Raw genomic sequence first — 69,134 nt, 5'->3', positions numbered from 1 at the left:
TGGGGTGAGCCTGAGGAAGGTGGATGTCTCTGGACAAGACTCCCTGGGGTCTGACTTGGGTAAGAAGACCGGATGCGGTGCTGGAGTTCCTGGCTGAGAAGGTCAGTGCACCTCGGACCCTTGGTGGGGCGAGAGGCTGTGGCACCACCTGCCGCGTGGCAGCTCAGGAGGATGTGGACTCTGCAGGCATGGACATAGGTGGACACGATGTCTGTGTGGTTGTCGGAAGAGATTCTGCCTGTGGACGAGGGCACAGGTGTGTTCTGCATCATGTGTGTGGTTTTGTTTGTGTGTGAATCCCTGGGAGGTGTGTGCACTGTGTGTGTTTGTGAAGAGATGTGGCTCCAGTGACAGGAACACGCCACGTGGTATGGCTGACAGCTTTGGTGTGCTCATGCCCTCCACCTTGCCAGGGCCCTGGGACACGTCCACATTCCTCCTGGGCGGTGAACCCTGTCCCCGCCCTCTGAAGGTGCTGCCTGAATTCCAGTTGCTTTCTTTCCCACCCCACCCCTCCATGCCCCACTGTAAATACCTGTCATCCACGGGGGACAGTCAGATGCTGGGATTCCACGGGAAGAGACCTCCCAGCCTAACATCTCAGGGGCCTGAAGGCAGTGGCACCAGCCGCTGACCCCTTCTCATCCACCCAGGGCCAACCATGTGCTGCTGAGATGGCAGCCCGTGCACTCGGCCCCCGCCCTGTGCCTTTTGGAGGGTTTATGCCTCAAAGAACCTCCACAAAGGACAGCAGCCCAGGGCACAGAAAGGCCCTTTCTCCCCGCAGCAAATGCTCTTTTCAGACCAGCCTCCCTCGTGCTGGAATGGAGCAGAGCCTTCTTGGTGCTCCTCAATTAACCTTGGGACGCTGCCAGGAGAGCAGCCGGCACGCAGCCTGCCCCTGCGCCCCCCTCTGCACATCCCTCCTTCTATGGGCTCATTGTCCTGGGGCCCCTGGGGCTCTTGCAGTGCCTTAACTGGTATCTTCCCACAAGCCCTCCAGCCCTGGGCATCCCTGGCAGCCTGTGACCCCCTACTATCACCACCAAGGCCATGGGCTCTTCCAAGTGGGTTTCCTAGAAAGGGAGTGGGGAGGGAGCTTAGCCTTTGAAGCCCCAGAAGTTGGGGCTCTGGATGAATTCTCCTCTTTTCCCCAACAGTGCCCATCACTGTCTAGTCTTTCTCCTTCCCCACCCCCAGGAACACACTCTTCTGAGCACAAACGCCAGAATCTCCCTAGAGCTGGGTCTTCCTGGGTCGGCAGTCCTATCACTGTGCAGATGACTCTCCAGTGTATCACACTGTCTCCTTGTTTCTAACCACCTAGAAATAGACACTAGGCTGTAAGCAAGGTCACAGGTTCAGCTCTATCGTCTCATTTTAACTGGCACCAGGGCAAACTGCCTCCCACAGCGGCTTCCGGTACACCTCTTGTGCACAGACAGACCACCGCATTGGCCCCTTAGCTCTCTAGATGCTCTGAACAGTCCTGCGGGCTGTTAGCTCTACTTTCTGTGACAGCAAGGATGTGTCTGCTTTGCTCTTCTTGCACCTCGAAGGGTGTTTGGCCCACAATAGGTGCTCAGTACACATCTGCAAATGCCAGCTGCCGATTACACGGTTGGACATTCATGGAATCCCCAGTGAGGCTGAGGGAAGCCGTACAACTTTCTTAAGGATGCCTGGTTGGTGAGACAAGCAGGGAGGGGACTCAGGTCTCCCGACTCTGAGTCCAGCAACTCTTTCTTTACACCATATTTACCTTGTGTCCAAGCACCATGGCAACTTGTTGCTGTGGTACCCTCTGTCATGGATGCTTTTTCCAAGAATAAATCCGGGTCTGTCTCCAGGCTCCCCATACAACTAGGAAACCCAACTGGGGGAGGAACAGAGAGGGAGAGAAGGAGAGAAATCTGGGAAGTGAGGGCTTGTGAAAGGAGGAGGGTGCAGGGATAGAGGGGCAGGGGTGAGGCTGGGGACCCTGAGGGCAGACTCAGGGAGGAGGCACCGGGAACAGGGAGCCCCGGGATCAGGAGGCGGGGCTGCCATTTGCACCCTGACCTCTGGCTCCATCTGGTCCGCAGCCCCTCTTCCTGCTTCCTGCACCTGCAGAGCCACACTACTGCCAAGGCTCTGGGAAACGGTGGGGGTGCGGAATGAAGATGCGCCGGGCAGCCCTCGCTCTCCCGCACAAGGCCCTTTTGTGTGGGGGCTGAGAACTCAGCGTGGAGGGCCCTGAAAGAGAGGTCTGGGGGTCGAATGTGTGCCAGAAATAGACCCGCTGTAGCCCTCCAGCTGTGGCTGCTCACCCACCCCCGGCCATCCATCTGCGGGTCCAAAGCAGAAGCACACCCTCCTCCCCCACCCCCAACGCCCGTTTGCCCTTCGGAAACCTACTGAGATGCTTCTCTTCAGCCTGCTTCTCACCAGCACCTTCCTCTCCTCTCTCCTACCTGCCTCTGCCTTTTCACCTGTCCTGGCCTACCGGTCCCTCAGTTCCCCCATGGGGTCTCTGCTGCCCCTGCCTTCTCCCTTCCTTCATCCCTCTGTACTCCATCCTCACGCATGCCCACTGAATGCTGCTGCCTGGCAGGCACCATGGCATGCAGAGCAGGGAGCGAGGCAGACCTGCTCTGCCCTCGGGGGTCCCAGGCGAGCGCTCCCTGGCAGCAGCGCCCGTTCCCCATCCTGCCTCCTCAGCTCCTTCACCGAAGGTTAAACTCTTTCCTCGTGCCCTCTACTCAGCTCTCACAGTCTCCACCATCCCCACCTCCTGGAGGTTCAAGTCTGAGCCACAGCCTCTCCCCAGGCTACTGCTGACCGAGTATTCTGTGTTGCTTGAGTGCTCGGCCTCATCCTTCCGATTGATGCCACACTCCCGGGAGACAGGGATGGTGCTTGTGACTCCCTTGCCCTTCTCCTGGGTGGCTGGCACAGTGCTGACTACAAGCCAGCTGTGAGGCTGCCTGTCCATTGCAGAATTCCTTCTTCCGCTGGTCTGGAGCCCAGCCCCTGGATATGTCCATCTGTGTGCTTTTGTGACTTGTTCTTTGCTGGATTCCCCATAAATGCCTGATCCTCTGCTGACATTAGCCCTTTGCCATTTCCAGCGATGCCTGGAGCTCCCCTTCACAACTGCACATGCCTCTACAGAAGCCTCCACGCTACACTAGAAACCCTGGTCATCAACAGTCATGGGATGAGACCATGCACTGTTTCCCTCAGCTGTAAGGCAGCGGGGGCACAGAGTCAGAGACAGAGAGATAGCACATGCAGCTCTCAGATTCCTCTCCTGCATAACCTCATCCCTTCTACTTAATACCTTCAGTTGGCCCCTCTATAGATGAAGAGACGATCACTCAGACCTCCAGCTTGCCTGGGCCAGAGCTGGGTGGCTCCTTTAGATGCCTGGAAGCCAGAGCAGTAAGTGGGCGCCACAGTTGTCCACCTTCAGCTCTGGGCAGGTGAGGGCAGACTCAGGTGGAGTCCTGTGAATCACATTTTCTGTGACGCAGCCCTTAGCAAAGTGAGGGGTTTCTGAAGAGTGACAGCCGCGTATTGTGGACACTCCACAGGGAGGGCTGTCATTAGAGTTCCTGAGCTCTGTAAGACAGATCTGATGCAAAGAAGAGAGCCTCTCTTTGGCATTCTTAGCTTAAGCCACAAGAACATGAAACATGTCTTCCTCGAGATTGTTCACAGAATTGGCCGGGAAACCGTAAGGAAGTGGAGTGGGGTTGTTAAGGCTGAGAGGATCATCATCTAATTTTCAGATAAAATCATCCTAAATTATGGATCTGCTTTCTTCCAAAGGCAAGAACTTCATTGCTTTTCAGCCAGCGAAGAAAAGAATACGGTTTGGCTAAAATTCTAAGAACTGATTTATCGTGTAATTTCTATGAAAGATGCTATAAACACATCTTTAAGGCCTCGGACTTAAGGCTTAGCGTGTGAGAAGTCTGCTCTGCAGATACATGGCAGGTCTGGGAGGGTGCTATTCCCCATCTGCTAGATCCCACCATGTATACAGTACAGCAGTGTCACACTCTGTAATGGGTGGGGTCCTGGTAGACCCTCTCCCATGCTTGGGGACCCATCTGGACGAGACATCATAACATGATCCCATGTGGCTGGAAGAGCTGTCTTATGCCAGGAAGGACTGGATCTGACTCTGGGCTAGTCAGTACCTGCATCTAACCAAGACATGGCCTTCAGGGAAATTGTAACTGAGTAGGGGAACACTGGCTATTCTGGGAAATTTGAATCATAATGAAGTTTGAGTTTTAATAAGGAAAGTCTCCAGGAATTTATTTTTGGAGAGGACAAAGTGGACTGCTAGAGTAGCTATTCAAGTCCAGAAAAACAACGTGTGGCCGGAGGCTGCAGGTGCCTACGAAGAACTGTGAGCATTTTGAACAGAGATGGAAAATTCTTATGATGAGAACATTTAGAATCCTGCAAAGCTCCTCCCACCCCCACTTCTCCTGCATCAGATCTTAAGATGAGATATTTATACTTCGGAAATCCAATTTCCTTTGTTTATTTTCTTCTCTCCTTCCAAGCTCTTTTAAACATGCTGACTGGTCTCTGGCATATTGAGAGAAAACAAGGTGAAAGAATTTGCTTCACAAATGGTCTAGGCTTCTGTCACAGTCACCCTCATGTCCCTATGTGCCTGGAACCGGTGTGGCAGCTTGAATTCAAGTGAGAAAATTCTAAGATCTAGACACTGTCTGTCTACAAACCCTTTCTTTCTAGGGATTCCCTCTAGAGTAATTTTTGGCTACACTTTGGAGACTGTTTTCAAGGCAAATTGTATCATCCCTCGGAGGATACAGCACGACCTCCCAGCCCAGAAGCCATGGACACTGTTCCTATTGAGAGACAGATCTACATTCTCTGCTCTGGAATCAGAGCAAGGTTTTGACGCTGGTGGAAGAGATGCTATACTTCTTCCAGGGCAAGGACATAAGGGAAGTACATATTCTGCCTGGTTCTACTGGAATGCCAGCTCTGGGAACCCAGCCACCATGTTGTGAGGAAGCCCAAGCACCCACGGGGAAGCCCACCTGGAGGGCAACTGTATTTCTTTGCCTGCAGCCCTGGCTGCCAGCTAGCATCACTTGCTGATCGTATGAGTGAGCATCTACAAAGCACAGTTTCCCTCGCCTGGTTGGTCAGATGTCCCCACCACACCCTGCCCAAACTGCAGATGTGTGAGTGAATACATGACTCTTGTTTTGAGTGAGTGAGTGTAAGTTGCTCAGTCATGTCCAACTCTTTGTGACCCCATGGACTATACAGTCCATGGAATTCTCCAGGCCAGGATATTGAAATGGCTAGCCTTTCCCTTCTCTAGGGGATCTTCCCAACGCACATATCGAACCCAGGTCTCCCGCATTATGGGCGGATTCTTTACCAGCTGAGACACAAGGGAAGCCCAAGAATACTGGAGTGGGTAGCCTATCCCTTCTCCAGCGGATCTTCCTGAACCAGGAATTGAACCAGGGTTTCCTGAATTGCAGGTGGATTCTTTATGAACTGAGCTATCATAAGTCATTACATTTTGGAATGAAAAAAAAAAAAAACAAACCCTGATTTATTTATTTATTTATTTTTGGCTGTGTTGGGTCTTCATTGCTTTTGCACAGACTTTTTCCAGTTGCAGTGAGTGGGGGCTACTCTCAAGTTGTGATGCATGGGCTTCTCATTGCAGTGGCTTCTTACGTGGCAGAGCATGGGCTCAGTAGTCGTGGGGCAGGGCTTAGTTGCCTGGTGGCATGTGAGATCTTCCCAGAGCAGGTATTGAACCTGTGTCCCTTGCACTGGCAGGTGGCTTCTTAACTACTGGACCACCAGGGAAGCCCTGGGGTGGTTTTTTGTACAGCAAGAAAATTGATATGGTTCCCTGACTATAGAGACATGAACACCCTCTCGGGTACTTGACTGTGCACGTGCGCCGATGGACATCCCCACTAGGATTCCATAAAGGGGTCTGGAACCACTGAGCAAGCAGGGTGAGTGAACTCCTGGTTTTGAGTCCTACGGCTCAGTGGATGTGAAGAAGGAGTCCCTGCCTCCTCTTCTGGACTTGAAGCTTTTGCAGACACTCATCCTCCAGGGGCCCAGGGGGAATGTGTGGATAGGTGGCTAGCTGGTTTTACATGGAGAAACCCATAAGACTAGCATACTGCATTTCCAATATGTGGGAGAGATGACATCTATTCCCTTACTTGATGTAAGGTATTATCACACATCTGTATTATCAGAGATGCTGATAACTAACCAGGTACACTGAGAGTGGTGTACATCCTGGGAGTGGCTCATACCCTCCCTCATGTCCCTCTTGGATGCGGGGGTCCACACTCGCCTTGAGACTATCACTGGATGTGTCCCATCCTTCCTGGGTCTGGAGATTAGCTATGTGGCAAGAGGGAAAGCAATGGCACCCCACTCCAGTACTCTTGCCTGGAAAATCCCACGGACGGAGGAGCCTGGTAGGCTGCAGTCCATGGGGTTGCTAAGAGTCGAACATGACTGAGCGACTTCACTTTCACTTTCCACTTTCATGCATTGGAGGAGGAAATGGCAACCCACTCCAGTGTTCTTGCCTGGAGAATCCCAGGGATGGGGGAGCCTGGTGGGCTGCCATCTACGGGGTCGCACAGAGTCGGACAGACTGAAGTGACTTAGCAGCAGCAGCAGCAGCAAGAGGGAAAGACTTTGGTCTCATTCCTCACTGTGATCCGATACTCTGTATCTCTTTTGAGCAGATCTGAAACCAAATCTGAGACACATCTGATGATGAAGGTAACTTTTTCCTTTTGAATCTCAAGTCTCCTCCCTTTCCTCTCTGCCTTCACCCCCTTCTTCCACTGCATTTCCAATAGATGTATCCAGAAGAAATCAGTCTTCTTTTCAGATAGTTCTTTTGAACCCCTTCCTAACTCAACTCATGCTCTTAAGTTCTTTGTGTTACTTTTCCTTTCAGTTTGACAATTTTAGTTTCCTAGTAGAAACTACCATCCAAAGTGGGAAAAAGTTGATGGCCAAGAAAAAACAATCAAGAAGATGGTGATAGTGGCTTTGCCCCCTTCCCTACTTTTCAGGTCCCTAGAAGAACATTTCCCACTCGGCCATATTTCTACCTATAAAGGGCTAGGGACATGTGCAGCCCTGGGGGTCCAGCATTTCTCTTCAGGCCAGATAGATGCTTAGAGGTTCTGGAAAGAGAATCCTGTTATTGCCAGTTCTCCAAGTGGATCCTAGTGAGGCTCAAAGCCCTAGGACCATGGTTCATGTATATGTTGGGGGTGGAGCTCTAGATCTTGGGCATGCTGGCTGGGAATTAGCTTCCAACTCGCTTCACATCCCCAAGAAAGGCATCTTGGCAGAGAAAGAGGCCCTAAAACGAGGGCTCAGGGAGAGGCATCTCTGCACGAGCAGAGTTACGTCTCATAACTAGAGTGGCTGGACTGGGCAGGAGGTCATTTAAGCATTCTGGTTCTCCAGGTTACATCCAGATGCTAGATTGCCCAGTGTAATTGCTGCTGTGCCAGGAAGGGGCCTTCCAGCTTTCCATGTCCTGGCTGGTGGTGAGCTAAGAGGCTTCACCTTTCAGGGAAGGCTGTTCCTCCCATGTTCAGGCCACATTCCATGCATGGTCTGTGTGTCTGTGTATATGTATGTGTGCGTTTCTTACAAGCAAGTTTCCCTCATTTTTTTTTTTTTCCCTTTGAGCTTCATATGCTAGAGCCAGTGCTTTGTGGCTGACAAGTGCTTTGCGATGGCAATGAGGGTGACCTTCCTGAGCCCCCTTTGCTGCCCATCCTGGGGAACTGAGCCCCTATCACCTCTGCTCTCGCTCTGTGAAAGATCAGACATCTTCACTGCAGCCTCAGATCCCTGGTGTGAGGGGACTGTTTGTAGATGTTTCCATGATGCTGGTTTATTTCTTCTGCAAATACAACTATAATGGGGGGAGGGGGGAGGTTGAGAAATAGACCACTTTCCCCTTCCCTGGGTCCCTTGTCCCAGATCCCTACACTGTTCTCGAAATCCATCTTGGCTTCTTCCTGCTGAGATGGGGCCAGGCTCCCAGGCAGGTGGGGACGGGGGAGGAATCTTGTGCTTGAGGAGGCAGTCTTTTTAGAAGAAGAAGGAACACTTTCATTGCTCAAAGTGGAGACTTCCTGGCGATGAGCAACTATGACCCGCACTGGGGGTGGCAGTGTGCACACGTGTGTTCCTGAGGGGGGCCCGTGACACTCCTGCAGCTGAGCCAATGACTCACCCCAAATCTTAGCCACTTTTAGAGGTCATTTTAGTCATCCCCCTGCCTTCAGGCTGGATGGAACTTAACGTAATCTCATGTTTGGGTGGCAGAGAGTGCGCTGGGGAGGAAAGAGTGGCCGAGTGTGGAAGGGAGGAGGGGAGGTGGCGGTAGCGCGTGACCCCTTTGAAAAGATCTCGAGTGAAGGACGTTCTCAGCTTCCCCAGGCTGCTGTTCCCGGGTTTCCCCATCACTGAATCAGCACCGTCCTCCCGGGACGCCTTTTTGCTGGATGGAAACCGGATGCTGGGTTCCCTGGATGGGCGGGGGCACCGACCCCTCAGACCTACAGTGTAGCAGAGACTCCAGGGTCCCGTTGGCCGGCCCGGCGGCCACATTCCTTCCCCCAGAAACTTGCCATGCAGTGGGAGCAGGGAGCAGAGCCTAGCGGAGACGCGGCAGCGCCTTCTCCCCGGCAATGCGCATGATTCTGCGGCTCTGGGTTTGCCACACGTCAACGCACCTTGAATGGGCTCGCCCCCCTCGACGCGACGGGCAGGCATTCTGGCCAATCGGACCCCGGGCTCGCTGGCCGCGCCCAATGGAAGGGCAGCGGGGGCGGGCCCGGGGCGGTGCGGCCGGGCTTCTCCGCGGCGCTGGCTGCGCTCCGCCCGGGCTCCAGTGCAGGTGCCGCTGCGCCGGGCGGGAGGCTGCGCGCCGAGCCGAGCGGATCCTCGGAGGGATGGGGAGCGGGCCGCCCGGGCTGCAGGAGCCGCAGGAGCCGCGAGAGCACCGGCGCGGGGCGTAGGCTGCGCGGGGCACTTTGCGATAGGATGAGGCTCCTGGCTGGCGCGCGGTAGTACTATGATTTGGTATGTGGCCACTTTGATAGCAAGTGTGATCAGCGCCCGAGGTCTTGCGGCTCAAGGTGAGTTGAAGTGCAGCGTCCCTCCCCTGCGCCTCCCGCGGATCTTGGCTCCGTCCTCCTGCTGAGCCCGCGCCCTCCCGGCGGGCGCGCTCCGGGCACCGCGAGGAGGGGGGACGCCGTATCCGCGGTCGGCGGGAAGGGCCTGAACCCGGGCTGCCGGCGCTCTGGAGAGAACGCTTCGGGCTAGGGTCCACGCCGCCACCCTTGGCACCAGGGCTTTGCAGCGGGTGCCGCGCCCGGTGCCCTTCGCGGGCGCAGCCGCCGCCTCGAGCGCTGGGGAGGCGGTGGCTTTCTCAACTCTGCCGCCAGGGAGTTTTCGGGTTCTCGGTTGGCTGCGGCACGCTGGACCCCGCGCAGTGCCACCGGTCCGCAGGGGAGCCGGTGCGGGCTCGGCTTGGGCTCGAGTCCCTCCGGACCACACGTCGTGGCACCCGGAGATCGGATCCCCTCGCAGGGCGGGGCGCACGGAGCGCCGCGAGAGGAAAAGAGCTGGTTCCGCGGGGAGTCTCTCGCTTGCTCTGAGGAGCGGCCGACTTCGACTGGCTCTGCCCGCGTCCGGCTCCGCTGTACCTGAGCCCGGCCTGGCCGGGCAAAAGTTCCCCGGGAGCGCGCCGCAGCCGGCCACAGCTGGCCACAGCTGCTGTGGCCGAGAGCAGCGGGAGGGGGTCTCCACTGCCGCCTCTCGGGGCGGAGGGAGGTTTTCCTCTTTCTCTGTTTCCGGTCTGAGCTGGGAAGAGGGCAGAGGGAAGCCAGTGAGCTGGGTGATGCGCGCGTGAGCACGCGGGCTTTTGCTCTGGAGACCGCAGAGCGGCCCGCACGCCTCTGTGTGGCACCTCGGCTCTCCGCCCTGCTATGGAAGCTGGAGGTGCCCGGACTCTGAGCGCGCGATGTTCAGCGCTCAGACACGATCCAGCTGCGGGCAGGTCCCCAGGGCCGGCCGGGATGGCTTCCGGGGAGAACCGCCAGGTGGACAGCAAGCAGTAGGAGGACCCACAGCGGAAGACCCAGCGCCCGGCCGCGCTCGCGCAGGAGGACCCTTTGCTCACCTTGTCTGGGGCTGTGTAGGGGGAGGGGAAGTGATTTGGAAAAGTTTCTGCAATGAGATCGGTCTCGCTGGTGTTTGCGGGGGTGTGAAAACAGAGGCAGAGGAAGGCGAAGAGAAGAGTGCTTTTATTATATGGTGTGTGACCCCGGGTGGTTTTAAAATTCTTCCTTTGTCAGGTGGGGAAACAGACCAGAAGCTCGTGGGGTGGGGTGGGGGTGTGAGGTGGCTTGAGCTGCGCTTGAGAACTTGTCTCCAGCCTCAGTGCTCGCCCCTTCCCTATTGCCTTGTACTCTTCTGATGCCTCCATCTCCTCCCCTTCAGTTTGTGGTATGTTCCTGCTATGGGACTGTCGCACAAAAGGATGTATTGGGATGTTTGAATAAAAGAGAGATGTCGAAGGGAGGCTCTGAAATAGGATCCCAGCCTGAGGAGTCCAGGGAAGAGGATGGACTTTTTGCAAGTTTAAGCACAGAATCAAGGGAAATGTGTGCTTATATTATAGCAGCACACAGAAGGGCCAGACAGAAGGAAGGAGTTCCCAGCATTGAAGGTTATTGGTTCTGGAGCTTCTGCCTTCTTTCCGGGAATGGAGAGGTCCTTCTGTCCGGGGTGCCTGGACATGAACCCCTGCCTGCCATCCCTGTGGGTTTCGGGGAGGGGGGTGTCTTTTTAGCCTAGGGGCTCTGTGTGTGGTGGTAAAGGATCTGGACTCAAGTTCCAGCACTGCTACTTGCTGGCCTGTGACCTTGGACACATTGCTTTGCTTCTCTGATTGTCACTTGCCTTATTGGGGGTTAACAGTATGAGCGTGTGGGGTATTTGTGAACATTAGTGCCGTGAAGAAATGAGGGGCTGGCTGAATGTTCTGTGGTAGTGGTGGTTTAGTCGCTAAGTCATGAGTAAGTAACTGATGATGATCTTGGTTCCATTTCTTTCCCCTGAATGATTCAGGGCACTGGGAGCTGGAAATGTCCCCAGGGGGAGTTCAGACAGTTGCCTTTGTCCAGAACCAAGTTTGCCTTCCCCGCTGACCTTGCCCAGGGAGATGTGGAGGGCTGCTCAGAAATCCTTTGAGAGATCTGCAGAACTAGAGTTGTGTCAGTGGCTGGAACCTGGTGGAGAGGCTGCAGGACACCCAGGAGGCATCATCTCTACGGCCTCCGGGAGTGGGAGATGGGCTGATGGGCCAGCGTTTCAGATGCTGCTGTGAGAGCTCAGCTGTTCTCTAACTGGCAGAGGTGACTTCCAGGAGTTTCTTGATGGGAGGGACTTTGAGATGCTTGTCTTAGGGTCTGGCTGAGCAGTGGTTGTTCCAGCAGAGGATTGAAAGGCTTGGGACAGAGAGAGGGGTGGCTTGAATCCTGTGTGTCTGGGGGGCAGTGTGGAGGCTGGGGAGGGCGTGCAGAGAGCCTGGAAGGTGGTGAGTGGAGTCTGCGCCTGAGGCCTTCGCTGAGCAAGCTGGTGCGGAGGACCCCGGCCTTTATCACCAAGGCTGCCTCCTCTTGTGGACCACAGATTCCATGCCTGGCTTACTGCTGTCCCCAGATAAAGCGGGTTCTAACCCAGACAGTGCTGGTAGCTGGACTAATGCTCTCTACTCTCAGCCTGGCCTTTCCTCCCTTCCTTTGGTGGTGAAGGCACGAGGGAGGGCATTTAGGTCTGGAATCTGCTAGAGAGACCCCCACAGGCAGCCTCTCAGCTGAGCGGGACTTGGCTCAGGACGTGGCATGCGTGTTTGTGTCCCCAGCACCCGCGGCTGGAGGCAGGCAGGGGTGTGTCTGGCAGCACGCGTTTGGGAGAAGCTGAGGAGGGGATGTGTGGGAAGAGAGTCAGCTTTCAGCTGCTGGCCCCAAGCTCGTCTCATGTGCTGACCCGGAGCTGCCAGGTCCCAGGGCTGGTGGTGGTTTCAGGTTTGAGGTTCTGAGACAGAAAGCTAGGATCCAGTTACCCAAAGGAGCAGAGGCTGCCTGGCTGGGAGATGCTGAACCCCAGCCTCTCTCTGGCCGGCCTCTCCTGGCTCAGAGCCCTGTGCTCTCCATCCTCAGATCTCTGCCTCAGGCCTGGCTGTCTGCCTCAGGCCTGGCTGTCAGGGCTTTGCTGCGCTGAGTGGGTGGGAGTGGACCTGGCCCACAGGGAGAGCCGCACTCCCTCCCCTGCTCCCCAACCCTCTCCAGTCCTCTGCCTCCTTGGGCTAGGCCAGGGTCCCAGGGCAGCTCTCTCCTGTCTGTGCCCAGTGATGGGTAAAGCAGTTTGTGTAAGAGAGTGAATGTGAATTGTGGAAAGAGCCATCATTGGTGGTAGCTGCTAGAAGTGCCTGCACATATCTGTGTGTGTGCCTGCCTGTGTGTGCAACTGTGTGTATGCGTTTGCACATGAATGTAGCAGACAGGAGACCCAGAGTCTCCAGGCGCGAGGTGGGGCATCTTTCCTGTCTGATTGCTGGTGGCCGTGGGTGGCAGCGAGGCTGGACTTGGAGCAGACACCCAGCTCTTCCCACCCTCTGCTCCACACGTGAGTGTGGACAGCTCAGAAGCTTCCAAAGTTGGAGGCTCAGCCCTGGGGCTGGGTTGAAGGGAGACTGAGCTCTGAGAGAAAACCTCAGTGGGGGACACACACAGGCAGAGCCAGGGGACGCAGAAGACGGGTCTGACTTGCTAAGAGGTGGCTCTGACCTTGGCTACCCAGTAGCCCAGACTCCTGAATGGAGAAGGGACTTGGTCCCTGGGGGTTGGGAGCTGGGTGCAGAGGCAGCTTGTAGCCTGGTCCTGCCGGGGCACTGCCCAGGGGAGCCAGCTCAGCCTGCCTGAGGCAGCTGACCTATTTTTCTTAGGAATCTTCCTGCTTTTCTCTTCTCTCTTGTGTGATTAAGCAGGAGATTGGTGAGCAGAGTCAGGGCCTCCAGAAGAGTTTTGGAGAACAATTCCTTGTGGGCCAGGCTACAAGCGAGGTCCCAGCCAGCCTGCCTGTTCTTCTGAAAGGGTGGTGACTGGGTAGTGCCCTCTGCCCGCCCTCACCCCCTAGTTCCCTCCCGGTCCAGGCCCCTGGCCAGCTGGGCTGTGGCAGGTAATACACTGTCCGGGTAACATGCAGGAAGCTGCTGTCCTGGTTTTCCGGCTTCCAGGTGGGGAGTGCTGACGCTTCATTGTGAGCAGACTCGGGCTTCGATCCCCTGCTTACTTTCGTCCACCTGGCACCTCACCTGAGGCCCTCCCCAGCTTAGCTCTGGGGTACTTGGACCAGGCCCACACCAGCGGTGGGCAGGGTGGGTGTGGCTGGGCCTCTCTGCGGAGGAGCTGGAGGAGCTGCTGCAGGAGCAGAGCGGAGGTTGGATTACTGACTGCTTCCTGCCAGTGGCTCCTGGGGAACAGGCTCTTGGAAATACAATCTAGCCGAGAGCAAATTAAGGTGGCTAAGAGCTGCTGCCTCCTGGGCTGCCTGGGCTGGAGAGTTAGGGAGGAGAGGCACCCATGGAGGAAAGGTGTCCTATCCCTCCCCAGTGCCTTGTTATATGATGGGAGGGCCAGTTTGGGCTCACCTGATCTCTGACTTCTACCCTCAGAGGTTGATGGGGAGTTGGGGCAGAAGAATAGCTACAGGGAGACCTTAAAAGGTGGGGACTTCTCCAAGGACCTCCTAGGTGGGGTGTGGGGGTCCTGGCTGGAGGCAGAATATCCCAGTGACCTCTGGCCCACCCACTGTCTGCAAAGGACACCCAGGGTGCAGCCTTATGTGGACATGGCTGTTTCTCCATCTCACACTTGGCTATGTGTGTATGGAGTCTCTCCTCTGCTTTCCTCATGCAAGCCTCTGGGTCTGCATCTCCCGGGTGGGGGTAGGGGGGAAAGGACGTTCCAGGGGAGCCCGATTCAAGCTTCCTGGGATCTCCTGGAACCCCCTGGCTTGTCACAGAGGAGCGACTGGGGGACTATTGGGGGCTGTGCCTGTTTTGGACTCAGCAGGGATTATTTTTAGGCTGGCAGATGGAGGTGGCGGTGGCTGTCGCTGGTATTATTAGACAACAGGCCTGTGGTTTGGGAGTCTGGTGCCCAAGGGGGCGGGGGAAGGGGGGAGCCTCCCCGGGGACGTGTACTCACTCACTCACTGAGGTGGGGAGGTCTCCCTGTGCCGCAGATAGACAGAGCCGGAGCTCCTGGGTCCCAGGCAGAGTGGGCTCAGCCCTGCACCCGCAGCTGCCTACTGACCCAGGCCTGCCCCGCTGGCCTTCTTGGGTTCAGGACTGCAGGGGTCTGGCTGTGAGAACCTGTCCTGAGTGCACTGTGGAGGGGCTGGCCTTTGATTCAGGGAACAGAGGGGAGGGGGCTGCTTCTTGGGTCAGTGTGGGAGGGGCCTTGTGCCTTGGTACCTAGCCTGTGGCGGGGGGCAAGTGGGGGCAAAGGGGAGACAGGACAGCTGGAACCTGCCCCTACCTAATTGCCCCCCGCGCCCCCCGCCGGCCGCTGGCCCAGCCAGGGGACAGAGATGGTGGTACGTCTGTCGGATGGGTGTTGGGGTCCCACAAGGACCTGGTATGTAGTAGTGACCTAGAGGAAGCTGGTTTGTCTGGCGGCTGGCCCTCCCTGCCTGGTTCCCAGACCTTGGCTGCTGCCACCAGATTTTGCAGTCTTGCTGCCTCTCCTCCCCCAGCCCCGCCCCTGGAAGAGCTCCAGCTTGGGAAGAGGGGTGGGGGCTGTGCCAGGCTGTGGAGGGCTCATGGTCCTGTGCTCACAGGGATCCAGTGGCAGCCCTGGACCTGGCAACCTGCCGGGCACCACCTGGCCCAGAGAGCAGGAGGTCTGCACCCTGTGGGCTTTCAGAAAGGTTAGCCAGACCACGGGGCACCTCCTCCTCCTGTGTCCTCTCTCCCTACCAGGGAGCGCTGGGCAAAACCCCAAAGTGCAGATTTGCTCTGCTCCTCCGGGTACAGCTGGGTCCTGCCATCTCTGAAAAGGGTGCATGGAATCCAGGACACCTCGTGCTCCCTGCGGTGCTCACCCTGCGGGTGCCAGAGTCCCCTTGAGGCTGCTGCAGGCCTCTGTGGTGGGGAGGGGTCTGGGGCCTCCCCTCCTGAAGCCCTCCCTCTTTGGGTACCATCCATCTCTGCCTTCCCACACCCCGCCCCCCCCCCCCCCCCCCACCCGCCTTCTTCCTCCTCCCTACTGTTCCTGGAGCCTGGCTCTGTTCCCTCCTGACTTTCCTAATTCTCCATCCTCTGAAGGCCTATGTCTCTGTGTCCCTGGCAGAATCCTGGGTGCCCTTGACCTCTCTCTGTGTCTCTGTCTCTGCCTGTCTGTTCATACCCTGACCGTCTGTCTCCATTCTTGCCCCTGGAATCTCTCTTGCTCTTGACTTGGGTTGTGTCCTAGGTTTGAAGGCATTTCTCTCCTCCATCAAACCCCTCTTCCATCTCTGCTGCCAGCCTGTTTACTTTTTCTTTTTTTTTGCAGCAAGCTTTTCTGGAGAAAGTGTTTTATTAGACATGCTTTGGCTCAGAAAAGCTCAGGCTGAGGGGGAAGTACTCGTGGGTGATGGGTGAGAGCACACGCAGAGTGTGTGTGTGTGTGTGTGTTGAGATGAGGAAAGCTGATAAATATTTTAGGATTCTGAAAGCCAGGAAGACTGGCCTGAGTGCGGGGGCTGGGACAGGGCCTCCCACTCCACTGCCTTCATCCTGGAAGCCCGTCTGTTTTGGCTTTGCTCACTGTCTCTGTACTGCTGGTCTCACCATGTCTTCTTCCAGCTGCTGTCTCTGGCGGAGGGACGTGGGAAGACCTGTGGGGTGGGGCCCAGGTCTGGCTGGGTCTCAGGTGGGGTGCACAGCCCTGAGCCTGGGTGGGTGTGGAAGAGGCCACCTCGTTGCCCAGTTGCTGTGTGGAGAATGAGGCAGTCAAGGTCTTGCCTCCCAGAGCCTCTAGAACCTTTTCTATGAGAGGAGGGCAAGCAACCCTGCCCCCTGCCCCAGATGGCCACCCCTGGGAGGCACTCCCGCCTCTTGCCCTGGCTCTTGTAGTTCCTCTTCTTTCCTCCAAAGTCTGCATGCTCACATGTACATGTGTACACACATACACTCATGTGCACACATGTCTGTTCTTTGCCCACCCCTCCAGGGCCCAGGGTCAGCCTTTGTGCCAGGGTGCTCTGAGGCGGGCCCAGTCCCTGCCTGGTGCCCCCAGGGGATGGGGTGGGGGCTGGGAGGAGCCTGCTACACTTTCCCTGAGGGGCTGGAATTTAGCCTTTGCCTAAAGCAGGTCTGGGAGGGTTGGGAAACCTGCTGGGGCCTCAGGCAGGTGAGGGCAACACTGTGCTCTGCTCCAAAAATACTCTGTGATCTTAGCTCTTTCTCTAGAAAACAGTGATGTCACCAATAGCCAATCAGCTTCCAGAAGGGTTGCCTCCTCCTTCTTCCGCAATTTGCGGGAGGAGGAGAGGGAGCTGGAGCGGGAGGGAGAGAAGGAGAGGCCGACAGAGACATGGACCTGGAGAGGCAGAGCACACAAGCACACAGGGGCCAGGCAGCAGAAAAGCAAAACCCTTTCCCCAGCATAGGCAAACGGAACCCCACATGTACCCCCCCACCCCAACACACGCTGATAGAGTCATACAAAGAAGGGGAGCAGGTAGACAGCATAACCCATGTGGGTGGGAGCTAGAGAGAGACAGAGATACAGAGAGACAGACATGGAGGAGGAGCCAGAGAGAGATGGACACAGGAGAGACACTGGAGAGAGAGAGACAGAACCAAATAGAAAGACACATAGAAAGAGCCAGATACACAGAGACACAAAGGAGAGCCAGACAGAGGTGCCTGGCAGGAGCCCACAGGGGTCAGAGGTGTGCGCAGAGTCAGGCCAGAGCCTCAGTGGAGCAGCCGCTGTCCGTGGTGCTGCCTGGAGGGGCCCAGCCGGCTCTGGAGGAGAGGGGCGGGGTCTGGTGGGTTGTGTGGGTGCTGGGAGGGAAGGCAGGGGGAGGGGCCTCCCATCGAGCTCTTTCACTGGGAAGGAAGGTGGACAAGGTGACTTTGGTGTGGCAGCCCGAGTCAGGCTGGAGGTGGGGCTGCAGACCTGGGGCGGAGCCTGGGTTAACCTGTTCTCTCTGGGGCTGGGGCTGGGGCTGGGGCTGGGGCTGGGGGATATGGGCCTCTCCCTGCCTCACCTCCCATCCCTCCCAGTCCCTTTCTGGAGGATGTTAGTGCCTTATCTAGCCACGTGCTTTGTCCTCTGCCAGGTAGGGGTGGTCCCCTTAGCTGGCTGAGGTTAGTGGCCCCAGGGTCCCCCTCCCGTGTCCCCAGCATCCTGCGGTCCGGATGGTGATGTCTGGGGCTTCTCCTGCTGATAGACTTGGGGCTTGTACACTGGAGGGATGGAGGCCCCTCCCGCTCCCTCCTCTGCGGCAGGCGAGGCGGGCAGAGGGAGGAGGGGCAGAGAGGCCAGCTCAGGCCGGTGGGGTTTTCCCTCTGGCGATGCCAGGAGCAGCCTCTGCTCAGCTTGTTGGGGATTCCCCGCTCCTGTGTGGAACGCTCTTGTTTGGTGCTGTGAACATCAGGCTGAGCTGGGGGTGGGGCGTGGGAGGACGCTGGCTCCGAGTCTCCCTGCTGTGCTCTAGCAGGAAGCATCCTGGTGCAGGAAGAGGTCCCCATTCACCCTTGGCTGCAGTGCCTGCCCGGACCTTGGTGTCCACAGAGGGGCCGAGGCCCCTCTACCTTCTCAGTGGCCACCCTCCTCAGAGCTGGTAGGAGTGTCACTGGGAAAAGGCATGGTCGGGCTGTGCTCTTCAGGGTTGGGAGGGCAGAGGTGGTCTCTGGGACAGCCGGGCAGGATCTCCTGGCCTCTCCTTTCCTGCGTCCCAATGTAGCTGTCCCGCTAGGTGCCCACGGCCTGCGAGAGGAGCCCGAGTTCGTGACCGCAAGGGCTGGAGAGAGCGTGGTCCTGCGATGCGACGTGGTCCACCCGGTGACGGGGCAGCCCCCGCCCTATGTTGTGGAATGGTTCAAGTTTGGGGTGCCCATCCCCATCTTCATCAAGTTCGGCTACTACCCGCCTCACGTGGACCCTGAATATGCAGGTAAGGGCTGCCCCATTGCCCTGGCTTCCCGCCTGGCTCCGGGGGGGGGGCGCGGGGGCCCGCCCTGTCCCTCTTGCCTGTGTCTTGTAACCTCTCGTCCTTTCCGATGGGCCTCTTATCTCTGTTTTCCAGTCGCTGCCTCTGTCCTCCCATCCTTTGCACTCTGGTAGGTTTTAATTAAGTGGTGAGAGGAGAGGGACAAGGAGGTGGGGCAGACACAGGGCTTCCTGAACAGCCTCACCGATCCGCAGGGGGCCCTGCGGATCCGGAGGCCAGAGGAGAAGGGAGGCCCAGAGCCCGCCGCGTGGGAGAGGAGGCCGGCTGGAGGGCGGCTCAGTAGAAGCAGCTGAGTCAGAGCCTCGGCAGGCAGCCATGGGGTTTGCTCTGTCTGGCTTCGCCCACTCCCTCCCTCTGGCTCTGAAGTTGGGGCCTCTTGTCCTGGGTGGAGGGAGCGTCTGGGCACCCACTCTGCCTCCTCCTCCTGGCCCCCTGTGTCTTGTTCTGCAATGACTCCTGCCAGTTGGGCCTCACTGAGTCACTGCCAAGGGCCTGCCCACCAGGGAGGAGGGCATGGGGCAATGTGAGTGTGTGCTCCGGTGTGTGTGTGTGTGTGGGTGTGTGTGCGCGCTGGGGTTTAAAGGAAGAGGAAGCTGGCAGGACATGGGTTTTATCTTTACCTCTGGGCTCTGAGGTCTGCCTTGCATTTTTGTCAGCTTCTATTTCTCTCTCTCTCTCTGCCCTTCTCTCTCCTCCTGTGTCTGTCTCTCCGGCCCTGGTTGGTTGGGACTGTCTGATTTGTAGGCAGATTGCCAGTGTCGAAAACACAAGGAGGAAAGCAGAGGAGGTCGTGACATTGGGGCGAGGAATGGGCTGGGCTGAGGGAGGACCCGGAGGGCACTCTGGGGAAGGGGTCTGAGTTAGGGAGGGTGGCTTGGAGTAGATTAGAGCTCTACCTGCCAGCTGCTCTGAGTTCTCAGGCTACATGCAACCCCCACTCCAGCCAAGCTTGGGGCCTGGGCTCTGTCTGGACCAGTCCTCTCTGCTCTCTGGCCCCAGCGGCAGGACTGGGAGGGGATGTCAGCACCCTGTCCCTGGTGGCCTCTCCCCTGGCTGCTGTAGGGAAGCCACACAGACAGGGTGCTGGGCGTGGCAGCCACGGGGACCCCCGGGACAGGATGTTGCTCAGCCTGGCCGGAGGTTCCCAGGGCCACTCATCCTCTCCTATCCCACCTCAGCAGAGCTCCTTCCTCTGTTCCGTCCCTAGAGAATGGGACGGTGCAGAGAACTGAAGCCTTCTTGGTGCAGCTGGTGGGCAGAGAGAGCAGGGCTTTTGGGGCCGCTCTGCCCTGGGCCTGCCTGCCCTGGGCTGGGGTCGAGGGAGGCTGTCCCTGTGGGGCTAGGGCTGCAGGGGGCAGCGCCCTGCCCTGACCCTCTTGGTCCCTCTCCACAGGCCGTGCGAGCCTCCACGACAAGGCATCCCTACGGCTGGAGCAGGTGCGTGCCGAGGATCAGGGCTGGTACGAGTGCAAGGTGCTCCTGCTCGACCAGCAGTACGACACCTTCCACAACGGCAGCTGGGTGCATCTCACCATCCACGGTGCGCGGTGTGCGGGTTGTGTGCCTGCGTGCGAGCGTGTTCGGTGTGTGTCCTGCGTGTGCTTGAGCCTTTTCCCAATGCCCCTGGGACTCAGCCCCTGACTGTAGCCTGCCCTGGAGACCCTGGTGCAGCTGTGCCCCAAGTTCCTCAGCCTTCCTGGAGACCCTGGCCTGGCCCACCGGTCAGATACCAGTCACACCCCTGGCCCCTTGGTCGTCCTGGAGTCCCAGAGGCCGGGCAGCTCCTGACAGACGGCGGTCACCATGGGTGGGGGCGGGAACTGGGTTCTGGAATCCGGGAGGGTTGAGCATCTGCAGGGTGGATTCTAGGGCAGTTGCAGGAAGACCCTCTTCAGGGATCCCCTGTTAGAGCCTTCCTTTAGTCCATTTGCCTGAGTAACCATTGAGTGTCAGCCAGCCATTGAGCTGCAACTGATGGGCAGCAGCAGGACAAACCCAGGGCCGGGTGGCAATCCTGCTGGTCCTGGCCTGGAGGGTAACCCTTCCAATGCTAGTGGGTACTTACTTCCTGGGGTGAAGGGTGATGGTCTCTCACAGGGCCAGAGTCTTTCCTGGGACTGAGGGTCCCCTGTGCCCCTGGGAGCCCTCCTTTGGGAGGGGAAATTCCCAAGGAGCCGGGAACACTGGAACCCAGAGAAAGTGGAAGAAGTGATCCCCATGGTGGAGGAGAGCAGGGTTTTTGCTTTGCTTTATTTTACTCTTGATTCAGTTTGTGATATAGTGTGTTCAGCCGCCACGTGCCACACATACTGAGCTGGTTGTTGAGGCTTCAATGGCACGTGTGCTTTGGACGCCCAGGCACAGCTTAGGTCCTTGTGGGTATGATGTCTGTGACCCTGAATTCCATGCTCAGCAGAGAGGAACTGGCAGTGTCCTGGCTTGTGAGCTTCTCCCAGTTTCCACTGGCCTTGTCTCATGAGGTTGGATCAGGTCGTGCACCTTCTGCCCTGAAAACCCATCGAGGGCCCTGGGAAAATGGTGTTTTAGTCTGAGACTGGCCTCTGGGACCAAACAGACCTAGGAGTGGTGGCCTTGGGGCAGTGGTCCAGGCTGCTGACTCACTGCATGCAACCGACTCCTGTCCGTCAGTCCCCAGAGACCAACGGTGGGCTTATTTTAAACCTTGGGTGGGCTGTTCCCACTACCGGTGAGCTTTTGAGTCAACTTCCTTTCAATGCCAGCTGTTGTCTGTGCTGGGAATGAAAACTCAGCTTAATATTAGTCCAAGCAAAATGTAATTAAGAAGGTAAACCTACCGCTGATGGCACCACTGATGGAGCGCTGAGCCAAGAGCCCCCACGCTGCCTGCTTTCTTGTGCCATCTCCCAAGGTGGGCTGATGCCGTCACAGCCCTGCCTGCCTCCCGCGCATCACCGCTGGGTCCTGTCCAGGGAGTGGAGGCGGGTGGACCAGCGGGGAACACGGGCCGACGAGACTCGGCTTGTGTCGTGAGTCCACCTCATTCACTGTCTGAGCCAGGACACCCGCCTCCCCTCGCTGAGCTTCACTATTCTGTTTCCAAGAACCGTGCCTGTGTGCAGGGCTGTAGTGAAGATTAAATGAAGCCCTGCAGATGAAGACGCCTGGTGCTGCGTTTGGAAGGTTGGCTGTGCGGGGGTCACTCTCTGCAGGATACGGGTCACCCTCCCCATCACGGGAGAGAACGACCAAGTTGGGCAGCCCAGGAGGGGCCTCGGGTTGGCAGAGGCAGCCTGGGTGGTCGAAGAGCCCTTGGGAATCGACCCATGATCAACATTCGTTCCTGAATGTCCACTCGGCAGGCTCTGGGGGTGTGCAGACTGAGCTCTGAAGGATCGTCAGGGGACAATCAGGTCCAGAGGCAACTGCAGTAGAGCTTTGGAAGCATGAGGGACAGGGACTTCTCTGAGGAAATGAGCCCTGGGCAGAGACCCTTTGGGGAAGAGGAGTTGACCAGGTGAGGGGGGTCGGGGGATCAGGCCTGCAGGGTGTTCCAGGGCAGAGGGAACAGCATGCCCGGAGGCCCAGAGGAAGCAGAGCCACCACATTCGGGAGCCTGGCTGCTTGTTGGAATGAAGGGCCAGGCTTTAGCACTGGAGCTCAGCTCGTCATGGAATGCTTTCCCTACCAGGGCCCCGCTCCCAAGGTGAGCGACCTCACCCTCTCTCTCTCCCTCCTGCATTCTGAGGTTCCTTCTGGCGTAAACACTTCCCTTATTGAAGGAAAGAGTCTGGAGCACAAACATTGCATTTCTTTCAAACTAGAATGTCAGGTATTTCTGACCGGGATCACCCTGGGAAAATGAAAAATTAGAATCACAAGTTGTCTCCTCCTCCTTCTGTGTTTTCTTCAAGGCCAGTTGGGAGGAAGAAAATCCAATTATTTCCTCATTGCATATGAAATACTAGAAAAGGCCGAGTCAGGCCTTGCTTTCTGTCGGTGAACTGCTTGGAGGAGAGGCCAGCCTATTTCTAACCTGCATGATTAATTATAGGGCATGTGTGAAAAAAGAAGAATTAAGCTGGAAATGCAGCTGGCAGGCTCACACCTAATCCGGTAAATAATCGGGAGTCAAACCATTATTTTCCTGAAAACTTGAAATTGTTCAAAGTGCTTTCCTGATTAGCACCTAAATAATAAAGTAATTATGTAATTAGTAATTAATTTGTCACTTCAGGACATAATTTATTGTATTATCTTTTCCTTAAGCGTGACACAGAGGTAATAGAGGCCGAGGCTGTGTGAGCTGTAGTTCAAGAGCAGGCTTGGCAGCAGGACTCTGCTAGGATGGGCTCACGGGCCAGGGTAGGAGGCAGTCTGGGGCTTGGAAGCCAGGATCCCTTTGCAAGGGCTTAGAATGTGTTTTGGGGCTTCCCTGGTGGCTCAGATGCTAAAGAAGCTGCCTGCAGTGCAGGAGACCCAGGTTTGTTTCCTGGGTCAGGAAGATCCCCTGGAGAAGGGAATGACTCCCCACTCCATCATTCTTGTGAAGAATTCCATGGACAGAGGAGCCTGGCAGGCTATAGTCCATGGGGTCGCAAAGAATTGGACATGACTGTGCGACTAACACAGAATGTGTTTTACCATCACTTTTGGTGTGTTTAACGTCGGGTTAGGATTGACTTTCTCAAAGATGTTGGTTGTGCGTGATGAAGACCGCTTCCCCGGTCACCCAGCCTTCACTCATGGCCACCTCTGTGGCCACACTGAGCGGAGCTTTGGGGAGATTGTTGAAGAAGGTCATCTCACCATCATCTTGTCTTCAGTTTTATATTTGCCTATGTGTTGGTGTGTGCGCGCGTGTGCACGTGCGCTTGCAAGCATGCAGCTATTTCATTGCATTCATCTGTTCATTCAGCCATTTGTTGAGACTCTGTAACTTGCCACTTCAGTTCTGTTCAGTTGCTCAATCATGTCTGATTCTTTGCGACCCCATGGACTGCAGCTTGCCAGGCCTCCCTGTCCATCACCAGCTCCTGAAGCTTGCTCATGTCCATCAAGTCGGTGATGCCATCCAACCATCTTATCTTCTGTCGTCCCCATCTCCTCATGCCTTCAATCTTTCCCAGCATCAGGGGCTTTTCCAATGAGTCAGTTCTTTGCATCAGGTAGCCAAAGTATTGCAGCTTCAGCTTCAGCTTCAGCATCATTCCTTCCAGTGAACATTCAGGACTGATTTCCTTTAGGATGAACTGGTTGGATCTTGCAGTTCAAGGGATTCTCAAGAGTCATTTCCAACACTACAGTTCAAAAGCATTGATTCTTCAGTGCTCAGCTTTCTTTATGGTGCAACTCTCACTTCCATACATGAGCTGCGCTAAAAGCTGAGCACATACTGGGATTTATGGAGATCTCTGCTCTCAGGAGACTTGGTCGTAAGTGCTTTAAACTGTCTCAGGGGACAGGATTGCAGCAAGTGCCTTCCTCGACCGGCTGACCAGGTGAGGCAGAGGCAGCATTTTAGCAGAGATGTAGAAGCACCAGAAGGGTGGGATGTGAGTATGGCCCAGGAAGGGGGGATGGCAGGTGCAGCAATCCCAGGGATGGAATTTCTTGGCACTCATAGGAAGACACGAAGGCTGGAGTGTTGGAGTCGATTTGAGGGATGTGTGGTGGCTGGTGGACAGCTGTGACCCCTAACATTGCTTGGGTCTGGGGCGAGGCTACCTCCTAGGAGACCCCTCTCACAGCTTCTCCTTGGGGCCTCAGAAGCTCTGGGCAGCTAACAGTGATGGCAGTACTGGCAAGATAACCACCATTCAGTAGCTTTATGTTTTACCAGCTCCTCTCACAGACTCTACCTGGATCATTCCTCCCATCAATGTGGAGGGCAGGGTTTTAGGTAGACCCCAGAATAGCTGAGCCCAGGGCTATAGGGCGAGTGGCTTTTGAACTTGAGCTTGGAGCCTTGAGACAAGGTCAGAAGTCCAGGCCCAGCCTGGTGTTGTGGACCCTCAGGCTGGGCCAGAAGACCCCAGGTGATTGTCCAGAGGGTTGAGGGTGATCAGATGGCTTCTAAAAGCAGCTTCGACAGATGAGATGGGATGTGTTAAAAGCTGATTGTTTCAACAGGGTGGGATTTTAGTCAGGACTCTGAAGCAGGTGCTGGGGGAGCAATTTGGGAGGGAGTGGCCATGGCTGGGCTGGGAGAAGATGTAGGATTGTTTCTTCAGGGTCTAGGTGATCCCACACCACCTGGTTTGTGATCCACGTTAGGCCTGATGGGGCTCAGATGGTGTATGGCCTGCAACCGTGGGCCTGGCTGGGCTGGGGTTATGGAAAGATGGGTCTGTGGATGGTCGAGGTGTGAAGGGCTGCAGGTATATGGATGCCTCATTTATCCCCATGTCCCTGGAGCCTCTGGGGCACCCTGGTGCTGGACAAACAGTCCTTTATTTGGAATTAGGTGGCTACAAAAGGGAAAGTTTAGAATTGGGATCCAGCCAGACTGTTGAGTTCCAGGTCTCCCTTCCAGAAGGCAGGTGGGCAGAGCCTGTCTCCTGCTTACCTCCTGCCTCCAGGAGTGCCCTGGACTTGTGGGGTGGGCCCCGGAGCAGGGTGCCCATGTGCGGGACGGCCAGCTGACCAGCCTGCCCCATGCCTTCGGTCTCTTGCAGCTCCTCCCACCTTTACAGAAACACCTCCCCAGTACATTGAGGCCAAGGAGGGTGGTAGCGTCACCATGACCTGCATAGCTTTTGGGAATCCCAAGCCCATTGTCACCTGGCTGAAGGAGGGGACACTCCTAGGTGCTAGCAACAAGTACCAGGTGAGTGTGGGTCTGTCACGGGCTGCTGCACCCCCTCCTTGCTGCCCCCCGCCTCCTGTCCTGCCACCAATTCACCTTTGCGGAGGCACAGGTAGGGCTGGAGGCGGCAGGCGGACTGGGCGGTACCTGTGACCTTGGAGGTTCCCCAGTGCACAGGCCCCGAGGCCCCCTCCACCTGGGAAGGCGTTGGTGGGGCCCAGGGTGGGAGCTGAATCCGTCTCCTTGGCTCCAGGTGAGTGAGGGTAGCCTGACGGTGACGTCGGTCAGTCGGGAGGACAGAGGCGCCTACACCTGCCGTGCATACAGCATCCAGGGGGAGGCGGTGCACACCACCCACCTGCTCGTCCAAGGTGAGGCCTCTTGAAGGGAGTCCTGGCCCCACTGAGCTGGGGGTCTTCCCAGGGTGTGGGTGGCTTAGCTGGGGATGGTAGGGAACCGGGTGGGATCTCATCCCTGTGTTGCGGGCTCCCTTGGTGGCCCTCAGTGGCCCTCCCATGGGGTGGCAGGAAGCGCCATGCCGACTGGGTTTCTGGTTTCTCTGAATGTCCAGGTGGTGTCCTGTGGTGTCTCCACCTTCCCCGGGGGAGGACTGCCCCCTCCCCCACCAGACTCCATCCTCTGGTGACTGCCTTAATAAGTAAGGGTTTGAATTGAGTCCAACCCCAGAGGCTTAAATAACATGAAGGGCATTTGGCAGGGCTCGTGTCTGTGGGGTCAGCACCTGTGATGCTCTGCCTGGGGCCCTGAGCCCCCCAGAAGGGGTGGCCTCTGTCCACCTGCTCCACTTCCCCCACCCCTGCTGGAGGGAGCTGCGGGGGTGGCTGCACCTGGCCTCCTGACTTGGGCAAGAGCTGGTGACAGCCACAGGATGTCTGGAAAGTCAGCACCAGGGCTGCTGGAACTCCAGCCGTGTCCTCTGCTTCTCCTGCCTCCTCTCCCTGATGCCCCTTCACCTGTGGTCAGCCTCTTACTCCTCTAGAGGCAGGCCGGTTCCTTTTGTGGGTCGAGAGAGTGGCCTTCCTCCTTGCTGTGTGTTTGTATCTATGGAGGGGTTAGTTGGCTATTCAGGGGGCCAGGTTGGCAGAGGGACTGTGCATGGGTGGGTGTCTGCCACGAGCTGTGTGCAGCCACACCTGTGGACCCCGTGCATCCTTGGGACCTGCAGGGTGAGTAAGAACCTGAGCACAGGCAGCAGCTGGATGCGTCTCCATGACAACTGCTCAGTTGTGCTGCCTGCTTCTGGACCAGTGCTGGCTCAGTTCCTCCCGGGGCTAGGGGCGCCCCTTTCTGAGGGGCAGAGCTCCCGCAGCTGGTGCTGTGGTCCCCCCCGCCCCAGGAGAGGTCACATTTGTCCCTGTCCCCCAGGGCCTCCCTTCATCGTCTCACCTCCTGAGAACATCACTGTCAACATCTCCCAGGACGCGTTGCTCACCTGCCGGGCGGAGGCCTACCCCGGCAACCTCACCTACACCTGGTACTGGCAGGATGAGAACGTCTACTTCCAGAAGTGAGTGCACGCTCTGCCCTGAGCCCAGCCAGGCCTCCCAGGGGCGAGGCTTCCCAGCAGGGACTGCCCTTGGGCTCTGGGAGCTGGTTGGGATGGGAGGGTGGGCTGGGGTCCCCTTCCTGTGCTCCGGGCGCTGAGACCAGTGTCAGTGTGGGGGGTGTCTATCCCACGCATCAGCCATGGGGAGGACTCCCGGGCACAGTGCCCTGGCATCACATGGAAGACCCTCTCCTCCATGTGTCCTGTGTCCCTGCAGCGACCTGAAGCTGCGGGTGCGGATCCTCATCGACGGGACCCTGATCATCTTCCGGGTGAAGCCAGAGGATGCGGGGAAGTACACCTGCGTGCCCAGCAACAGCCTCGGGCGCTCGCCCTCGGCCTCGGCGTACCTCACTGTGCAGTGTGAGTGGGCGCACTGGCCATGCTGGGGACGGGAGGGTGGCCTCAGGGAAGGTGGGCAGAGGAGGGGCCAGGGCGAGGGAGGGGGTCAGCCCTGGAGGAGGCCCGACCGGGGCTGGTTAGTGCACATGAATGGAGCCCGCTCTGGGTCCTTCTCCCAGCCATGCGGTTGTCCCTGTCCACTGATCCATCCCACCAGCCTCACCCTGGCTGGGCTCAGGGCCAGGCTGGCCTTCCGGACACTGTCCTTGTGCTGGTGCTGGCCAGATCCTCTGTTTGCACCTGGAATGAGGTGCTTTTTCTCACTATCTGAGGATGTGTGTGGCTCACACCTGGTGGGGTGACTGTCCTGCCAGGTCTCTGCTCCCCCGCTGTATTGGTAAGGGGCACAGGCCCTCTCCCAGTGGCTCATCCACTCCTGCCAGCACCAGGCCCCTCTGGGCCTTCCCTCTGCAGCTCTCGGGGCTGCCCGAGACCCAGAGCAGCCGAGGGCTTCTGTGCAGCATCGTTCAGCTTGCTGGTTGTGGTGGGGAGAGGAAGTGTGATGAGGGCTTGTCCCTCCCTCCTGATTGGCCGATGGCTCTGTCACTCAGGCAACATGGTCCCCTTTTGATGCAGTAGATGACAGGCACTCCATCACTTGACGGCTTGTGTGGGAGAACCAGCTCCCCCACAGCACGGAGGGGCAGGCAGGCGAGAGTGTGACTGTCTGGAGAGGGCCTGGAGCGGTGTCTGAGCTGAGGATGTGAGCAGAACAGCTGGTGACCCAGGAGACCAGCAGAGCAGGGGCCTGGTGGGGGGCTGCCCGAGTGCTGGCCTCATGCCCTCATCCAGTGTTGCTGCTGCTGGGGTCAGAGGCCTCCTCCCCAGTTTCCACAGCAGAGGATCACTCTCAGCTGCTGTCCTGTGAGTCCCAGGTTCTTGAGAGCTGTGAGGCCCCAAGACAGCTGTGTGACCTGGGGCATCAGGTCTGTCCCACCCACACCTGCCGGAGGAAGAGGCTCCTTTGCAGACTCCTCGTGGGGAAGATCCCATCTGCTGTGTCATGGGGCACAGAGGGGCAGAGACAGAGGCACAGGGCTGGTAGGAGTGGTCCCAGAGGACCCTGACCTGCCTGGATGAGGACTCCTATCCTCCAGCTGTGGCTGTGCCTGCCAGGGAAGAGTGGTTTCCCGTCTCCCTCCAGCGCATCACCCACTCCCACTTGTCCTTTCTTACCTCCTTCTTGCCTTCAAAGAGAATCCGGGGTGGGGGGAGGAATGAGATTTTCAGGTGGGTGAGACAAGGATCTTTATTTCTACTAAAAAGCAGTGTTCAGAGTATTTCCCATTCATAAACCCTTTGAAAACCTTGGAGGGGAAAAAAAAAAGCTTCCACCATACAAAAGTAGGAAGCTATGTCTAAATATACACCTCGGCCTGGTATTTATGTAATGCTCTTCTGCGAAGGGCTCCAGACGCTGACAGAGCCGCCCATTCATCCCCACCGCCTCCCGGGGAGTTCTGGATCGTTCTCCTTCGTGGCCCCCGGGTGATGACTCACCCGAGTCGCGGGGCTGCTGCTCTTGTCGCCCGAGAACCTTCCAGAGGCTCCGTGGCCGACTCTGCACCTCAGCTACACAGACGGGAGACCGAGGCAGGAGGGAGCCCACAGAAGCAGCCTTGTTCCGAGGGTGTGGGGAGAGGAAGGGCCTGGGGTCCCGCCTACTTGGGAGGGATGCTGTCATCTTACCGGTCTTATCAGTGGCCAGACACTGGCTTTGAGGTTGGGAGTCTAGGGGCTGGGGTGCTGAGGGTCCCTGCTGGCTGTCAAGTCTGCAGACAGAGGTGTTTGGGGGTAACTGCAGGTGGGCAGGAGCGGCAGTGCCTCGGTGCATTCAGATGGGGGTTCTTAAGGATGCAGGACTGGACAAACGGGACGGCCGTGCTGGCCTCTGGGCGGTCAGCCCTGGGGGTGGGCCGTGTTGTCTTGTGGCCCCGCTGGCCTGGCACCTGGTGCTGCACAGAGTGCTGGGCCCTGGGCTGTGGGGTGGCTCGGCCCCCGCTGTGCCTTCTCACCCCTCCTTGCCCCAACTCCCACTCCTGCAGACCCAGCCCGAGTCCTCAACATGCCCCCTGTGATCTACGTGCCCGTGGGGATTCACGGCTACATCCGCTGCCCCGTGGACGCAGAGCCGCCGGCCACCGTGGTCAAGTGGAATAAGGATGGCCGCCCCCTGCAGGTTGAGAAGGTGCTGGAGGGCTGCGTGTGGGTCTCGGGAGGCCCCTGGCTCTGAGATGCTGCCTCCAGGGATCTGGTTCCCGGCAGGACCCCTCCACTCCCCTCAGAGTTCTGGGAGAGCAAAGAGCTGCTTCCCACGGGGCCAAGCCCAGCAGGTCTGGCCATCCTCCCAGACCCGAGATGCCCCACCCCACATGTCTGCCCACAGAGGGGCAGCTCGGGTCTGACTGGTAGGGCTGGATTGGATGTCAGCACTGACCACAGCTCCGCTCCACTGTCTGTGCCCGGCAGAACCTGGGCTGGACTCTGATGGAGGACGGCTCCATCCGGATCGAGGAGGCCACAGAGGAGGCTCTTGGCACTTACACCTGTGTGCCTTACAACACCCTGGGGACCATGGGCCAGTCTGCCCCTGCGAGGCTTGTCCTGAAGGTGAGGCAAGGCTGCGGGTGCCTCCATATGGGCAGGCGGGCTCCTGAAATGCCTGGTGTCACAGCCTGGCCTGCTCTCCTAGGACCCCCCGTACTTCACGGTGCTACCGGGCTGGGAGTACAGGCAGGAGGCCGGCCGGGAGCTGCTCATCCCCTGTGCCGCGGCTGGGGACCCCTTCCCCGTCATCACCTGGAGAAAGGTACCCCTGGGCTCTGGGGTTCGTGGGGGGTGGGGCAGGGGCCCCTTCCCGTCATCACCTGGAGAAAGGTACCCTTCGGCTCCAGGGCTGCAGGAGCGACATGGGGGTATGACTGGGACTGCTGTGTTCCCAAGGGGCAGCCCCGAGGGTGACCCGGGGGCAGTGGAGGGCTGCGGGGAGCACCATGGGGGCACGGCCGGGACTGCTCTGTTCCCAAGGGGCAGCGGAGGGCTGTGGGCTGAAGCCCAGTGCTGACCCCCTTCTGGAGCCCTGAGTGTCGGTGGCTTCTCTTCTGCCCTGGCCGCCCGCTCCCGCCCCCGTGTTTGGCCAAGGTAGGGAAGCCCAGCAGAAGCAAGCACAACACCCTGCCCAGCGGGAGCCTGCAGTTCCGCGCCCTGAGCAAGGAGGACCACGGGGAGTGGGAGTGCATCGCCACCAACGTGGTCACCAGCATCACTGCCAGCACCCACCTGACCGTCATCGGTACGGGCTCGGGGTTGGGCGGGGCCTGGCGCGGGTGTCCCGTTTCGTGGGGCTCTTCTGCTGTTGGAGACATTGTCCCTAGGACCCCAGCCTGGACATTATGCCTGCCCCTCTGGGACAGACAGCCACTGTCCTAACAACAGCCATTGAACATTTACCACTGGCTTTAAACTCGGTACCTAGTGGTGCATAGTGGAAGCTGGTATTCCCCTCAGGCTCACTCACAGAGACCGAGGCCAGCCTGGGTGGGACACCTCAACTGGCATCACCACACTGAGTGGTGGGCCCTGGATTCAAACTCCTGCTGGAGACGTGGAGGGCCTGCTGGACTGGGCTGCTCTTACGATGGTGTTTGGGTCTCAGGCCAGAGTCGTGTGGGACGGGGCCTTTTGGCTTTGCTGACCTCCATCAGGTGCACTTCTGTGTTCTGCAGATGAGCACAGTCCTGACGACCAGGGGTTGACTCCCCACCCTTGGCCCGTATCCCTGATGTTCAGGCCGTCTCCTGCTGGAAGAACCAGCCTCCCTGGCAGGACAGGTTTCCTCCTTCAGCCCTAGGGCCCGGGGCTAGACCCAGCTCCTCAGAGCTTCATGGCCCCCACTGCTCCCCGGGGCCACCGTGCTTGCAGGGCACCCGGGCTCACAGCCCCAGTCATGCGGGTTCCCTTCCTCCCTGCCTGAGGTGTCTGCTTGGTCTCCAGGCACCAGCCCCCACGCCCCGGGCAGTGTCCGGGTCCAGGTCTCCATGACAACTGCCAATGTGTCCTGGGAGCCAGGCTACGACGGAGGATTTGAGCAGACATTCTCTGTTTGGTACGGACCTCTGTGAGTCACCCCTGCACGCCTCGCTCTCTGCTTATCCCTCCCTCATCAGTCCACAGGGCTTGGGGGGCAGGTTATGAGGAGGGTGTGTATCTCTGCCCGCTTGACTTTCCTCTGGATGGTGGGTGTGGTGCTGCCTGGTGACGAGGCTTCTGTGGGCGGGGCGTCTGGGATGATGCCGGGGCCCGAATGGCCCACCATCCTGTGGTGAGTGTCCTCAGCTGACCTTGTGGCCCTTCTGTGTCCTTGGCTCGCTCCTGTAGGTTCCTCTGTCCTCTGGAGTCTGGAAGAGACTCCTGATCTTGGGCATCCTAAGACAGCCCAGCTGCAAGCCTAGTATTAGCTTTATCCTGACCCTTCCCCCATGGTTCCAGAAACCAGTGTGAAGTGGCGCTCACCTTCCTGCCCTCATCTGCACATGGGCATTTCTTTCTGGGATTGTGTGTCCATTGCCTTTGTACCTGGCTGTACATTCATTTGGTGAGATGCAGTGATTGGAGATCTTTGCCGAAACCTTGGGGTTGACCGGCATCTCAGTGATGTGTGAGTCAGGCTGAGGACAGAAGATGTAGAAAAAATGGGAGGAGAGCCCTCGGTTGAGGTCCACACTCACCTAGGGTTTTCCCGAGCCCGGAGCTGGCCACCTGCATTAGGGGCGACATTGTTGATCAGGGAGGGTGAGCCTCAGCTCCTCCTCTCCAGACCTGTCTCCTCAGGGTGCGTGTTGCCCCAGGCTCACCAGGCCTGGAGAGGAGGAGACAGACTCAGGCAGAGCCCTCCGTGGACTTCCAGCACAAGGGAGGTTGAGAGGGACCTGGCCTGTTTCCTAGACTCTGAGTACCTGGGCTTTGAGTTCTGGACACAAACTGGACCTAGGTGGTGAGCTTGGGGGTGCTCAGAGTTGAAGCGAACCCCGTCCCACCCCCATGGGGCAGGTGAGGTACTGCCAGGGGGCTGTGTGGCCAGGGCAGGGCATGTGGCCACCTTCGGGGAGGCCTGAGCAGAAGGTCTGGGCATGGACTGGTCCCCTCGCTGCCTGTGGCTCTGCTTCGCTGTGTCACCCTGCTTGCCTGCTGGGGTGCCGGGTGGGAGGGGCAGTCTTGGGCTAGGGGGCTCTTTCCCCCCTTTTCTCTGCCTGCCTCCAGCTCTCCTATCCTGACCTTTGATGCTGGCTTCTCTTTGCTGTGCTTTCCGCTGCCCTGGCTCTAATTCCTGGGCAGAGGCAACTGTGAGCCATCGGTGTGTAGGGACCTGGCCTCCTCGGGGGTCCTTGATCTGCACGGCCAGTCCAACGGGAAGCCGTCCCCTCCCCGTGGTGGCACTGGACAGTGCGCCTGGGCACAGGCTTCATGGCCGGTGGGGAGTGTGGCGGGCTGCAGGGCAGGGGCTGACCTCTCCCTGGATTCCAGCATTCTGCACCCACAGTGCAGCTGTCCTTGGTGACTTCTAACCCTGAAGGCTTTAGAATCCTGTCCCCGTTGTGGGGAAACGCTCTTTGTTGTTGTCCTGTGCCCAGCTCCTCCTCAGTGACACCAGCCTGCTTGAACAGAGCAAGCCCTCTGGGTCACGCAGGCAGGCCAGTTTTGACCATCCCAGAGCAGCCAGGCAGCTGGGCACCTGGCCTCCCCTCAGGTCCCGCTGGTGCTCATCATTACTCTCCCACTTTAGCACCTGCCTTGTTCCCAGTGTCCTCGCTCTCAGGGCAGGGCCACTCTTAAGACTCTGCTCAGGGTGAGGTTCTCTCAGAATGCAACTGGTTATTCGACCAGTTTCTTGAGCGTCAATAATGCCAAGGGTCCCCTTTCATAGATGAGGCACCAGCAGTGGCTAGGGACCTGGCCTCATGAGGACAGGGTCAGCCATAGCTGAGTGGTCGCAGCCTGTTCCTGACCTCAAACCTGGGGAGGCCAGGGTGCCCCCCACCTCCAGCACTTGTGTGCCCTCTCCTGTCTCCAGTGTAACCCACCCCGTCTTCTTGTCCCCAATCCTCTCTCCCTCTTGGGCAGGATGAAGCGGGCACAGTTTGGGCCCCATGACTGGCTGTCCCTGCCCGTGCCTCCGGGACCCAGCTGGCTGCTGGTGGAAGCCCTGGAGCCCGAGACAGCGTACCAGTTCAGTGTCCTGGCCCAGAACAAACTGGGCACCAGCGCCTTCAGTGAGGTGGTCACTGTGAACACTTTAGGTGAGGCCGGGCCCGGGCACTCCTGGAGGAGCTGGGATGGAGCAGACGTTTCTTGCCCGCTCTATGCAGGCACCTTGCTAAGTGCCTTCTATGACCGTCACTGATGACGCAGCAGGGATCTGTCCCACCATCCCTTGGGGTTGGTCTGGACCAGAGTGCCCTGGCTGAGCACTTTGGGCCCTGTGGGCCAGCCTCATGTGTCTTCGGGTGGATGGAAGAGCTTTGGTTTCATCCTTCATGGCTGACCACCTGTTTCCGTTTTCCTGTGGCCTTGTAGGGGGATTAGGGGTCCTTTCTCCTCCTCCTGTTCTCTGCTGGTTCCTTCCTTTGGCCCCCAGCCTCATTTGGTGGCAGGCGTGCACCCATCTCCTCCTTCCTGACCCAGGGGCCCGGGAGGGGCCGTGCCCTCCTGGCTGCTGTTGCATTTGTCCCCTGTCTGCGGCCAGCGAGGGCAGCCGTGACCGGGCAGCTCCACACCAGTGTTGCCCGGGGTCCTTTATTGCCACCGAGGGGGCAGCTGTGGAGGAAGGCTCACCCTGCCCCAGAGAGCCCCCCATGGGGGCCAGCTTTCCACCTGGGCCAGAGGGGACTGTAGGGACAGGGCAGTGCTGAGGGAAGGTGTTCCTCCTCCTCTGGAAGGGAACGAAAGTATCTTTTTAAAGATACCACCTTAGTTGCCAGTGGTTCCTGATGTTTTTCCTGTGAGGGCCATGATGCCATCCCTCGTCCGCCAGTATTGTTGGATGCGCTCTGGAGATAGAATCAGGAAGCTCAGGCCCGCTGCCCGGCCTCCTTCCTTTGGATCAGGAGGGCTCTTCGTGTGACTGGTCCTTAAATTGACGCCTGCTCCCAGGGGATGTGACCCTCACCGCCTTGGGGTCCCTGTGCCGCAGGAACACGTGGGTAGAGGGGGTTCAGCAGCCTCAGCAACCCCCTCATCATCTTCCCCCCGCCCTGCAGCATTCCCTGTCACAACTCCAGAACCCCTGGTGCTGGTTACCCCACCGAGGTGCCTCACAGCCAACCGGACCCAGCAGGGCGTGCTCCTGTCCTGGCTCCCACCTGCCAACCACAGCTTCCCCATCGACCGCTACATCCTGGAGTTCCGCGTCGGAGAGCGCTGGGAGACACTGGACGATGGCATTCCTGGCACCGAGTTGGACTTCTTTGCCAGGGACCTATCACAGGTGCGGAGCCTGGTGTTTGCTGGAAGTGATCGTGAATTGCTTCTAGAATCACTGGGAGCTCAGGTGTCGGGAGGCTGTCTGCATACTGCCACACCTGCACTCCTGCTCTCCCAGGGCTGCTGCCAGGGTTTGGGCAAGGTCTGCAAGTTCAGGGCCAGCCCTGAGGGGTCTCCACATGCCGCCAAAAGCCAGGGAGCGCAGGGCGGGCTGGAGTCCGACATGGGCAGCCCAGGGTGGGAGCCCTCCTTCAGCAGTTCTCAGCCCCTGGAGAACATGGTATTTTTTTCCCAGCTGACTCCCCTTATACCTTGGCGTCTCTCTAGCTGGAGAGAGGCAGCCGCTTATCGCACATGTGCCTGCTATTTATCCCTTCTTCCTTTCTCCCTTCCCTGGATGCTCTAGAGCTGGGATTGGTCCCAAGAGCCCACATTGCATCTCTTTATAGTTTTGCTTTCAGTGACCTCACACGTATAGCTTGGAATCTATCACAGTCCGAGTATTTATCCCATGGAAATTGGCAGATAGCCCAAGTTGCAGAGTTGGTGGCGGGGGGAGGGGCGGGGGGTCAGCTGGGAAGGGTACTGGTGGCTGTGACAGGTTGCGCGGCTGACGGGGTGTCATCTCTGGGGCTGTAGGACACGTGGTACGAGTTCCGGGTCCTGGCCGTCATGCAGGATCTGATCAGCGAGCCCAGCAACATTGCCGGCGTCTCCAGTACAGGTACTTGGGGTCGGGGCCGCATCGGCACACCAGCTCGTGTGGGGAGAGGCTGAGCCGGAATAGAGGAGGGGCGCCAGCTGACTCTCTGTGTCATGACCTTGAGGTGGGTAGGCTTTCTCCACCTGAAGAGCCGAATTCATGACCATTTCTCTGTGGTAGCCACAGAAGGAAATCCAGCTAACCTTCTCATTAGAACAGTCAAAAAGAACTTCAGTCCTTTTGCTGTCAAATTTCTGTTCCTCTGGTGTTATCCACTTGTGGGGTAACGTGGGGGGTGCAAATTGGAGCAAAGAGACAGAAACGGGTCAGCGGTGCTTACCGATGCCTCTTGGTAAGGCAGCTTTATAATTAGGGTGTTTCATTTGGAAAATTGCTGTTTGGTGTTGTTTTCCTCCGCTCCTTCCTCTCCCTAGATTTTTTTCAGGCTAAATAAAGCCAACTCCCTAGCACTGTCTCCATTTATCTTCCTTTCTCTTGGCTCTGGTCCCAATTCTACGCATGTTTCTCCAGTTACAGTCCCTGCCAAGTAGCAGATCCCTCCCCCAGAAGTGGTTCCCTCGGTTTGGGAAGAAGCTTTTGCTTAGCGATCAAGTTGGGGCACATGTCCTTGGGCAGTGCTTGCAGGGCCCCCTGGAGGCAGGGGGCAGGAGGGGGCCCGACGAGCTCATGCTTGGGATTCCTGGAGGTGCTGGTATGGTGGGGTGGCAGGGAAGCGAGCCTTACACACTTCTGTCTTGTGTGTTAGGCACTGTGGGGCTGGTTTCTTTCTTTTTTTTTTTAATTCATTTATTTTTGTTTTTGGCTGTGCTGGGTCTTTGTTGCTGCACGGGCTTTTTCTACTTGTGGCAAGCCAGGGCTACTCTCTGTGGTGTGCGGGCTTCTTATTGCTGTAACTTCTCTTGTGGAGCATGGGCTCTAGGGCATGCAGACTTCAGTAGTTGCAGCACCTGGGCTCTAGAGCTCAGGCTCAGTAGTTGTGGTGCGCGGGTTCAGTTGCTCTGCAGCATGTGGAATCTTCCCTGACCAGGCACTGAAGCCCTGCACTGGCAGGTGGCTTCTTAACCACTGATCCCCTAGGAAACCTGGTCTTGTTTTTTTTCTCCTCGGAGGTGCCTGCTGTAGCCCAGCACACTTCTGTCTTGGCATCCATCTGGGGGAGAGCTGCAGCCCAGGCCGGGGTAGAGGACTTGAGGGTTTGGGGGCACCTCTAGTGAACTGTTCTGCTCAGTGGCTTTATGTCTGGTTCCCAGTAGTGGCTAGAGTCCCTGGTGAACGTCCTCCAACTGCTTCAGCATTCCCTGTCTTTCAGCCACCTGCTTGTAAAGGCTGAGCCCTCTTTTTCTACTCAGCATGATCTGGGTTGTTTTAATCCATGTCCTCATCGACATGGGAGTGGATTCTGGCCAAATGTATCAAAGATATGTGGGCTTCCCTTTGATGAGCCTGCGGGGTGGCACTTCCTAATGAGCTGTTGGGTGATGTGTGATCCTGGGGACCCATCCAATCCCACTGTCTCTCATAAGCTCTGTGGATCTGGGCCCTTCTGCCAATAGTACAGGATGTTGTCTGATGGCCCTGTCCACGCCAGCATGTGCCTGTGATGGCCAGGACGTGCTGACCCCCTGCAGGGGTTGCCCACCTGCACCGTCATGGTAGAATGGGAGCCTGCATTCTGGAGTGACAGCCCTGTGGTGCTGCAGTCACCCTATTGGGCTCTGGTCCTGTAGAGAGGCTGGCGGGAGTCCCTGTGGCCATGTGATACTTAGGCTCCCGCAGCGTCCGGTCAACTGGGCGTGGCTTCCGGGTGGAGCGTGCTGCTTGGTGAGGGCAGCTGGTGAGGTCATCAGGTGAGTGATGGCCTGGTCATCACCTGGAGAGTCTGCCCCATGGGGAGGAGATACAGGTGGCGACTCCTCAGTTTCCCGATGCCCTTCCACCTCTTCCCACCAGGCCGCCTCTTCAGTGTTAGGGCAGAGCCTTAGACATGTGGATCCTATGCGGGCGGAGAGGCACCTGGGGCCCTGGGGGAGGGAAGAGTCTCACCTGTGCTCCACCCCCCACCCCTACCCCCATCCCCTCAGACATCTTCCCGCAGCCGGACCTGACCGACGAGGGGCTGGCTCGACCGGTCCTGGCTGGCATTGTGGCCACCATCTGCTTCCTGGCCGCAGCCATCCTGTTCAGCACCCTGGCCGCCTGCTTTGTCAACAAGCAGCGGAAGCGGAAGCTCAAGCGCAAGAAAGGTGGGTGTCGCCTTGAAAACAGAGAAACCGGACCTCGTGGGCAGAGCTGTCAGCGGACTTGCCTTGATGGTGGGAGAGGTGGCTGGGACCAGAATGAGGGTGGAGAGGTGGGGGGTGCAGGATCCTGGATGGAGCGATTTCTGACGCCTGGGGGCCGCTTCCCTTCGGGGCTTTGCCCTGGGCCCTGCTGACAGCTGGGGTGGGCTCTGTGGCATCAGCCTCAGCCAGCTCCATTCTTTCTCCCTCTAGACCCTCCACTCTCCATCACACACTGCAGGAAGAGCCTGGAGTCTCCGTAAGTGGCCTCCGCAGGAGGAGAGGGCACGGCTGTCCGGGGTGGAGGGTGGGGGGCTCGCTTAGCCTTGTCACCTTAATTGATCTGCATGGTAGTTTCAAGTTGTCCACACTGACAGAGGAAGCAGACAACTCAAGAGAGCAGATGAACTGTTTCTCTTTGGCTTTAGAATATATTTCTTTGATGTTTTTTCTTTTCCCACATCCTAACAGATGTATCTTCTTTATATGTTTTGGTTAAGTTAATAGTAAAAGGAGCTTGCATTTCTTGAGCAATATAGGAGTCAAGTTGCAGGTGTGACTAGAGAGAAGTGTCAAATAGTAGTAGCAGATGGAATAAGCGTAGGAACAGGGTGTCCGTTTGGAAAACGGACAGCGCCCACCTAGCCAGTTGAGAGCCAGGCAGAGTATCTCATGCCAGAACGCGTGGCCCCACGGCCGTTCCTCCTCACTGTCACCCTGCCAAGTGATTCAGGTACTTGGCGGGAAGAACAGAAAGAAGTCATGTCCTCCAAGCCCCCCTCACGCCGTCTGCTCTCTCCCTGTCCCCAGCCTGTCCTCTGGCAAGGTCAGCCCTGAGAGCATCCGCACGCTCCGTGCCCCGTCCGAGTCCTCCGATGACCAGGGCCAGCCGGCAGCCAAGAGGATGCTGAGCCCCTCGCGTGAGAAGGAGTTGTCCTTGTATAAGAAGACCAAGAGGGCCATCAGCAGCAAGAAGTACAGTGTGGCCAAGGCGGAGGCCGAGGCGGAGGCCACCACGCCCATCGAGCTCATCAGCAGGGGCCCTGATGGCCGCTTCGTGATGGACCCCTCTGAGGTGGAGCCCTCCGCCAAGGCCCGGCGCATAGAGGGCTTCCCTTTTGCTGAGGAGACCGACATGTACCCCGAGTTCCGCCAGTCGGACGAGGAGAACGAGGACCCGCTGGTGCCCACGTCCGTGGCTGCCCTCAAGTCCCAGCTGACCCCTCTGTCGTCCAGCCAGGAGTCCTACCTGCCACCACCAGCATACAGCCCTCGGTTCCAGCCCCGTGGCCTGGAGGGCCCCGGTGGCCTGGAGAGCCGGCTGCAGGCCACCGGTCAAGCCCGCCCGCCCGCCCCCCGGCCCTTCCAGCACGGCCAGTATTATGGGTACCTCAGCAGCAGCAGTCCAGGGGAGGTGGAGCCGCCTCCCTTCTACATGCCGGAGGTGGGCAGCCCCCTGAGCTCCGTCATGTCCTCGCCGCCCCTACACGCCGAGGGGCCTTTCGGCCACCCCACCATCCCCGAGGAGAATGGAGAGAACGCTTCCAACAGCACACTGCCCTTGACTCAGACGCCCACGGGTGGGCGCTCCCCAGAGCCCTGGGGCCGGCCGGAGTTCCCCTTCGGGGGTCTAGAGACCCCGGCCATGATGTTCCCCCACCAGCTGCACCCTTGTGAAGTGGGTGAGAGCCTGCAGCCTGCGGCCGGCCTCCCCCGAGGACTGCCGCCCACCTCCCTGCAGATGCCTGCAGCCTACCCAGGCATCCTGTCTTTGGAGGCGCCCAAGGGCTGGGCTGGCAAATCGCCAGGCAGAGGCCCCGCCCCAGTGCCCCCCACAGCCAAGTGGCAGGACAGGCCTGTGCAGCCTCTCGTGAGCCAAGGGCAGCTGAGACACACCAGCCAAGGCATGGGCATACCCGTGCTGCCTTACCCCGAGCCGGCCGAGCCGGGGGCACACGGCGGCCCCAGTGCGCTGGGCCTGGACACTCGGTGGTACGAGCCCCAGCCCCGGCCCCGGCCCAGCCCCCGGCAGGCCAGGCGCACTGAGCCCAGTTTACATCAAGTGGTGCTACAGCCCTCCCGGCTCTCGCCTCTGACCCAAAGCCCCATCGGCTCCCGCACCGGCTCCCCTGAGCTGGCCGCGCGGGCCCGGCCCCGCCCCGGCCTCCTGCAGCAGGCTGAGATGTCAGAGATCACGCTGCAGCCGCCGGCCGCCGTCAGCTTCTCGCGAAAGTCCACGCCATCCACGGGCTCCCCATCCCAGAGCAGCCGCAGCGGCAGCCCCAGCTTCCGGCCCACTGTGGGCTTCACCACTCTGGCCACAGCCTACCCCTCCCCTCCGCCGGGCCCCACGGGGCCTGCGGACAGCTTGGATGTGTTCGGACAGACGCCTTCCCCTCGAAGGTTGGGGGAGGAGCTGCTCAGACCGGAGCCCCCCGCTCCACCCTTACCGAGTTCAGGGTGAGTGTGAGCTGGTCTCTCGTGCCCACCGCACCTGATCATCTTCCGCCCCTTCCCCCCTACCCCCTGCCCCTGCCCCTCCATCCACCGAATGACAGGGCTTGTCTGGACATGCTGCAGATCCTTCAGGAGAGGAGTGCTGGTCTTGGCATCGCCAGGGTGTGGTCACTGGGGTGGGGGTGCGGCTTACCTGCCCAGGTACCTGGCCAGGAGCGTGAGGGATCTTCTCCACCCTGCCCAGAGCTCTCAGGAGACCCCCGCCCGGGGCGGCGGCCAGGGGAGAGGACATGGATGGGGGAGGGTATGTGCGTCCCTTGAGTGGTCACCCAGTGCTTCCCTGGGAGCCTGACTTTGGGTGGTTCCAGGGTTTGCCCGGAGACCTCGTGTCCAGCCTCCTTTTCTTCCTTGACCCCTCCTCCTTGAAAGCAGGATCCTGGGGCCTGGCTTCCCTGGGCCCCCAGGCTCTGGTCCCCAACTTCCTGCCCTCTGCTGCCTAGTGAGCGCCGCCCCACTCCCCTCAACGCCCCCCACCCGCCAAACCCCCACCACCCACCCCAGCATCTCTAGAGGCTGTGTCCTCCTGGAGGCTGAAAGCAACATCTCAGGCCTGTGAACCCTGAGCCCGAGCCACACACCCCACCCCAACCTGTGTGCCTCGCAGGAAGCTGCAGACATACAGACAGACAGACAAGCCCCTGCGATCAGCCGGCCTGGGGGAGCCCACTGTAAATGGTAGCAGCTGGTGTGCCAGGTACCACTGAGCCTGGACGCCTGCCCGTGCTCTTTCTCTCGGGTCCTTCTCCCTCCCTCCTCCTTCCTCCTCCCCGAGTCTGTCCTTCTCTGTCTGTCTCTCTTCCTCCATCTTCTTTGGGTTGGCCCGAGTTGCTGAGAAGAGCCTGCACCGTCTGTAGACCCCATATCTCCTGCCCCCGCCCCCTCTGGTTCCGTCCTTTGGTCTTCTTCTTTGGTGTGGCCGCCTGTGCAGGGGAACAGAGTCCAGAGCAGAGGCTGGCCTGGTGGTAGGCAGACGGGAGGTGGTCGAGAGGAGGAAGCCCGGCGCCCTGCCCCCTTTACTCCCCACTCTGGTACCTGGAAGCACAAGCCTCACCGCCCACCCCTCGGCTCAGGTTGGGGAGGAGGCTTGGGAGGTGGAGGAGAGCCGTGAGCTGTCTGCAGGAGATGCTGGGGGCCGTGCCCTGTCGTCTGTGCTTTGTGCAGCCCTCATCTGCTTCGTCCCATCGTGCCGTCTGGGTCTCTGTCTCTTTCCTTCCTGCCCCTCACCCCATTCTCTGGCCTCCTCGCTTGTCGGTTCTCTGATCCCCGTGCTCCTCCCCTCCCCTCTGGGTGTGCGTGGGTGGTCCCGGCGCCCGTGTTGATAACCGCTTTGTTTCTGATTGATCTCAGCTATCTGGGCAGTGTTGTCGAGACAAGCCTCTCTTCAGCTCAATAGGTAAGGGAGCTCCGGCTGGGCGGGCGGTGGGGGGCGGACCGGCGGACGGGCTTTGGCAGGGCCATCGCTTCCTCTACGGGGGAATCCAAACCATAGCCCCTTGGTCCTCTGTGGGGCGGCAGCCTCCGCTCCGATTCCCTGCGGCTTCCTGGGCTCCCCACATCATGCTGTTGCCACAGCCCGCCGGGCCACCGCCTAGCTGCAGCTTCCGAGCCCCGCCCAGAGCCCCCCCTGGTTTCTGCATCCAGACACCCGCATCCTGCTGTCCAGAGCTTCCCACAGAAGCCCTGGCGCCTGCATGCACCTGAGGGCCTAGAATGCCTAGAGCGCTTTGCATCTCTGCACTTGGGAAATCTGTCTGGGTCCCGGGGTATCTGTGAGCACCTTGCTCTCTTCTGCCCGGTTTTCCCAGCAGCCTCCAGCACAGAGGCCCCCTCCCTCCCTGGCCCCTTGACCTGCCCTGTTCCCTCCCTGTCCTCAGGGGATCCTACTGATAACCGGTCCTCCCTGTAGCTTGGGGCTGGGCTATGGCCTGCTCCTTTCTTCACCAGTTGGGTCTTTCTCTGGTCCAGGCCCCGCATCGTCCTGTGAGGGCCCTGGGCAGCGAAGGTCACCACTCCTGAGCCCTCACAGCAGCCTGTTCTTGGCTGTCACAGGACTGAGGCGCAGACCTCGCCTGGAGGCTCGCTGCTCTCAAGGCCCCTGAAGCAGCCACTCCTGCCCTCTCTGGGCCACAGCTCTGGGGGCTTCTGGGAGGAGCCCCCTAGAGGAGAGAACCGGCCCCAGGTAGGGGATTGGCAAGGGGCTGACCAAACACCACTTTTCTCCCTCTGCTCCCCTGTGAGTGCCTCCTCTTCCAGGTGGGGATCTCAGCAACTTGACAGCAGAAGGGTACCGAGCCTCTTAAAGAGGCTTCTGTGGGCCCCTTAACCCCATCACTCTCGTGGTGGCTAAGAAGATGCTGCTTTTTGCCATGGATGCTTCTGGGGACTAGCCAGTGAGGGCACCAAGCACTCAGACAGGAGCAGAGCCTCCCTGTGTACTTCTGGCTTCCAGGAGGAAGCCTTGTCTCCTCCCCACCTGGAGATAGCAGGGGGCAAGGGAGGCGGGGGGCTGCCTGTCTCCTCGAGACATGAGTGTGGCCTCCCATAAATCAGAGCCTGTTTGCCAGCTCCTCATGATCTGCAGCTGGGAAGGTGTCTGCAGCCAGAGGCCGGGTCCTGTGAAGCTGGCTGATGCCACGCTCTGGAAGCCCAGGGACAGCACTTGCAAGCGGCCAGCTGAGTGACACTGACAGGCTGGCCCTCCACCTTCCCTCTCTCCTCCCTGACCCCAGTTTGACCCCCTGAGGAGTTGATGACTCCAGGCCCAGCACTCCCCCTTCATTCTTGAAAAGTGCCCGGGCCCTCTTCTCCTCTGTGACCCCTCTCTGGTGTCCTACACCTGCAGGCTGAGTGTCCCCTCACTGTTGTGACAAACCCAGAATCCAGGGTCATGAGGTGGGAGCTGCTGGGTTTCTGCCTGGCCTGGCCGGCTCCTCGGCCTCGAGAGTCAGGCCCTCACTGCGCTGTCTGTCAGGAGCTCGGGCAGAGGCCGGGGGGCCCCCGCAGGCGCCGGGCTCCCCCATGGACGCTGCCGTCTTGCCCCCTTTGCGTGTGTCCCCTGGGTCTGTTGGAGAAGGTGTGACTCGTCTCGTCTACGTGCGTTCTTGCTCTGTCCCCACTCCCTGCTCCCAGCCCACAGCCGTCCTGGGCCGCTCCTCCTCTCCTTTTCCTCCTCCTCCAGCTCCCTTCTCAGAGCAGGCAGTGGTGGGTGGTCTCTGGGAGGACTCGGCCTGTTAGTGGCCAGGGCTTTCAGCTCCCTGTCTGAACACCAGCAGCCGCCTGGGCCTCCCATTCTCTCAGGTTCCCTTTCCTGTTCATGCTGACCATGGCCTCCATGAGGCAGGCGTGTCGGAGTGTGTTGGGGACCCTTGTACTGGGTGAACCCGGGGAATGCGGCCCCGTTGGTAAAAGCCTGTCCTAAGTTGGGAGGCCACACACTTGGCCCACTGGAGGGGCCGTCGGTGGGCACAGTGGGAGGGCGCCCCTCTGCAGAGTCCTGGGGCTGTGCTACGATGGAAGGCAGGTTCACCCATGCCCTGGCCACCCCGTGGATGGGAGTGGGTTTGCTTGGTCTCCTCCCCAGTCCCATAGACAGACAGGCAGAGTGTGCACTCAGGAAAGGAAGGCCACACTCTTTCCCTTCTGCTTTGCCGTTGCCAGGAGGGTGACCATTCTTGGGCAGGAGAGCCGTGGGGTCTCGGCCATCCTGCACTGTGGCTTGCCTTTCTGAGCTGAGCTGTGTCTTCCCTCCACTGCTCTGAGTGGGCACAGCAAAAGCAGCTGAGAGGTCTCTGGGACTGTGACTGATTTGGGTTTTGCATGAATTTTATAATGAGTAAGAGTCAAAAAGTGTTAAGGTATATTTCAGGCCATCTTTGGTAGGTCTGAACCACAGAGAAACACTGTGGGAACATAGACTTGGAGTTCACCAGAGATGCCTGGCTTTGAGGCCTCACCTTCCAGTAATGCTCGTGCTTTCTGAGGGAGGGGTCCAAGTTTGATGACTCTGTGTGTTCTGGAAGGACTGGGGCTGAATGGAAAGAGAGTTCTGGCTTCACCTCCCTGTCTGAGATCCTTGGCATCAAAGTACATTGCCCAGAAGTCCCCCAGGGGCTTAGCCTGGACAGGGGATAGGGTCCCCCTTTCCAGAGAAGCAGGCAGTTGGCTTCCAGCCTGCTGGGATGCTTCGTGTGACTTTTCTGCCTAATTAACTGAATATGAAGGCCCACTGTGACCCCCTCTCCACACCCCCGTCCTTCCAGACCCTGCCTTTTTATCTCTGCCTCCTGTATGGGCAAGCAGCCCAGTGCCTCGGGGCTTCTCCTGTTGTGTGTCAGAGTCTGAACACCGAGCCAAATGCAGGAACAGGTGGACAGCAGGTGTCCTGGAAGGGCTGGAGCTTGGTTGCTTCATAAGGAAAACTGGCTCCCCCTGTGTCCACTTCCCAGTGGCTTATTTCTTCCTTTTGGGAATCCTTGTTGAGGGCACACCTGAGCCAGCTTCCCTACCCAGGCTGTCTTCTTTGGCTCTTCCACCGATGGGGTGAATGTCCAAGACGGTGGCAGTGCGGATGTCCAGGGCAGGCTGACTGCTCGGGGCATGGTGGGGCTGCGGGGTGAGAGCAGTGTCCTCCTCCCGTGGGGCTTGTGCCTGTTTCCATCAGGAAGAAGCTGTGCACACAGCTTACGGGATGTTGAGAGTCTTGGCTGTGTCGTGTTGACAACTGGATTATGAGACAAACGGCATAAGCTCTTAACAGTTTCTCCATCTGAAAAATGGGGTCTGTCTCATGTTTGCCCCTTAGGGATGCTGTCAGGGTTCAGGGGAGTTCCTACAGAGAGCATAGATCAGTGCCTGGCATGATGAGTGGTGAACAAGTTCTGTATGATGAGAGCAATGATGACAGTGATGATGATACTGACCCTGGAAGCCTTAGCTGCCTGGAGAATCCCTTGCAGTTTTGGGGGGCATCCTGTACCTGTTTCTCTCATGCCCAGTGGGTCACTCTGCATTGTGTTGTTTGCACACTGGCCCCTGGCCTGCTGGCTTGTCACTCGCCTCCTCAGATGGTGTGCCGCTCACTTGTCTGCCCCTGGAAAAGGCCGGCCAGCACCAGCAAGTGGATGACCCAAGCCGTGTGTTCACGTCTCTTTCCTTCCAGGCAGCACCGGGAAGCCTTAGTCCAGGATGAGTGGGGTGAGCCCACCGCATCAGCTCCAGGGAGTCATGCTCCCTTGTGGCCTGGCCGTCTGCATTCTTGGTCTGCTTCCAGATTTCCTTCCAGCTGCTGCCGTGTAGGGCCTCCAGGGGTAGACTGCAGTGTCTGTGAAAGAGGAACGAAGGGGGAGCTGGCAGTTGGGTCTCTGGGTGAAGACCAGACCTCTGATGGTGAGCTGGCCTACTTCTCTCTGAGGCCGTGCATGCGTGTAGTGGGGCTCTTAGCTCTGTGTTTCGAGGGGGCTGATGAGAATTGAGATGCTGTCTCTGACCTGGACTTGGGAGGAGCTTCCCTGCACTGTATCTGTGGAAAGGCCATGGGAGGATGGCATCTATCACAGAAGATGCAGGTTGCCTTACTGTCAGCTGGATCAAGAAGCCCCAGGAACCAGAGGCTCATCTACAATTAGCCTGCGTGTTTTCTGCTTTGTCCCTACAAAGATCCCCGATGTTGGGGAGATGAAGCTGTGGTCTTCCCGCCCCTCTTTTTTTTTTTAACCTTAGATTGCTTGCTCACCGCTGGGGACTTCTTTTCCCCTCACAGGTTTGGCTGTCCTCCTTCCTTCAATCAGGATTTACCAAGCACTGATTGGAATGGAGATGGAAGAGTGAGCTGTGGGGAGGGAGATGGGGAAAGTGACTCCTCCCAAGACTTCAGGGCTTAGGGTGGCCCTGATTCCCTGATGGCGTGCCGATAGCATCACAGGCTGGAAAGAAAGAGCAACCCATGTCTCTCTTTCCCCCTTTACTCCTCACGCTCCAAGTTTGGCTTCCTCTAAGAAGAAATGGCAACGATCTTCTAGATTTTCTTGAACTCTTCTCTCCAGTGAGTGCAGATCGTCACAGCCCACCTTCTCAGCTCTCTTCGAGCTCTCTGTCATCTTGGTGGCATGGGCTCTGGGTGTCGCCTTTGACCTAATTGCACAGGCACTCTGTTAGGTGAGCTGCTACCTCCACTCTTCAGTTGGGGCAGGATGAGACTCCGACACAGGTCTCCTCTCCCAACAACCTTGGTTTCTCTGTATCTTAAACCGTGGAGACACTCGCTGCAGGTGTCCCGGGCTTTGCCAGACTGCCCGATATGGACACTGACCGTCATAATCCACGTCTGCGCTCGTCTGCTCTCTCACGTGACCATGGAGTCTGAGCCCTGTCTGCTGCCAAAATGTGGGTGGATGACAGCCATTTGCTGCTGTTGGCTGCAGGGTTCTGCCTGACTCTTGGCAAAGGAGCGGCTGATCTCACAGGACACTAGGGCCCTGTCTGGCCGGGCCTATCTTTCCTGGGGGGCGGGGGGGACAGTCAGGGGTGGGGTTGCTCTCCCCCCAACCCCTTTAATCTGCCCCTGTACTTTTCACTTAAAGGTCTTGACTGTGATGGTCCAAGAACTTAAGACACGGAAGCTGCTTTCTTCTCCACGCTGCCTTCCGCAGCTTGGGGGCCGCATGACGGGTTCACCATTAAAGCCTGTCTCTCTACCTCTCCCAGGTCTCTGGTGGCCCGGCAGATGGGCCTCCCGCTGCAGGAGCTCTCCACTGGGACTCTGTCTTCCAGGAGCATCAGGGAGGCAGGTGTCTTCTCCAGGGCAGCTGCTTGGCTTTCTCCAGCTCCTCCTCCAAAGCTCCCTCGTCTATGAGCTTACCTGTGCCTCTCCAATTGTCCCTTCCAGGACACATCCGCCTGCACCCGGGAATGCTGCTGCACCTGAGAGGCTGGAGGCTCTGAAGTACCAACGGATAAAGAAGCCCAAAAAGTCATCCAAGGGCTCCTCGAAGTCAAAGAAACGATCCGGTAAATGTGGAGCGGCGCGCCATCCCTCGCTCCCCACTCCGACCTGCCTTTACAGATCCCAGCTCTGGGTTCTCTGCAAAGTCAGCTCCTCTAGTGTGTCTTCTTCTTTGCTTCTCTCTAGTGCTAATTGCAAAGTGATATACAAATAGAGTTTTTATGTCAAAAAAGGAGAAAAATAAGGTTAAAATCTGATTGTCCTCCCAATGTTGTTTCATCCAACCTAGGGACCATCCTTCTTGGGGGCACGTGTGTTCAGAACCCTTTTGTGCGTACACCTTTAGAAAATACATGGCATTGTTTTAGTGTATTTTAAAAAATATTCGTGGCTGCCCTGGGTCTGTGTTGCTTTGCGTGGGCTCTCTGGTTGTGGTGAGCAGGGGCTACTCTTTGTTGTGGTGTGCGGGCTTCTCGTTGTGGTGGCTTCTGTTGTGGAGCACCTGCCCTAAGCTTGCGGGCTCAGTAGTTGTGGCACATGGGCTCAGTTGCCCCAGGGCATGTGGGATCTTCCCAGACCAGAGATCGAACCTGTGTTCCCTGCACTGGCAAGTGGGTTCCTATCCACTGTACCACCGGGGAAGTCCTAGTGTATTTTTTTAACAGTATAAATAGTACTTTTCCCCTCAGTCTGCCATATGCCTTGGACATATCCCTGTTTCCTTATGTATTTCTTCTTTATCAGGCCTCTGGTTGGACATGGGAATTCTGGGGTCCTACTCAGTGTTACGGAGAAGGCAATGGCACCCCACTCCAGTACTCTTGCCTGGAAAATCCCATGGATGGAGGAGACTGGAAGGCTGCAGTCCATGGGGTCACTAAGAGTCGGACACGACTGAGTGACTTCACTTTCTCTTTTGACTTTCATGCATTGGAGAAGGAAATGGCAACCCACTCCAGTGTTCTTGCCTGGAGAATCCCAGGGACGGCAGAGCCTGGTGGGCTGCTGTCTATGGGGTCACACAGAGTCGGACACGACTGAAGTGACTTAGCATAGCATAGCATAGCATACTCAGTGTTAATCTTAAAGGAAGTCAGTCCTGAATATTCATTGGAAGGACTGATGCTGAAGCTGAAACTCCAATACTTTGGCCACCTGATGTGAAGAACTGACTCATTTGAAAAGACCCTGTTGCTGGGAAAGATTGAAGGCGGGAGGAGAAGGGAACAACAGAGGATGAGTTGGTTAGATAGCATCTGCTACTCAATGAACATAAGTTTGAGTAGACTCCGGGAGTTGGTGATAGACAGGGAGGCCTGGCGTGCTGCAGTCCATGGGGTCACAAAGAGTCGGACACGACTGAGCAACTGAACTGAACTCAGTGTTAAGGGGTCCCTGTGGCATGGACTCAGTGTCTGAGGGCGGGGCAGACTTCTCTCCATGAGTTAGAGTGAAACTGCCTTATTTCATAGAAAGGACATCTCTGCTGAAATGGATGCTGTTTACCCAGCAGTTGTACATAGCTTCTAAGAAACTGCAAAAATAGTTCAGCCTTATTTCAGACTTAGAAAACTCCTTACTATTTATCACATGCTCTCATTCTACCAGTGGTTTTTGGAGTGCTGTGACAGGCTGTCTGAGAAGGCCACTACACGGCTTCTTTGCTGGTCTTTCTTATCTACCGCAGAGAGCCTTCCATATGGGAGAATGAGACACCGAGGCCCTTGCGTTTCTGGGATGCAGCGAGCTCTCAGTTCTCACTTGGCCTTTGGGTGGTACCATTATCCTATTAGTTTATAGCTGAGGATACTGAAGTTTAGAGAAAGAAGACACATTTTTTTAGATTTTGGGAGAGAAGAGTCCAAAGCTGAATTTTCAACCCATTTAAGCCCATTCTATCTACCTATATATTATTTATCTATCATCTGTGTTTTGTTTTTTGGCAAAAAAAAAAAAAAGTCCCATGAGATGCCTGTGTTCTCTTTTTTGTTTAAGTGGTCCTGTCCGCTGTCATGTGTTCACAGCTCCACAAAGCTCTGTCTTTAGCCCAGCCCTTGTCTGTGAGCTGGTCTCATATTTCTGGGTACCTGCTGCCCATGCCTCTGGGTGTTCTGTCTCAAATAGTTATGGATAATCTTCCATGTCTGCTTCTCCCGGTTCTTGCCCAGTCTCATAAAAGTCTCTCCTCCCTGCCTGGTTGCTCAGGCTCCTTGATTCCCATCCTCTTCTCACATCTGGTCCATCTGGTGAGGTCTGTTGACTCCGCTTTGTTTTTTAAAGATTTTTTTGATATGGATCATTTTTCGAGTCTTTATGGAATTTGTGACATTGTTTCTATGTTTTTGGGGATTTTTTGCCCACAAGGCATGTCGGGTCTTAGCTCCCCAGCCAGGGATTGAACCCGCAGCCCCCTGCACTGAAAGACAAAGTGTTAACAACAGGAAAGTCCCCTGTTGACTCAACTTTTAAAACACACACTATATCCGGCCACTTATCTCTGTCTCAGATGCTAAAGTTAAGTTCTGAGTCATTCCCATCTCTCCCCTGGACCAGAACAGCAGCCTCCTATCTGGTCCTGCAGCCTCCGTCCCGGCTCCTGCAGTGTATTCGACACACAGCGGCCAGAGTGGTTTTAGAGAGTCCCGTGAGTGTGCTCACACACACGTGCAGCACACGTACACACATACTTCTGGCTAAAACCTCCGGAAGGTCCCCCTGCAACCAGAACAGGCTTCTGCCTGCCCTCCCGCCTCACCGCCTCTGCTCCCTCTGCATTAGTGTGGCGGCCCCCCTTCGGTCTCCAGCCCATGTCGCGTTCGCCCCTTGCTTGGGGCCATCACACTGTGGGAACACTTCTCCCCTAGGCCTGTGGAAGGTTCGTAATGCGAGACTCGCCTCGGCGTTGCTCCTTCAGGGCAGAAGCAGCACCCCAGATTTTCTTTCTCAGGGTTCTGTGCCACCTTTCTTGGTAGCACTTGCAGCATCTGAAAGGTTTTCAGTTGTAGTTTTTAAATCTCTATTATCTCTTCCTCCCCATCCCCACGTTGAAGTATCATCTTCTAGAACGAGAGGGCTTCACCTCTGTGTCCCCAGAAGTACCATGCAGCAGAGGGATGGCCTGGCAGTCCAGGGTGGGCCAGACCTGACTGTGATATGGACGAGTAAAATCTTTTGAGACATCCATCCTTGCTTGTGGGAGTGGGTGGGGGGAAAGTGTGCTGAGTCCCAACCCTGTGCCTAGAATGATGGCCTGGTACCCAGGAGGCACTGAGAGAGATGGGTAAGTATTTCTTTAAAAAAATAGAAAAAAAATTAGATAAAAGTTACTGAATATATTCAATATTAAATACAAGATGAGAGATGTTGCTTGACTAGATCTGAGTCTGCAGAGGTGCAGCCATGCCCACCCTGCTTTCCGGCTCCCACTAGAGCAGCACTTGGGGTGGCTGGGGTTCTGTCTTCTCTGTTGCACTTTCTGCTCTGGTCTCTGGGCAGGTGGGTGGCTCCAGCATGTGGCCCTGGGGGCCAGGCAACATGCCCTGCAGGGGGCAGCGGGGGTGCACCGCTGGCTTCTCACTCTCACCATACTCTCTTCCTTTCTTGTCTTGTGTTGCACTTGCTCCCCTCCCTAGATGGTTCTGCCTCCCAGGCTCAGCACCTTCCAAACTCTCAGGTCCTGTGGCCCGACGAAGCTGTCTGCCTCCGGAGGAAGAAGAGACATTCCCGGCCCGACCCCTTCGCCCGTCTGTCGGACTTGTGCCACCGCCAGCTCCCAGAAGACCAGAAGGCAATACTCAGTAGCGTGGAGCACGACGACCCCGGCCACGCCACTCTGCTGTGATGCTGCCACTTAAGTGTCCCCTGAGTGAGGCTGCTGGCTGAGGGGCAAGGGCAGGCACGGGGTGATGGGTGTGTGGGGCTTCGTCCTCCCCTTCCAGGGGAGCGGTGGCCCAGCTGTTGGCTTCCAGGGCTGCTCAGACCCTGGCTCCACTTGTTCTCCCTCTGGCCTGAGTGGGCCTCTCCTCCGCCTCCCGGCCTGCTGGCCTTGTGTCCGGGAGAGAGGGCAGAGGGCTTGCTGGCCGCCGTGGCTGTGGGTGGAGTTTGGGCAGTGAACTGGGGACAGGGGGAGACTGCCTCCTCCCCCCCTCTCCCCGCTTCACTAGGTGGATTTCTCCACCTCCTCAGATATCAGTGGAGTGAAAGAGGAAGCAGGGGCTCGCGCTGTGCTCTGCTTCTGTTCAGTTTCTCGAGTCCTGAAAGAGGGCTGGACTCCGCCGTCTTCCAGACTCCACATATATATAGCTATAGATGCAAATGTGTATGTGTGTAGTTTGTGGGTTTCTCTATGTATATATATGTATGTGGGAGCAACTGCTCACTTCTGTGGTCAGGGGAAGGAGGGAGAGGGCAGCTGGCGTGTGGGCTGGGCAAGGAGGACTGGCGGGAGCTAGCGGGGGCCCTGGTGTCTGTCTCGGGAATGAGTCCCACTGAAATGGGGTACATGCCTTCTCATCTGGGTCCCCCGTTTGTCTTGACCTCATCGCGTCCCGGGCAGAGTGAGGGCTTGCCACGGTGACTGCTGCCCGTTCTGGGGGCTCAACAGTCCGTTACCATGGAACTAAACACCGCCTCCATTTCTTGGTCCTGGGCAGAGAAGGGTGTCTGGTGGGTGGCCAGGCGGGCATCTCTCTTGCTTTCGTGGTCTGGCTCGGAAGTGAAGCTGCTTAGCAGCGGGGCCGGGGGTGGCCCTGTGCCCAGACTGGAGCTCCTCATTAGCCTCTTGGGTCCAGCCGGGCCCAGAGCCCTGTGGCCGGGGGCCTCCCGCTCCAGAGCCATCTGTGCCGAGCACCCAGCGCTGCGGCTCTATTTATATCCCATGCCCTCCGGAGCGCTGTTCCAAAGCTCTGATTGGATTCCTCCTCTCCTTTTGTGGGAGCTAATTCCCCAGATTGATTAATTGCCACGTGTGGGGAGCCCGCCCACACTCCTCTCCGTGCTCCCCATGTGCCCCCTGCAGACCTGAACTCCCAGACGATGGGATCAGATAAAGCTGGGGGCCTGGATACTGGGTTCTGGGAGTGCTCCGGGCCCCCTCTTCCCCCAGGGCTGTTTGTATAGAACTGGCTGAGGCCTGGGGTTGAAGGTGGAAGGAGTGGGATGTGGGAGCTGGGGTCCATCCTTTCTCTGTCGAGTTATCTTCCTAACTCAGACTCTTAGCACCCAGAAGCCTCTGTGAGGTGGTCTGACGGCGACAGGAGAGATCTCTGTCTCTCGTGTGTGTGCAGTGTGGTACTGCCCTCGGTGGGCAGAAGGCCTGTGTGTGGCTAGGGTGCATCTGGCCTCTTTCTCCTCCTCTTGTGCCAGAGTCTGCCCTTCTGGCCACCCGAGAATCATGGTGGCGATCAGGTTCCTGCAAGTACCTCCTTCTTGGTGCTGCTGTCTTGGTGGGTTTGGGGACAGCCCCTGTCCCCAGTTACCTGCCTGGATATTGGCTCCGTCACAGCACTGGACACTTCTCTGGCTCTCAGTCTGGGGACCTTGGCAAGCTAACCCAAATGTGGGAGCGTCCATCCTAGGGGTGAATCCTCAGCCCAGTGCTTCCTTCTCACGCCAGGTGAGTGGGGACCCAGTCCACCCTTGGGGCTCTGCCTCGCATGTCACACAACTACAGTTTCTCTCCAAACGTGACCATCATGGAGAAAGAAGTGGCAGGAGCAGTGTTCGTGGCTGTGCCTCGTCCACTGCCCACCACTGACCTGGTGGAACCTGCCCCTTCTGGCCAATGTACTTCGCTGGGCACTGTGTCCAAGCCCCACCCAGGCGGTGGCTCCAGCGAAGCAGCGACTCTGCTTCCTCCCCGAGGAAGCACTACCTCTGCCACTGTGCCCAGCAGGGGGCTCACGGGCACCTCTACCGGGCCCAGGGGTCAGTTGTGGCCTTTGTCTGTACTCTCATGGTGGCTGTTTCTTGAGTGGAGCAGGTCCTGGTGGACCGTGCGTGCAACATCAGGGCTGTGTGTCTTCAGGGTGAGCTAGGCTGCCATGCCTGAGCCCTGTGCTGGGACTGTAGGCTCTGAGGTTACAACAGGAGAGGATACAGAAGGGATGGCGTTCAGGGCCCTGCCGGGCGCCGTCGCCAGCGGTAATAACGGTGCTGACTCCTGCCTGCCTGCCTGCCTTCCCCCGGCCAGGCCTGGTACCTCAGCACAGAGGACCAAGTGGTTGGAGTTGTGCTTTTTGCCGGCCGCTGGGTGTCAGCTGTGCTGGGTGTCCCCAGGACTGGGGAAGGGCACCAGGACGACCTATCTCTCAATAGCTTTGGACTCATTACTCCTCCCAAGAGGGCTTCCTTCTTGTGACAGTGAATGTGGACGCGGGCCTTCCTGCACCCCAGGGAGCTGATTCAGCACTTCCTGTAAGGACTGTGATGGAAATCAGCAGGATACAGTCCACTCTGTCCATGAGGTGGAGACAGGGCTGTTACAGGCACACGCTTCAGTCCTGGGCATGTGCAGGTGTGAATGTATGTGCATGGGGGTGCAGCCATGCCTAAGGGCCAGATGCCCTTTGCGCTCTGCCCGTCACCAAGTGCAGGGATGACTCTGAAGCTTCCTCCAACTTTCAGGCCCCAGTCCGCGGGAGATCAGGTGTTCCCCAGACTGCCCCTCGGCCCATCCGGTAACCTGGCCTAGAAGTAGCCTACCCTTCCTCCTGCATCGTGCCTGGAGGCTGCACTGTTTTGGGTTAGGTGACTTGAAGACCAGGGAAAGGCTGAAGTGCTGCCAGAGGGAGCCTGAGGCTGCAGCTGTTTGGGGGAAAGCACGCAATAAGGAGAAGGTGGGGCCTTTTCTCGATTTGCTGGCGGCGTCAATGGAGTTGAGTATGGACGCAGCCCAGCACTTGGTGATCTCTGTCCACAAGCCCTCAGCCTGTCTCTCTCAACTTTCCCCAGACATGGGTCTGAAAGGGGGACGATGGGCGGGCAGGGTCTGCCCTGCCTTTGAGAAGGCCCATGATCCTGTGCATGGGGGCGTCTCAAGTAGGGTGGACTGGAGTCACCTTTTCTATTTTTCAGTGCTGTCTCTTTTTGATTTGGTATCTAAAATATTTGGGGTTAAACTGATTTCAGCTGTTTCCCTGTGCCCTTTTCATACAGAGGAAACCTGGTAGGATCAGATGTGAAATTTCCTGACTAGGCTTTTTTTTTTTTTTTCCAAGGTTGACAAAATAGCCTCAGGGAGGAGGCAGACTTCAGAGAGCAACAGGGCGACCTTGTCACTCTCCAGGATTAGAATTCAGGGCCCAAGTGTGCACAGCTAGAGCTGTTACTTCCAGTTTTGTTAGAAAAAGCCTTTTAGGGGATTGGGGGTGGGCTGGGGAAGAACTGTACATAAAGTACATTTGATTACCATATAGAGAAACATAGGGAAAGAAAAGCTAGTGGCTAATCTGGGGCTTGCTTTGCTTGCATGTGATGGAGCTTTGGGGGGCAGGGATTGTTGGGGAGCAGCAGGGGGGCAGAGGTGGGTAGGCTCCTAGGGGCTCCCTCAAGGAAGTGGGCATCCTCGATCAGCTCTTTCTTCTCCACATAAAGGGAGGCTGGAGCTTGGAGCCCCCTGGGGCTGCACTGCTGCTCTGAGAAGAGTTGCTTTCAGCAACTGGGAGTTTGGTTGGGGTGTCCACCACCACCCCACTGACCAGCAGTGAGTCCACCTTGGTCCAGTGCTTTACTTCTGGGGCTCTCATCAGTGCTTCCATAAGCAAATGTACTGTTTTGCATGTTGGGTTACTGAGAGGGTAGAAGTGTTTTCATGACCCATTCTAAGCTGGAAGAATAAATAGGTTGAGTCTGATCCCTAGACAGTCCCATACCCCGGGGTGTCTGTGTAGGACGAGGTAGAGTGAGGCGGCTGTGCAGACAGCCCTGCTGGCGCCTGTCCCTTCCAGACAAGCGGCACATCTGGACTGCTGAATCCTCGGTAGACAGTAGCCATTAATGACATCACTGGGCCAGTCTTCCTTGGTGGATCTGAAGCAGTGAGGAAACAGTGTCCACTCTGGATCGCTGGTGGGGAGAGCTGGGCCGGGTGGTAGGGAGAAGTGCTGCAAGTTCTCAGCCCCTGGCCTGGGCCGTTGCCATCTGTCCCAGCCCCCTTGATGGTGACACAAACAGCTGCTGGGCCTCTTGAATCTTGAAGAAATATGCTCCACCAGTCCTACCAGTCTCTCCCTGGCACTGGATTCTCTGGGTTTATTTTAGAACCAGGCCACGGTCTCCCTTCCGCCCCAGGTACATACCAGTTACCTCGTTTCCTTCCCATCCCACTTCTTCATGGCTCAAGGGATCCTGACCTCGTGGATGGTTTGCGACGGGGAGTTGGTTGGGTAGGGAAGGGAATCTGAGAGGGGAGAAGGGTTGGGCTCATGGCGGGTGGTTTCCACTTTCCGCCTTAGAAGCCCTGTGAGTATGCTTCTGATGGTGTGTGGGGTTTCCACACGTGTGGAGGGAAGGGGCCGATGCCGACTCCTTGTGTTGGTGATGAGGGCTGAGAGACTTTTTGCCCCCTCTTGGCTTACAGCATCTAAGAGATCTTGTTTCTGGCATGGGGACAGATGTCCTTATAGCCGTCCTGCAGTCCTTTGAAGGGAAACTGTCCATCACTTTCATCGGAAATTTCTATTACCTGCTGAGAACCTGAAGGGTCTGTTGTGAGCAGACAGTGTCCTGGCTGGGGCAGAGAGGTGGGGCTGTCTCACGTGGCCCTCTGCAGTCACCAGACTGGCTCTGTGGCCTCCAGCCCCAGGGGGCTATCTTGTCCATGTTCCTTTCCTGGGCTCAGGAAGTAAGAGTGTGTGTGTGTGTGTGTGTGTGTGTGTGGTGTATTCTGTATGTATGGTGCCTATGTGTGTGGTATGTCGTGTGCATTTGTGAGGGTGGTGTGTGTGGTGCGTTTGTGGTGTGGTGTGTGTGTGTGTGTGTGTGTGTGGTATGTTTGTGGTATGCATTTGGGTGTGCTGTGTGTGTGTACAAAAGATTTGTAGGGACACACTAATTTGCCTGAGTAGCCTCAGGCCTAGCAGACCCTCTTTTTGGTTGACTCTTTTCTTTGCGAGGCAACTCCTAATTTGGTAGGAGGGTGAAATTAGTAATATGCCATCTTTAGTGTATTTTTTATGGAGATTGTATATAAAATTATATAAATATATATGATTTGTTCTATTTTAAGGAGAGAAGGGAGCTTATGTAAGGGGGTGGGTGGGTGCAGGGACCGAATGCAATAGTTGTGGTTGGGAGCTGGGGCCTCTGGGGAGTGGGAGATGGGAGGGCAGCAGACCGCAGCCAGGGAGAGGAGCGGGGTTGTGCCTTCGGCACACGCATATATATGAAGTCTAGCTAGCTAGCTTGTCTATATATCTATATATCTATATGCAGTCATAGTTTGCTTTATTTTTGTACTCGTGCTTAGACATGTTTGGAGCACGACCACCTGGGGTGGCCTGGGTTCTAGCTCATGCCTTGGTGCCCTCTCTCCCACCCATTCTTCCTCCATGCCTCGTCTGTCTTTTGAGACATTCTCTGTTCAGAGTCGCTTGGGTCTTTCTGATGGAAATGTGTACATATGAAAATTTAATTTTAACAAAGCCTCCTTCTGGCACCTGGCCAGGGACTTCTAGAACAGAGCAGAGTATCGTAGAGTCTGACCCAGAGCTGGAGCTTCTGGGGGAACAGGTGCTCACTAGCATTTGAGCAGGAAAGTGTGTGCCCTGAAGAATACCTCTCTGAGAACTCGAGACCTCACATACGCTGCAAGGATCTCACACCTCGCGGCTCAACAGTTGTCCCTGGGTGCTAGCTCTTTCTCTGACTTGCCAAGGGTCATGTGTTTGAAGCTGGTGCAGGGCCACATGGTGCCGGCAGCCAGGAGACACCTGTGGGTGCAGTCTCTGCTCGCATCATGCTCGTCAACTGAAGAGCCAATGCTGACCCCTCCTCCCCAAGCAGGGCGTCACATAGGCCAAGAGGTTTTGTCTTATGGAACTCGGTCATTAGAGGAGCTCGCGTGCCTCAGCCATGGGTGGGGCTTTTTTGCTTTTTTTTTGGAGTACCATGAGAAGAGGGGGTGAGGGTGTAGCTCGAGTCTGACCCCTGACCCATCTCGTGCCTCAGTTTAGCTTTAAGGGGCCCTGGCATTCACTCAGGCCTGTCCTTCAGCCCCTGGCATACCTGCTCAAGACGCTTTCCATTTCCCAAGGACACTGGAGGATGGTGGTCTGTGTCCAGTCTGCATTGGGGGAGCTCCAGCATGGGGTCCAGTGGCCATATCCATGCTTGGCAGGTGACCAGTTGTCCCTGCAGTCTTCTCAGGGGACCAGGGGAGGATGCAGCCAGACGTTCCTTGTAAGACTTTTCAGGGAGGCTGGGCAAGAAGGGCAACACAGTCTCTGTCCTGTCCAGCCTGCCCGAACCTCCACGACAAGAGGGCTTTCATTACCGTTCTTTTGGCTCCCGGAGCGATCCTCTCTTTCTCCACAGACCGTGTCCCACCTCTGGTATCCTGCATCACAGTACCGCACTGGGTCTGGGGCTACTCTGAAACTGCTTCTTTTCACATGACACCCAAGGTGTGGTCCTTCACACCAAGGAGTCACTGCCCTCAGCCTTCCCATCCCACCCCTCTACCTCTAACTGGAGTCAGTTACGGGAAGAAAAGGGAAGACAAGTGACATAGCCCTACCTTGAGACGTTAGAGCTTGGAGGGGTTGTAAAGTTTATCTCTACCCTGAGCCTCAGGAAGGTGGGAAAGGGTAGGTAGCCCAGCCAAGACCTCCAGTTTCTCTGCGGAGCCGGCCTTTCACAAAGGCACGTGAAGCCAACGGATGATGGAGATCTGATTATATGTAGAGGAGCAGCATCTGCCTTTGAACCTCTCTTAACAGGACAGGTTGGTGGGATGAGTGTGCTGACTAGGTCTTTGAGGCCACCCCATAGGCTGTGCCTGTGCCTTGGTGCCCGTGTGGTGGGAGGGACACCGAACGCTGGTGCTCTTCCCCTTTGGTGGGTGCTGAGGGTGTCTGTGGAGTTGTTTTAGTTCTGCTACCTCTGTCTGCTTCATGGAACCAGGGTTTGGAGTGGACAGAGTCACTGAGTGTTCCTCACCCAAAGTCAGCGTGGGTGTATCCTTCCCCCTTGGGCATCAAGCAGTAGCTTGGGGAAGTGGGGTTCCCACTGCCGTCTGGCCCTGTATCTCCTGTCTGATGCAGGTGTTCGTGCTGAGCCACTTTGGGCAACCTCAAACAGTAGGGGGGATAGCAGGAGAACCCACGCAGCACACTGCCTGTCCCGAAGGGTCTGGCCCCGATGTTGCCCTGTGGGGGTCTCTTCTGTGCCCAGGGCCTGGGGGAACACTCTGTGCAGTGGTCTTGATCGTTGGGACTTCAGACTGAATGGCTGGTTTAGGGAAGAACAGCAGTTTAAAGCCCCCCTTGCCAAGTTGTATACATCAATCTCCAAAGGTCTTAACGCCTCGTTCAGACTTCATTTCCAAACTGCCATCTGTGGGGCCAGAGGAAGGGGCACAAGGCGGGGTGGTGCTCCCACCAGTGGCTCCTTCCTTCCACAGCCGCTGACCTGAAGGGACTATAGCAGCTTCACGTCAGTGACGCCCGGTTCCTCTCGTCCCCGACTTTTTCTCTTCCACCGGAAGATACTTTATCACCCTGGGTATGATTCTTCCATAGCACACCTGGAAGCAATGTGTGTGGATTTCTTTTCCCTATTTCACCCAGCGGTCTGTAGACACACTGAGGGTGGGTCGGGAGGGGTCCCGCGGCCACCTCCCAAGACCCCAACTGCTCTGCGCCTCTGGATGTCCAGGGGCCTCTCACCTCATTTCTTCTAGGAATCTGAGTACAACTCAGCCTGCTGGTGGGAGTGCCTGCTCTCATGGCACACTTTTTCCGTCTTCAACTTTCTTTGGGGGTTTTCCCCCATCCATGCCAGGTCTTCTCGTGAAGACCCTTCAAACCTCGTTTCCATTTCTTGAATGTCGATACTACCACGTAACTGCGCTAGGGTGCTTTATGGTGCTGTTCTTGATGAGGCCAGCTGGACTGAACCTCCTTCGTCCCACTGGTTCCTTAAATCTTGCTGTATTTTGTCCTCTATTTTTCCCCTAGGGGTTTGGGGTGGGAGACGTAGGGGTGGCTTTTGTGTTCTCTCTCTCTTCTGTATGTATGCACTGGGTAAAGTCAGTAATCATGGGCAGCTGACTTCATGGTACTGGTTGGCTGACTTTGGTTAACTATTAAAGACAAATCAACAAATTGTACAGCTGCACACAGAACACCTTTGAGTGTGAATCTGAATGGCAACTAGAGGCTTACTTTTTGAACTTCAGGTATGTAACTCAAAAGTAAATAAAAACACTATTTTTTCAGTAAGCTTTTTTTTTCTTCTAAGAGATAACTTAGAAGTCAAATGATAAGAACATTTAACCGGTGCTGTACCAAAGCCTTATATGAACATAATCCTACACTCTGTACCACCTGTCTCTGGTGAGTGCCCTGTTCTGTCACCCTCTTCTCAAAAGCCTGGGAATGCCAGCATGTGCCAAGCCTGGGGCTGGGTCTTGGGAACCTGTGGGCCAAGGAGACCCCTTGGAGCAGAGGGTAATTGTGAAGATGGAACACCATCTGCATCCTGAGTAGACTCTGGGAAGACACCAGGCGTGTGTGTGTGTGTGTGCGCGCGCATGTGTGTGTGTATGGGAGGGGGACTGGGGTGTGGTGTGTACATTCGTGTGTGGGTGTGCTACAGGTGCACAACGCCAAAGTGAATGCACCAACTGGGGGCCTGAAGGGGAGACCCAGGCTGGCTCTGGAGTGGGCTGGTTGTAATCAGAGGGGAGGGTACCTCCTCCTCCCATTTCCTGTCTCCTTCCCCATCCCCTCTGTCAGGGAGTGGAGGTTTATGGAAATAGCTACACTCTCAACCAGGTGCTTTTTCCTCAAAATCTCCAAAGTCTAAGCATTTATAAAGGGCCTGTCCAAGAGGCAGGCACTACCAACCACCAAATCACAGACTGCCAGAACGGGGAGGGAACTTGCTTCCCCTCAGCTCTGGCTGCTTTCTTGTAGAAGGGGTTCCTCCTGCAGGGTCCACTGACCACCTGTTTTGGGCCTTGGCCTGTTCTAGCTGCCACCCTTCAGGCTGCCCAACCCCTTCTTCCCAATCCACACAAAAGACCCAGCCGGAGGTGCCCTTTATCCATGCCTGCTCTGTGGCCTAAGCAATAAAGCCTGCCCTGCCTACCACAGACAGTGACCTTTGGCCTTAGGCTCCTGCCAGTTGAAAGCTGAGTGACACCCCAGACTCAGTTAGGAGAGGACATGTGGCCAGCCTTGGCTTGGGTTGCCATGCTGGGCTCCCCTCGCTGGCATTTCCAGGCTTGCCAGATACTAACCAATGCATCGCCAGTAACACTGCATGTTCATATCATGAGTTAAAGAGCAAAACAAGCAAACACAGACATGGGCAAACGAGCAATGGGAGAAGAGAGGGCACACAGGGAGACGAGATGTGTAGCCAGTGAAGGAATGCTGGGAGTGTTGCAAGTGAAAATTCAAGAAGTTTAGGGTTTAACTGCTTCTCATGTAACATTACTCTGCTTCAGAAATGTTTTGTATTTTGATAGAAATAAAAATTTGCTAAAAAAGTTCATTTTCTAACTTTTATTTATACTTAGGAGGTCATTTCTGGTGGTATCTACTCTCACCTCTGGCTTTTGGTCCCCCTGATCAACCCCAGATTTTACTTATGGCTCAACGAGATTGTGGAAGGATTTAAGACTAGAGATGAAGGAAGTTCTCTTTATTCACTGAGCAGACGTGTCCTGAGGGCCAGTCATGTGCATCACCGTTCCACTCACTCAGGATCTATCACAAGCGAGCAGGCAAGGCCTCTGCCCTTCCAGGAGACAGACAGCAAGCAATGATAGTGCTGATGTATTAGGTTGGTGCAAAAGTAATTGCGGTTTTGCATTATTGAAATTTGCCGTTTGATATTGGAATACGTTCTTAACTGTGATTATGTTATACATCATTTTAATGCACATTCCTTGCTTTATGGTTTTTGCTAATGACTTATTTCTTGCTGTTTATATTTTATACGTGTTTTATACTATGGAAATGATGTTAGACAAAAAGCAAATTTGAGCGATTTTCTTATTCGAGTTCACCATGGGTCTTAAAGCAGTGGAGACAACTCGCAACATTAACAACCCATTTGGCCTAGGAACTGCTAATGAAATATAGTGGTGGTTCAAGACATTTTCAAAGGAGACAAGAGCCTTAAAGGTGAGGAGCGTAGTGGCCGGCAGTCTGAAGTTGACAATAACCAACTGAGAGCCATCGACTTAGCTGATCCTCTTACAACTACATGAGAAGTTGCTAAAGAACTCAACGCTGACCATTCTATGGATATTTGGCATTTGAAGCAAATTGGAAAGGTGAAAAAGCTCAATTAGTGGGTGCCTTATGAGCTGACTGAAATAAAAAAAAAATAGTCATTTTGAAGTGTCTTCTTTTATTCTATGCAACAACCATTTCTCGATGGGATTGTGACATGCCACGAAAAGTGGGTTTTATATGACAACCAGTAGTATGAAAGAAGCTCCAAAGCACTTCCCAAAGGTAAACTTGTGCCAAAAAAGGCCATAGTCTCTGTTCGGTGATCTGTTGCCAGTCTGATCCACTATAGCTTTCTGAATCCCGCCAAAACTATTATATCTGAAGAGTATACTCAGCACACTGACGAGATGCACCGATAACTGCGGTGCCTGCAGCCAGCATTGGTCAACAGAAAAGGCCCAGTTCTCCACAACAATGCCTTACCGCATGTCGTACAACCAGCGCTTCAAAAGTTGAATGAATTGGGCTATGAGGTTTTGCCTCATCTACCATATTCACCAACCTCTCGCCAACTGACTACCTCTTCTTCAAGCATCTTGAAAACTTTTTGCAGGGAAAACGCTTCCATAACCAGCAGGATGCAGAAAATGCTTTCTAAGGGTTCATCGAATCCCAAAGCACAGGGTTTTATGCTATAGGAGTAAACAAACTTATTTCTTGTCGGCAATTGTATTGATTGTAATGGTTCCTATTTTGAGTAATGAAGATGTGTTTGAGCCTAGTTATAATGACATAAAATTCACACTCTGAAATTGCAATTACTTTTGTACCGACCTAATAGAATAAGGTGGTAGGTGTTTGGGGAAGAAACTTAGGCAGGGTGAGGGGCAGGTGGAGTGAGGAGGAAGTGTTGGCTGCAGTTTCAGTCACTGCTGGGGGCCTTACGAAGAGAAGTCAGCCCCTGAGCAAAAAGTGAGCGGGCCACTTACAAAGTTCTTTAACTTGTAGACTTTTCACAGCACCTGAAATGTTAAAGAGCTGGGAGAAGATATGCTGACTCTTCGGTTAGGTGAAGACAATCCTTGGGCTTGGCTCTATCTGTCCAAGTGGGTCCTAGCCCTCACAAGCAGGCCTATGGCGACATTTCATACACGAGTCAGTGGTGTGGCAGCCACTCTGTGCTGAACCCCAAAGGGGCCGTCGTCTGGGTGGACCCAAGGGACCCGACTGCTGAGACCAGCACACTTTCCTCCCTGGTCATGCCACACTGCACCCTGCTGCTTAACAGCCCTGCTTCCTTGGGGTCTGCCTCAGCAGCACTCTACTCGTGTACCAGCTCAGACTATGCTTGCTTTAGTTTCCTTTGGTCTTCAGGTGGAGTGCAAATACCAAAGTGCATTTCTCTTTACGCTCATGGCTCCAAGTGAAGAAAGCAGCTGCACCACCAGCCCAACAAAAACAGAAACAGGGCCAGCTACAAATTTACAAACATCTTTTATGATAAAAAGTCTCCATATAAAATGCCCTAAGAGCCAGGTAGCGGGGCTGTTGTGCCAGCAGCATGCCTCCCAGTATCTGTCTGGCCTTCTTTGCCTCAGTGAACTGCCACCATTCTCCTAGCTTCCATTTCCTGTTTCCTCGGTCTTTTTTGAGTCTAATGAAAAACAAACAAACAAACAAACAAAAAATATATATATATATTTTGATGTTTCATACACTCTGGTCTTAATTCTTAAAAGCAGGTACTTGGATTGTTTTGTAGTCTCCTGTTTTCACACAAATAAGAGTGCCAACCCTTCAAACTCCGCAACAACAGGCTGTAAACTGGGAGCCCTGGATTTTGTGTGGCTGAGGATATGGTCATAAATGAACCTTTCTGGCTAGATCTGTCAGCTCTGTGGCAAAGCTAAGTTTAAAAAAAATTAACTGGTGAGGAGAAATAAATAGTTTCAGTCGGGAGCCTCTTCTCTGTATTAAACTGTTATTTAAAGGCCCTTCATCTATTTTAAAATTGTCCCTAACTTCAGGCTAACCCAGTGCTCCATACTTTAGAACATTCTTCCATGTGCATTTCATTTGGTACCCATGGTGACCTTAGGGATTAAGTAAGGTGCTTGTTTTCTCTTTTTTAGAGCTAGGAATGGGCTGTGAGACCTGGTAGAATCAACCAATGTCCCTTCTTTTCCTCCCCACTTCCCCTCTCCCCCTGCCCACTGCCTCTCCTATCCCTCAGTCCCTCCCTCCCTTTCCATACCCCTCTTTCTTCCCCAAAGGTTTAAGGCAGCAAGAAATGACCTTAAAGAAGATGCCTCAGTCTTGAGTACTTGTCCGGTACTTTTCCCTCGGTCTACCTTTCAGATGGACCTTGACCCTGTCCCAGGATATCTGTCCCTCTAGTCAGGGGGTCTTGGACCCTTGGTCTACAAACATGGTGTCAAGGAAGGATTTCAAGATGGTTTGGTCTCTGTCAGCTGGGGGCGGTGGGCAGGATCCTTTCTCTAGGGCTTTGAAATCCTAGATCATTGATCACTCTGTATTTTTCTCCTTGACGTCGCAGCCCCAGCCCATAAACCACCAGCGTTTACAATGTTTACTCTCCATTAGTAACTGATGAATATCAGCAAACTGTTCAACCTTCCTGAGGGAGCTGGTCCTGCCAGGTTCCCTCCTTCAGAAATATGGGCGTTGGGGTTTGGGGGAGGCACACAGGTTCAAACGTCAGGAGTCAGGGGTGCTGCGTGGTCCCTGAGACCCCTCTTGGGTGTAGGTTGAGTCACAGGCTCTGCAGTTCAGCCACTGGCCACTCCAAGAAGAGAGATGACGCTCTCTCCTGCCAAGACAGGCTATCTCGGAGCCCTTGCTCTGCAGGGCAGCTCTTTCCTCCCGCCTGCACAGAGAGGGGAGAAGGCAATGGCAACCTACTCTGGTACTCTTGCCTGGAAAAATCTCATGGATGGAGGAGACTGGTAGGCTACAGTCCATGGGGTCTCGAAGAGTCGGACATGACTGAGCAACTTCACTTTCACTTTTCACTTTCATGCATTGGAGAAGGAAATGGCAACCCACTTCAGTGTACTTGCCTGGAGAATCCCAGGGATGGAGGAGTCTGGTGGGCTGCTGTCTATGGGGGTTGCACAGAGTTGGACACAACTGAAGCGACTTAGCAGCAGCAGCAGCAGCAGCACAGAGAGGAGCAGGATCTGCCTGGGCACTGACACGGGGCAGGCCTTCTGCACAGGTCCCTCCCCAGCTGCAGAGGCCTGGGGGGTGGTGCTCAGGCTGACATGCTGCCCCTTGGGAGGTTGTGCTGGTGGTGGCCAGTCCTCTTGAGAAGAAGAGGCACACAGCTCCTGTTTGTCCTCAGTTTGGGGCCTGGGTTGCCAAACTGAAGGCAGCAGAAGTATCGCCTGTTATGTGCACTTAGCACTCTGTTACACTAGCTCACATTGTGTCTGCCTCACTAGTGTGTAAACTCCTTGGGGTCTGGGCCCCGTCTGTCCTATTCACTGTCAGAACCCGAGTGCCTATCACAAAAGTGCGACTTACTAAAAACTTAATGGAAGAATGAATGACTACTCAGAAAACACCTGTTTGGCAGGTGTTTGGCATCATCAGACGAGGAGGTTATTGGTAACCTTGGTATGAGCAGCATCAATGGAACAATGGAACAGACTCCAGGCTGGAGTATGGTGAGGCAGGGGGAGTTAGCAATCAGAGACACGGTCTACAGGCAACACTTTCGAGAAGCCTAGTGTCCTAAAGTATAGGACATTTGTGAATAGTAAGGCCAACAGATGGTGCCTTACTGTTTGGTGCCTGGCCCTTGGGTGATTAGGGTGGGGAATAATGGCCTGGAGTGTGACGGCCTGATAAAGGAGATGGTGGGGTGTAGACCCTGGATCGGTTGGCCTGTGTTTGAAAGTGCACTTGTGGGCAAGTTATCTGCTCTCTCAGGGAAGTGGTTGATCCTCAGAGGGGCAGTCCCTCCAGGGTCAGCAAGGCTCCAGATGTCAAAGCATCAGAACACAGATTCAAGATGCTCAGTTAATCACAGGACGATAAATACAAAGCAAAATACACCAGGCACACAATAGCTTCTTGAAAACTAAAGATACAGAGAAAAATCTTAAAAAGTTCAGGGGAAAAAAATCATTATCTTCAAAGAAGCAACAATAAGATTTATGACAATCTTTCCCACATGACAATGGAAGACATAAGATAGTGGAGATATCTTTAAAGCGCTGAAAGGAACAGTCAGCCTCTAAGTGAACAATGAAATAATATGTGACCTAAGGTAAAACAAGGACAGGATAGGAAAGAACAGATTGTGTAAATAGAAAAATGTTAATCTTAAAACTATCTAAAATGTATTAGTAATTACATTGATTTAAAATGGACCAAATAATCCAGTTAATAGACAAACATTGTCAGACTGGATAAAAATCCAGAACTGTATACCGTTTCAGTTCAGTTCAGTTCAGTTCAGTCACTCAGTTGTGTTCGACTCTTTGCGACCCCATGAATCACAGCACGCCAGGCCTCCCTGTCCATCACCAACTCCTGCAGTTCACTCAAACTCATGTCCATCGAGTTGGTGATGCCATCCAGCCATCTCATCCTCTGTCGTCCCCTTCTCCTCCTGCCCCCAATCCCTCCCAGCATCAGGGTCTTTTCCAATGAGTCAACTCTTCACATGAGTTGGCCAAAGTATTGGAGTTTCAGGTTCAGCATCAGTCCTTCCAATGGACATCCAGGACTGATCTCCTTTAGGATGGACTGGTTGGATCTCCTTGCAGTCCAAGGGACTCTCAAGAGTCTTCTCCAACACCACAGTTCAAAAACATCAATTCTTCGGCACTCAGCCTTCTTCACAGTCCAACTCTCACATCCATATATGACCACTGGAAAAACCATAGCTTTGACTAGACAGACCTTTGTTGGCAAAGTAATATCTCTGCTTTTCAATATACTATCCAGGTTGGTCATAACTTTCCTTCCAAGGAGTAAGCATCTTTTTATTTCATGGCTGCAATCACCATCTGCAGTGATTTTGGAGCCCCCCAAAATAAAGTCTGACACTGTTTCCACTGTTTCCCCATCTATTTGCCATGAAGTGATGGGACCGGATGCCATGATCTTCGTTTTCTGCATGTTGAGCTTTAAGCCAACTTTTTCACTCTCCACTTTCACTTTCATCAAGAGGCTTTTGAGTTCCTCTTCACTTTCTGCCATAAGGGTGGTGTCATCTGCATATCTGAAGTTATTGATATTTCTCCTGGTAATCTTGATTCCAGCTTGTGCTTCTTCCAGCCCAGCGTTTCTCATGATGTACTCTGCATATAAGTTAAATAAGCAGGGTGACAATATACAGCCTTGACGTATACCCTTTAGAGGAGCATATTATACAAATAAAGAGATGGGAAATAATAAAATTAAAAAATATATACCACATTAAGTCCTAAGAAAAAAGAGAGCTGCTATAGTCATATTAAATTAGAGTCACCTTTAAGGTAAGAAATATTGTTTTTGTTCAGTAGGGCTATTTGTTGATCAATAGCAGTTTACTTTGGCCACCTGATGTGAACAGGTGACTCATTTGAAAAGACCTTGATGCTGGGAAAGATTGAAGGCAGAAGGAGAAGAGGGCAACAGAAGATGGGACGGCTGGATAACATCATCAATTCAATGGACATGAACTTGGGCAAACTCCAGGAGTTGGTGAGGGACAGGGAACCCTGGCATGCAACAATTCATGAGGTTGCAAAGAGTTGGACACAACTTAGTGACTGAACAACAACAACACACCAATGTTAAATTTGTATGTACTTAATAGCATACTTTCCAAAATTTATGAAGTGGAAATTGACAGAACTAAAAGAAAAAATAGAGAAATACACAATCATAGTTTAGGGTTTTAGCATTTTTTCTTCAGTAACTTGTAAAACAAATAAGGAAAAATTACTAAAGATATTACTAAATTCCTACAGGGAACAACATGCTCAATCAACTTGAACTGACTGACATATGTAGACCTCTATACTCACCATCTGCAGTGTGCTTATTCTTTCAAATGCTGCCAAAACAGACTGTACTCTGGGCGAGAACACCAACCTCAGTTCATTTCAAAAGAGAAAGCCCGAGTAATTTTCTACTGACTACAGTAGAATTAAATTATAAATTAATAATTAGATACCTCCAAAATGTTTTCAGTTAAGAAATACAATTCTACATAAGGTCAAAGTAGAAACTGCAATGTAAGAAAATGCTTTGGGTTGATGATACTGAAAATATCATTATTATCAACTAAAGCAAAGTTCTGAGGACAATTTTTAGTTCTGAATGTATATATTAGCAAAGGAAAATAGTTTACAATCCGTGATAATGTCATCTGAAAAAACTAAAACAAACTACATCCAAAGAACATAGAAAGAAAGAATAACGGTAGACATTATCAAGATAATGATAATGTCATGTGTGTGACACACACATGCAATCAACAAAGGATAGTTACATGAAAAGATTAATAATATTGACAAACCTCCAGAAAAACTAATGAAGATAAAAACACGAAAGTCATATATTAGCATTCTCAGGAATAAATAAGTAGAATCATATCAAATTCTACAAACATTAGAAAGGTATCAAGAGGTGTGAACACCTTTATGCCAATAATTTTGACTACTTAGATAAAATGGTTACATTTCTTGATAAATATAATATTTAAACTTACACAGAAGAAAAGCAAATCTGAATAATTCTCTATGTATTTTAAGAAGTTAGCTCTACTTTAAAAATATCCAATAAAGAAAACTAAATGGATTCACAGATGAATTTCTCAAAACACATAAGGAAGAAATAATATAAATCTTAAATTTATTCTTTCAGAGGATAGAAACAGTCAACACTTCTAAATTATTTTATGTGTTCAGCCTAACATTGATACCAATATTTGACAAGGAAAAAAAAATTACAAGCCAATATCCCTTATTATCAAAGAGGCAAAAGAGCTAATGAGGCTACATGTATACCAGTGTGTGTATATATATATGTACTTATATATTATGTGTATGTGTATATATTTATATAAACACTGAACAAGTGGGTTTGTCACATAATTTCAGTGGTTTCTCTGGTAGCTCAGCTGATAAAGAATCCGCCAGCAATGCAGTAGACACTGGTTCGATTCCTGGGTTGGGAAGATCCTCTGGAGAAGGAAACAGCTACCTATTCCAGTATTCTTGGGCTTCCCTGGTGGCTCAGATGGTGAAGAATCTGTCTGCAATGCGGGAGACCTGGGATCGATCCCTGGGTTGGAAAGATCCCCCTGGAGAAGGGAACAGCTACCCACTCCAGTATTCTTGCCTGGAGAATTCCATACACAGAGGAGCCTGGCTGGCTAGAGTTAGACACAACTGAACAACTTTCACTTCTTTCACTTAATATGTGAAAACCAGTCAATATAATTCACCATAATAACAGACTAAAAGAAAGCCCTTCAATCATCTCAATAGATGCAGAGGAAAAGTGGTAAAATTCAACACCTTTTTGGACAAAAATTCTCAGCCAACTAGAAATAGAACAAACTATATTTAAGGGAAGCTACTCAAAATCTAGTACTTATTTAACAGTGAAATACTGAACACTCTTCCTCTAAGTTTAGAAACAAAGCAG

General features: G+C 55.4%; 1 protein-coding gene across 3 annotated transcripts; it reads left to right on the top strand.

Annotated features, from left to right (window-relative positions):
- The first annotated feature begins 8,971 nt into the window (after positions 1–8,971).
- Positions 8,972–60,772, top strand: IGSF9B (immunoglobulin superfamily member 9B). 3 transcript variants are annotated; one of them, XM_027531630.1, is made up of 20 exons: positions 8,972–9,200; positions 18,106–18,303; positions 19,754–19,900; positions 25,017–25,168; positions 25,401–25,518; positions 26,534–26,675; positions 26,932–27,077; positions 29,162–29,304; positions 29,586–29,726; positions 29,809–29,925; positions 30,258–30,408; positions 31,110–31,221; positions 33,237–33,412; positions 34,373–34,599; positions 35,235–35,319; positions 37,401–37,562; positions 37,812–37,857; positions 38,409–40,058; positions 46,999–47,120; positions 50,688–60,772. In XM_027531630.1, exons 1-20 carry the CDS (start codon positions 9,137–9,139, stop codon positions 50,894–50,896), a joined length of 4,308 nt encoding a protein of 1,435 aa, XP_027387431.1. In that variant the 5' UTR covers positions 8,972–9,136; the 3' UTR covers positions 50,897–60,772. The 3 variants fall into 3 exon arrangements, with proteins under 3 accessions (XP_027387431.1, XP_027387430.1, XP_027387432.1); XM_027531629.1 differs by having other exon boundaries at positions 31,110–31,233; XM_027531631.1 differs by lacking the exon at positions 50,688–60,772 and adding an exon at positions 41,463–41,508 and having other exon boundaries at positions 31,110–31,233; positions 46,999–47,085.
- Positions 60,773–69,134: the final 8,362 nt, after the last annotated feature.

The sequence above is a fragment of the Bos indicus x Bos taurus genome, chromosome 29, assembly GCF_003369695.1.
Source record: "Bos indicus x Bos taurus breed Angus x Brahman F1 hybrid chromosome 29, Bos_hybrid_MaternalHap_v2.0, whole genome shotgun sequence".
Taxonomy (NCBI): Eukaryota; Metazoa; Chordata; class Mammalia; order Artiodactyla; family Bovidae; genus Bos; species Bos indicus x Bos taurus.
Note: the sequence above shows the minus strand (reverse complement) of the source record. Positions and strands in the feature narration are given on the sequence as shown.

Coding starts and splice junctions, on each gene's coding strand:
- IGSF9B (XM_027531629.1), top strand. CDS start 9,137: ATGATTTGGTATGTGGCCACTTTGATAGCAAGTGTGATCAGCGCCCGA. Junction 9,201..18,105: donor CCGAGGTCTTGCGGCTCAAG/GTGAGTTGAAGT, acceptor CTGTCCCGCTAG/GTGCCCACGGCCTGCGAGAG. Junction 26,676..26,931: donor GAGAACGTCTACTTCCAGAA/GTGAGTGCACGC, acceptor GTGTCCCTGCAG/CGACCTGAAGCTGCGGGTGC.